Below are 56177 nucleotides of genomic sequence, written 5' to 3'. Positions count from 1 at the left end.
TTACACGATCACTTGACACATATAATTGAAACCATCCAGGCCAAATTGAAACTGCAGCTATCATGGATTGGAGTACATTTAGCCGGCAGCTTTAGAACGTCTCCTCAAAGGCTTGGCCTCGGATTAAAGTGGATTGAGCAGCAACCAAGAGATTGAGAGAGAGAGATAAACGAGTGAATGATAATCCAATGGTTGATGTTTGAAGGAGTAAGAAATACATGGGGGCAATTTCCAGGGAATCCAATTGGTGTTTCATTGACAACACAAGTGTAGCCAAGCCTCCATGGCAAACTCATGTTTGTTTAACTCCCAGCTCGTTAATGAAATTTTACAACAATGGTTAATTGCCTTCAAATCTCTGGTGGTGCTGAAATTGCAGGGCATCTTTCTGTTCTGTACACATATCTTGCCAATCCTGTCACCAATCATGCACAAAGTGCTGAAACAACGAATTTGAAGTCCTTAGACCATTTCTTGAAGAAAAACAGCCGAATCTGTTGACACATTAAAGCTCATGTCTTTTACGCGGTTGCTCTATACGCCAAGCCATGACTTGAGGCATTGGAGGAGGACTTGAAAAACACTGAACACACCGAGTTCTTTAGTTTTTTAATTAGATAGAGACATTTCAATAAATATATGTATTTTTTTTTTTAAATTAACCTTTAATTCTTAATAATAATTAAGATTCAACTTTCTATGAGAGAAAAAAAAAAATTGTCGTAAAACAATTTACAAAATCTGTACCTAATTACTTAGGTGATATTTAAAGTTTAAAAATAAATCGTATTGATCTAACTTTGCCTAGTGATGAGAAAGCCAAAGGATATAATCGAAATGGATTAAATTTTATAACATGCATGAGTGTAATTTAGAATAGAAACATTAGTTTATAACTAATTTTACTTACACATTTACTTTTTACACGGAGCGGTGATCCACCATTAGAATAAAATATAAAATAATAAAAAGACAAGAATAAAAGAAAATTATTATAAAAAGGATAAAATACCTTGGATTTAGAAAAAAGTAGTTCACGGAGATTGATGAAAAGACTAAAATACCCTTGGTTTCAGAAAAAAAAAATGCACTATTGTATTATGGGTGATCTATCAAAATATATTACAGATGAATTATTGCTAACAAAGTGTAGAAAATTATGAATTATAGTTTAAGATTTAAGATCATCTTTATTATTATTTTATTTATGAAAAAAAATGGTGTAAATAAATATTGTTGTTACAAAATTTTTTCTCAAGCCAAAGGTATTTTTAGCTTTTCATCAATTACTTAGATCTTTTTCTTAAACCAGGGGTATTTTTAGAGATGGAGTATGCCCGGCCCGCAGGGATCCGGACCGGCTAAATGGGGCTAGGAATCCCTGAAAAATTCGAGGATAGAGCCGAGGATGGTCCTTAGAAAAATCCCCGCACCCGGGGGAGGGGATAGTGCAATCCCCAGCTCGCACCAACCCGCCCCATCCCCGTGAAGCCCCACCCCGCTTTTTTGAGAATTTTATGTTTTTTTTTTTTTTTTGTTCCCTTTGCGGAGATGTATATAAAATTAGAGTTTAAATCATGATTTTAAGTAATGTATCTAAATTTATGATATTTACTTTTAAATCCTTTCTAATGTTGTATTAAATTTATAGAAAAATAATTTAAATGAGGGAGTCTAATATTAAATATATATTTAGTATTTGTAAATTTCACAAAATAATAAATATGGCCAAAAAAAATTTGATTAGATTATATAATTACCAAACCAAATATTAGAGGTTTATATTGCAATGGATGATTTGAGTATATTATGAGGTTTATGTTGTAAAGGATGTTTATTTTAGCTTTGAAGGGATGTTTCCATTTTTGCCAGGAAATTGTTGTTATTCACTATATTCATATCAATTCTCAGTGAAATTTTCTTTCAGGATTTATTTTATGATTTTGTATTGAAACATTTCAGTGGAACATTACAATACCTCAAAATGTGGAATTAAAACCTATATTTAATATATATAGAAAATATATCACTAACTTAGCAACAATTAATTAATTTATGGTGGTAGTTAGTGTTGTTTTTAAATCTTAATTTAACTTTTACAAGAAATTGTTGATTTTATATTTTCTTACCTTAAATTTAGCATTTTTAATGAATTAACTACTAAAATTAGCAGTCAAATATAGTACCTACTAACGTGCTAGTTACTCACAATTAAAATATTTAATATCATTATCGTGAGAACATGCGGAAAGTTTTGATCACACGAGGCAAAATCCCCGCACAAAAAAATCCCCGTTTGGGGATAAATCTCCCACTGGGGAAATTCCCCGCGAAGCCGTTCATCAGGTGGGCCGGGACAAGGAGGGAGTGATTCCACCCCACAGGTGGGGGACGGTCATGAGAAAAATCCCGCCCATGGGGAAGGGGAAGGGGTCACACCTTGACCCGGCCGCGCCCATCCATAGGTATTTTCATCTTTTTATGGTCAACAATTGTAACAGTTAGATTAATGGTGGAAATTGACTATAGGGGAGGGTGTTGTGTGAATATGGGATAGTTTGGACCAAATGGAATTTTAGATATTTCATGAGAGGAAAATGCTTTAATCCAAAATAAAATATGCCAAACAGCTTCCATAAATGACTTCTCCATATTTAATTTTAAAATTAATTAACTTACATAATTGACTTTCTCTAATTTTATTTAATTAATCATTAATAAAAAAAACTACAAAATAAAATAAAATATTATTATAATCATTTTAAAATATTATTTTCAAACAAACATATATGGAGACTTATGTTCTATTTTCTCAGTTTCAAAATATTATTTCAAATCAAACAATGGGTTGACTGAGTGGTGGGTTTGCTCTCTCTGTGATTCAAGTCGAATCACAGATCAAGTTGAATCACAAGAACGGTTGCTAAATGTTGGTCCGGACCGCAGGGTTGCCTGTTTCAGAAGCCTTGTTTGAGGTGCAACACTAGTTGAGATGCACGTAAACTAACTCAAACATCTCTGGTATATATATTATTTCATGACAATCTATGCCTGAATTTTTTCATTTTCTAAATCAAATTTAAATCAACCTATTTTTTTGTAAATATCCTTATTATTTTTCACAAAATACAAAAACGAATTGTTAAGAAAAGCACCTAAATAAAAATCGTATCAGTTCATATTTGTACCTTGTAAGGATGTTTGAGAGGGTCACAACACTCTTGGTATAAGAATATAAATTGTTAAAGAGGAAAATGAGTCATTTAAATGTCATAGTTATTCAATTTTTTCAATACAATGCAATGAATATGGTTAGGCTTTATTGTCAGGTTTGTTAAAGTCTGAAAGAAAAATTGGTAATAAACATAAATTATCCATTCAGCTTCATTTGTGAGAAAAAATGCTTAGCTGTTAAAGGAAGAGGGACCGGTATCTGAATCAATTGAGGGACAACCGATTCATGGTGGGTGTGTGGGACCCTCAGAATGATTGGGTGGGATCATAGCCAATGATCTGGGAAACAAGACGACGCCGTCTTACGTGGCGTTCACCGAAGTCGTTTTGACTATTGACTGATGCAAAAAGGTTGATTGTAGGAGATTTGGTGATGACCAAGTCCAGAGCGACATGAAGTTTGGCCATTCAAAGTCATTTCTGGTGCAGATGAAAAGCCTATGGTGTAGTTAACTACAAGGGCGAAGAGAAGCAATTGGCTGCTGAGCAAATCTCTTCTATGGTGCTCATCAATATGCGTCAAATTGCTAGGATTACCTTAGTCAACATGAAGAACACGATATCACTGTTCAGCTACTTTAAGGACTCTCAACGTCAGGGCACTAAGCGTGCTGGTGCAATTGATAGCCTCAATTATGCGGATCATCAATGAGCCACTGCTGCAGCCATTGTTATGGTCTTGACAAGAAGACCTCTAGGCTGGTGAAAGCAACGTGTTGATTTTGATCTGGGGGGTGGTATTTTGATGTGCATGTCTCTGCTTACCATGCCGATGTATCTTTAAAGTGAAGGCCACCGCTGGAGACCATCATCGTGTGGCCAGGATTTTGATAACAGATTAGGAATGAATCACTTTCACGATTTTAAGCGAAAGAACAAGATAATACTAGTGGTAATCCCAGAGCTCTTCAGATATTGAAAACAACAATGAAATAATTTTTAAAATTTTCAGAGAATAGTTGAAATTCAGTTTAAAAGCTATCTTCATCGTAGTTTATAGACTGCGTAACTCAAAAAACCAAGTATCAAAAGGGAATTATAATAAATGGATTGAAATCTTCTATCATCCAACCTTTTAAATAAGAATTGTCGTGTGATAGAAATCGGAAATGCTTGGTTACAATCTCAAAAATCACAAAGAGATCGGTTATCAAATTAACTGAACCAAACCCAATTATGAACTATGCAGTCGAAGAGGTTTTTTCCTCCTTGGGAAATCTTACTCGGTGAGCATGGTGTTCTACGATGCTTTAACATGTCGGTGTGGTGATGCCGAGGGGGCGATGTAACCAGGGACGGATCCAGAAATTTCTACTAGGGTGGGCCAAATAAAAATCAATTGTATATAATATTCGTATCTATTTTTCAGCAATATTGTCACAAAAAAAAAATAAAAAAAAAAAATTACATTACTGTTTGTTGCGAGGGGCTTCATATTGAGAAATCGTTGCATGCCCATCCATACAACATGTCAAATATATCTTTCAAATATAGGAATTAGGCTACATTCAAGAATTGATCTCCCATCTGATTGTGTAAATGAGTCTTCACATTTTTATAGTAGAAAATGCCCTCTCTACACTTGCAGTTGCAACTGGTAAGGTTAAAGCCAATGTGATGAGAAATATACAATGAGTAAATAAGATGTTTCTTCTTTTCAACCATTTTTAAACAAGACTGATAATATCATTTAGTTCTGAAAAATCACTATTTGAGCGCATATCATCAATGTAATTATTAAGTTGAAATTCAAGTGCACACATATCAGTAGAAGAAAATTCAAGTGGATAAAATTGAGCAAAACAAACTAATTTTCCCTTATCAAATGCTTGAAAGCATCACTTGGATTTAAGGCTTATCAAATGCTTGAAAACAATCACTTGGATTAAGGAGGCCCTGCAAATAAGTAATTTTGATTACCTTCATAATGTAACCAAGCCAACAATTGTTGAGAATTTCAAGGAAATTTCACTGGAATTATAGAATTGTGACAGGAACTAGATCATTATCTGGTTTCTTAATTTAAAAAGCAAAGAAAAACCTTCAATCTTTAGATCGCAACCGTCCGTTTCCTCTAGTTAAAAGCCCGATATTGTATAATACCAAAGGAACAACTTAGAAAGACTCTCCGAGTCTTGACATCTCTTTGACTCCACAATATAATAATAATAGGAGCCAAATACTTGCACAGACCCTCATAGTGATACTTTGTTTTCTTCATTTTCTCTGAAGTTCAAATATAATTATTTAATTGCGAGAGAATGGCTAGAAAGGAGAGGGACCAGCCATCGGAATTGATTTAGGGACAACGTACTGTGGTCGGGTTGTGGGAGAATGATAGGGTAGAGATAATCAAGGGAACAGGACGACCCCGTTTACGTCGCCTTCGCTGAAATGGAGCGTTTCTTGGAGACGCCGCAAAGACCAGGTGGCTATGAATCCCATGAACACCATTTTCGGTAAGCATTCTTTAGGTTTACTCTGTCTCTAAGGTTTCGTGTTCGGAATAGTGAAGCACGTTACTTTTTTCAATTTTAAGATATTGTTTGTGAATCTAACAACTGTGTAATATCAGTATCATTGTTAATTATATAACGAACGGAAAATTAAAGACCGTTTTGATGCTTTTGAAAATTGGAAGTAAAATAAAAACTTACGAATTCTATAAGCTTTCTCCAACTGATACAACAAGAAAATGTTCATATACTAGACTAATTTAGGAGCCAATTATCTACATGAATGAGCTTATTATCATCTTCTTCTAACTATAAGTTCCTACATGAGAGCCTTTATACCAAACAATAGGAGCCCAAAATACTCTGAGATTCATCTAATCCTGAAGTAGGAGCCTTTCCATACGTATAACATCTAGTAAAGTATACATATCTAATAGTGAATATCTAAAATGAAGGGAGCACTAACCTATTTGCAGGCACATCTAAGTCAGCCAGCCGGCTGCTTCGTGCAGGCCTTCCATTTCACATGTTTATGCTTTGCGCAGATGGTTCTTATTGTCTGTTGGCTGCTACAACTTTATTGGCTGAATCTTTGGCCTCTTTTTTGCCTATTCTTCGCTCCAGGATCCTTATGGGGAGGAATTTTATGATTTACCTAGTTTGAATTGTGTTGTGAATTTGCTGGCTTCACCAAATTCTGCTTCTTCCATTGGTTGAGAGTTAGAATAAACCAAGAACGCATCACTTGGGTGAACTTTGTTCTTTTTCTAATGAACTGCAGTTTTCTGTATTATGGTGTGTATAGCTGGATATATATGTATATTGTAGATGCAAGAGGTTGATTGGTAGAAGGTGTGGTGCCTCTGTCCAGAGAGATCAAATTCTGGCCATTCAAAGTAATTGCTGGTACAGGTGACAGGCCAATGATTGACGTTAACTATATGGGGGAAGAGAAACGGTTGTCTGCTGAGGAATATCTTCAATGGTTCTCGTAAGATGCGTCAGATCGTTGAGGATTACCATGGTTCAAACTGTTAAGAATGCAAGTCATCCACCGTTCAGCTTACTTCAATGACTCTCAGCGTCAAGCCACCAAGGATGCCGGTGCATTGTGGCCTAATGTTATGCAAATCATCAGTGAGCCCACTGCTGCAGCTATTGCATATGGTCTCGAAAAGAAGCGCCCAGTGATAATGAAAGCAACGTGTTGATTTTTTATCGGGTGGTGGTACGTTCGATGCATCTTTGCTTACCATTGCTGATGGTAGATTTAAAGTGAAGGCCACCACTGGAGACACTCATCTTGGTGGCCAGGATTTTGATAACAGATTAGTGAATCACTTTGTTCACGAATTTAAGCGAAAGAACAAGAATAATATTAGTGGTAATCCCAGAGCTCTTCAGAGATTGAAAACAGCTTGTGAGAGGGCGAAAAGGACTCTCTCAGTCAATAGTCAGACTACAATCGAGATTGATTCTTTGTATGAGGGTATTGATTTCTATTCAACAATTACTCGAGCAAAATTTGAGGAGCTCAACTTGGATCTCTTTAGGAAGTGTGTGAAGCCGGTTGAGAAATGCTTGACTGATAATGCTAACATGAGCAAGAATAGTGTCGACGATGTCATTCTTGTTGGTGGTTCTACTAGAATTCCCAAGGTGCGATAGATATTGCAAGACTTGTTCAACGGAAAGAATCTTTGCAAGAACATCAACCCGGATGAGGCTGTTGCCTATGGTGCTGCAATTCAGGCTTCCATCTTGAGTGGTCAGGGCAATGAGAAGGTGCAGAATTTGGTTCAGTTGGATGTTATCCCTCTTTCTCTTGGTGTTGAAACCGCAGGTGGTGTCATGTCTGTTTTGATACCAAGAAACACCACAATTCCCAACAGGAAGGAACGTGTGTACACGACCGTCTCAGACAATCAAACACGTATCACTATCAGCATTTACGAAGGTGAAAGATTACGAACTAGTGATAACAACTTGTTGGGCTGTTTCCAGCTCTGTGACTTACCCCCAGCTCCCATGGATGTCCCTCAGTTCATTGTTTGCTTTGATATAGATGCTAATGGAATCTTGAATGTCTCAGCTGAGGAAAAGAGAACTGGCCGGAGGAATAAGATCTCAATCACCAACGACAGGGGTAGGTTGTAAAAAAATGAAATTGAAAAGATGATTAAGGAGGCCGACAAGTACAAGGCTAAAGATGAGGCCCACAAAAAGAAGGTTGAGGCTAAGATTGCCTTGGAAAATTATGCCTACAAAATGAGGAACACTTTCCAGGATTAGAAGATCGATTCCAAGCTTTCCCTTGCTAACAAGGAGAAAATTGAGGATGCCATTGACCAGGCCATTGAATGGTTGGAAGGCAACCAGCTTTTTGAAGCACAGGAGTTTAAGGACAAGATGAAGGAACTTGAGAGCATCTACAATCACATTACTGTAAAGATTTATGAAGGTGCCAGAGCTCACATTACGGGTACGATTGAAAATTCTCTAAGCATACCATTATCAGAAGTTCACGCTAGTCACCTGGATCATAATCTCCAACTGAAAAACCACAAAAAATACATATGCAGTGGCGGCAAAATGCCAGGGTTCGGGTTAAGATGCAGTTGTGAGCAATGTAACTTCAATCTTCACAAGCACTGCATGTTCACTACCCCCACTGCGCATCATGACTTCATCGGAAACTCCATGGTAGCATGCCGAATGCTCCAAATTTTTAACCTTACTAACCAAACTACTAAATTGCATATAGGTGAGGAAGGGTCGATTCCACAAGGAATGGTTCGATTAAATCCTATATTCTAACTAATAACCACAATGAAAACAACAAAAAAATAAAATAAAATCCTAAACAGTAAACATGACAACAGAATAATGAAAGGGGTTGTAAACAATGCAATCTAAAGTGAAACGAATAAATCTCCAATGGTAGAAAATATCAGATTAATAACAACCAGTTCTCAGTTCAAGATCCACCTAAACATGCATTGGACATGAACTAACCATAACGTTATTCTATCTCGTAATTATGGAATTATTGACCCTAGGAAACAACAAGCTATGTTACCCGAATTTCCCCTTAATTGTCACTATTGAAATAAGCTCTTCAATTAGATCCTAACCTGTTGGATGATGGCTTGAAACGTTGTCGTATTAGAACTTAAATGGAACGACGTCGTTTTGATCCAAACTAAGAAAAAATCCTGAGCGTTGATGAAGAGAAGATCCAATGGCTAGAATTTAACCCTAATGTCAACCATATAAAAGCAGAGTTATTTTGGCATTTTGTACGCAATATTCATTTTGCAAATCTCTCTTTTCTTCGTTAAACACCATTTTGAGTCTGTTAGGGTTTTCAATTTGGGTTGAGTGAATCTTGTAACTTGTTGATTGAGTGACTGGGTCAGGTCATTCTGGGTGTATTGTATACGCTGTTTATAGGCATTCGAAGGCTATAATCTCTAGGGTGAGTTACGGGTTGAAGAAGGGTTATTGAGGGTTTTGTGTTGCTCTGTGTAATCTGTAATCTTGACAGTGATTTAGTGCAGCGAGCTCGTGTGTTTCCCGAGTTCAACGTGGACGTAGCTTGCTCAAATATAGAGCAAGTGAACCACGGTAAAATTCCGGTTGTTCTTGTGTGTGTGATTTGTGATTCTTGATTGTGATCTTTTGTTATTTGGTTGATTCTTGTGTGAGTGGTTATAATAGTGGTATTAGAGCCATTTCTTGGAGATTAGGGATTGTTTACAAAAAATTAGGGTTTCATGAAATTAGGGTTTTGTGAAATTAGAGTTTCGTAAAATTAGGGTATCTGAAAATTGGGGCTTTTCGAAACTGTGATTCCTTCTAGTCTCCAATAGGATCTAGGGAGTCAAATCTTGGCTAAGTTTAAAGGTATATAGGCTGAAAACCAGTAACCGCCTTAAAAACTGCCTGGCAGTAATTGACAACTTCTAGTGTAACAACGCCGCGTACCTTCTTAGGTTTTTTTTTTTTTTTTCTTTCTTACCATTATAGTATAATGAGTACTACTCGTATGGAGATCTCCCAATATGATGGGAAGATCAATTTTGGGAGTTGGAAGAAAAAGATGAAAGCATTGCTTTCTCACAACAAGGTTGCCATCGCACTGGAAGAGGACTCCGAAAAGTGGCCAGAGGAGAAGTTGAAAAAGAAAGAGGAGATCAATGAGGAGGCGTACAATCTGATAATCATGAATCTGTCCGATAGCGTCCTCAGGAAGATAGATGGAATTGAATCACCGATTGAACTCTAGGGTAAACTTACTACCTTGTATGCTTTGAAATCTGCCCCCAACCTAGCTTTTTTAAAAGGGGTTTTATTCTCTTATAAAATGGATAGTGCTAAGAGTATAGATGAAAACCTAGACGAGTTTCTGAAAATGACCTTAGTCCTAAAAGGGACAGACCAAGCTTTAGGAGAAACCAGTCTAGCCATGATTCTATTGAATTCCCTGACTGATGACTACCAAGTAGTCAAGAATGCCCTACAGTACTCGTGTACTATACCAAATCTTGACCTAATAACAGCGGGACTTAGGGCCAAAGAATTAGAATTGAAAACCCAGAAACGAAATGGCACAAATCTGTTTGTTAAGAGTAGACCAGAACCTAGTCAAACTGGTAAAGGAAATCAGAATAATCAGGGGGCTAGAAATAAGAAAAAATGGAAGGGCAGTAACAAGCATAGAGGAGAGTCTAGAAAATGCTTCTTTTGTAATAAAACTGGGCATATTAAAAAGAATTGTTTTGAGTGGATTAAAAAACAAAAACAAGGGAATACTGAGAATAGCTTAGCCACTACTAGAAACCTGGTAGAGGAACCTGAAGTACTTACTGTGTCAATGAATGATACTGGTGAAGAGTGGGTGCTGGACTCAGGCTGTTCATTTCACATGAGTCCTAAGAGAGACTGGTTCCAGGAATTTGAAAATGTTGAAAATAAAACTATTTACATGGGAAACAATAATGCATGTAGAGTAAGAGGGATAGGCACAGTGACTCTAAGGGCTAACACTGGAAAAATGGTAAAACTAACTAGGGTTAGGTACATACCAGAACTTAAAAGAAATTTGATATCCCTTGGCACCTTAGATGAATCAGGATGTTGTTATAAAGCAGAACATGGATGCTTGAACATATATAGAGATAACAACCTGATACTGAAAGGAGAGAAAAGAAATGGCCTTTATATTCTTTGTGGGAACCATTCCCAAAACTGCTTTAATTCTGTGATTATACAGAAAAGTGGCACCTTAGATTAGGCCACATGAGTCAAAGAGGCATGGACATTCTGAAGCATAAAGGGCAGTTTGGTAAGGACAAGACTACACCCTCGAATTCTATGAGAATTGCGTTTTATGGAAACAGCATAGAAATAGTTTCACCAAGGGGACACACCTAGCCACCAGTCCACTAGAATACATACACTCTGACCTTTGGGGATCTGGAAAAGTGAAATCTTATGGAGGGAATAATTACTTTATGTTCTGGTGGATGATTACAGCCGCAAGGTGTGGGTATACCTACTGAAATCCAAAGATCAGGCTCTAGCTAGGTTTAAGGACTGGAAAACCCTAGTAGAGAACCAAATGGGAAAAAGGGTGAAGGTTCTTAGAACAGACAATGGGCTGGAATTCTGTAACCAAGAATTTGACAAGTTTTGTTGTGACCAAGGGGTTTTAAGATATAGGACAGTAACCTATACCCCACAACTGAATGGAGTGGCAGAACAAATGAATAGAACCCTCCTTGATAAAGTTAGGTGCCTGTTAATAACCTCCAAACTCCCCACCTCCTTTTGGGAAGAAGCCCTTACAACAGCAGCATACCTGGTAAATAGGAGTTCATCTACTGCAATAAACCTGAAGAGCCCTGAGGAAATATGGATTGGTAGAGTCCCAGCTCTAAGCCATCTAAGAGTTTTTGGGTGTGCAGCTTATGCACACACCACAGGAGGAAAATTGGAACCAAGGTCAACCAAGTGCATATTCTTATGGTATCAAGAAGGGACCAAAGTTTATAGACTTTGGGATAAAGATTCCCCAGGGGTCAGAATCATTGTGAGTAGAGATGTGGTATTCAATGAGGGAGTCTTTCCTTGTGAGAAAACTAGAACTAGAACTGACCCCATTTCAAGTTCAAAGGATCTCTTCACCCAACCTGAAGTTACACCAATTGAGGTGGAGCTTCCTGCTCAAACTCAAACCAGCCAAGAAACTGAAGCTGTTACTGAACATGGAGGAGAAACTGGACAAACTGATCCAGAACATGAGGATGAGATAGAAACAGCAGATGACACTGATATTCAACTTGAAAACTTGCAAGACTACCAGCTTCCAAGAGACAGAACCAGAAGACAGGTAAGGGCACCCACAAGATATTCCTATGTTGATCTAATATATACTGCCCTCCTTGCAGGTACTGAAGTACAAAGAAGAGAACCAGAAACCTATGAGGAAGCCATGCAGACAAAGGAAAGGGACCAATGAAAGGCTGTTATAGAAGCTGAAATAAAGTCCTTGGAGGTGAACAGAGCTTGGAAACTTGTACCAAAGCCTAAGGACCAGAAACTTGTACAATGCAAGTGGCTGTTCAAACTAAAGGAAGGTATCACTGAAAAGGATCCCCTCAGGTATAAGGCTAGACTAGTAGCCAAGGGTTTCACCCAAAGAGAGGGAATAGACTTCAATGAAGTCTTTTGCCCAGTAGTTAAGTACAAAACCATAAGGCTCATGCTGTCTATAGTAGCCCACCAGGATCTAGAGCTTGAACAATTAGATGTTACAACTGTATTCCTACATGGAGATATTGAGGAAGAGATCTACATGAGCCAACCCTTAGGTTTCATAGATAAAAAGACCCCCAACCATGTTTGCCTACTGCTGAAATCTTTATATGGTCTAAAGCAATCCCCTAGGCAATGGTATAAGAGGTTTGACACCTTTATAGTAAGTATAGATTCACTAGGAGTAAGTATGACAATTGTTTCTACTTTGCTATTTTGGATGAAATACCTATTTATTTACTGTTGTATATAGATGACATGTTACTGATAAGCAAATCAAAGCCTCTGATCTGTGTGTTAAAGAATAAACCGAATGCTAAATTTGAAATGAAAGACCTAGAGGATGCTAGGAAGATTTTAGGCATGCAAATTGATAGAAACAGAAGTAAATACAAACTGAAAATTCACCAGTGCTCATACCTGCATAAGTTAGTAGAAAAATTTGGAATGTCAGGGACCAAAACTGTCTCAATGCCTTTAGCTAACCATTTCACATTAAGCAAGGCTCAATGCCCTAATACTGATGCTGAGTTAATTAAAATGGAGACCATACCCTATGCAAATGTAATTGGATCCTTGATGTATGTTATGATTAGTACTAGGCCTGACTTATCATTTGTGATATCATTGCTGAGTAGATTTATGTCCAATCCTGGTATGGAACATTGGACAACCCTGAAGTGGATACTCAAATATGTTAATAGCTCTTTAAATGTGGGACTGGAATACTGTAAAAGATCTACCTCACTTGATCTGGCTGGTTTTCTAGACTTTGATTTTGCAGGTGACAGAGACACTAGGAAGTCAACCACTACATATTACTTTACCTTGGGGGCAACTGCATCAGCTAGAAGTCACAATTACAGCCTATAGTTGCACTATCAACAACTGAGGCTGAATATGTGGCTGTAGCTGATGTATTTAAGGAGGCAATTTGGCCAAAAGGGATACTGGGTGAAGCCAACCATTTTTTCAGACAGTCAAAGTGCAATACACTTGAGTAAAAATCCAGTGTACCATGAGCGAACCAAACACATAGATGTTCGCTATCACTTTGTGAGAGATCTGATCACTAGGGAGGAGATAGCTCTCAATAAGGTTCCTACTGAACACAATCTAGCAGACATGGGTACGAAGATTGTTACACTTGCTAAGTTCAAGCATTGCTTGAACCTGCTGTCCATTCAGTAAGCAAGGGTAACAAAAGAACCATGAAGGACTCACTAAAGGCAAGCTGCACTAGCACAGGGGCTGTTTTTCCAACCCATCAAGGTGGAGATTGTTAGATGATGGCTTGAAACATTGTCGTATTAGAACTTAAATGGAATGACGTCGTTTTGATCCAAACTGAGAAAACAATCCTGAGCATTGATGAAGAGAAGATCCAATGACTAGAATTTAACCCTAATGTCAACCATATAAAAGCAGAGTTATTTTGGCATTTTGTACCTAGTATTCATTTTGCAAATCTCTCTCTTCTTCGTTAAACACCATTTTGAGTCTGTTAAGGTTTTCAATTTGGGTTGAGTGAATCTTGTAACTTGTTGATTGAGTGACTGGGTCAGGTCATTCTGGGTGTATTGTATACGCTGTTTATAGGGATTTGAAGGCTGTAATCTCTAGGGTGAGTTACGGGTTGAAGAAGGGTTATTCAGGGTTTTGTGTTGCTCTGTGTAATCTGTAATCTTGACAGTGATTTAGTGCAGCGAGCTCGTGTGTTTTCTGAGTTCAACGTGGACGTAGCTTGCTCAAATATAGAGCAAGTGAACCACGGTAAAATTCCTTTTGTTCTTGTGTGTGTGATTTGTGATTCTTGATTGTGATCTTTTGTTATTTGGTTGATTCTTGTGTGAGTGGTTATAACATAACCCTTGAACAACCTAGAATAAACTCTCTAAGTTTAATTCAATGACAGCCTTAAGACTTAGGAAAATAGATCAATCCAAGTAACAATCGCGCAAGATCGGATTATTAAACTTAGGCTATGTTATTCAAGACGACAGACTGAAAACTTGTCTATAATCATCTATCATCATGTGTTACTCATTGAATAGAAAGAGGATAATTACGTATTACAATTCCCAATTCTAATAGATAAAATTCCGATTAAACAATTTAGCAGGCCATTACTAAATCACTCAAACAAAATTCATAAACAATTAAAACAGAATAACATAAACAATTCCAATAAGAATGAGATTAAGAACAATGTTACTGAAGTTAAGTTACACCAATGACATGAATTCAGGTTTCAAAATCCCCTTGAACTGAAAAAGAAAGATCAGCCACACATATTGACATAGAAAGTAAAAAAACTAAGAAAAACCTCCACTGCTGCTTTTTCTCCGGTTAACCTAACACCTCATAAATAAATAACATGTTTTTTTTTTCTCAATTCTGCCCCAGGAATCACGAAAAGTACTTTCTTAGATCTTTCCTAAATGATAGACTTCCAAAACTGTCAAAATCTTATCAGATATGGGAAACAAAATTCGTATCTAGCTTGCACCAGGATTCTAACAATGTAAAAGAATTTTTCTGGGCTTAGTCACTTCATAAAAGTTGTAGTCCTGGATGTGTAGATGAATTTGGGCTTTTGAATCACCTGCTTTCGATATCTGAAGCTCTAGTTAGGCCCATTCGAAGACTCAATACTCAGCTAGGAAATCCTTTCGCGAGTAGGATTCCAGGTCCGGTTTTGCAACAACTAATGAGAGCCCAAACGAACTCAGATTTTCGCCCATAATATCTTCCTGGAAGGCTTGATTCGTCTACTTTACTTTTCCTGAAGAACACTTTTGCAATCGAGAGATCTGACTCCATGAAAAACCTGAAAAATGCAGCACTGGTCAAAAAAACAAAAAATCTGGAATTTCCTAATCTTTTCTCAATTATTTCATAAAGTCTATCCAAATACGTCAAACTTACAAAATAAACTCTAATCAACTCAAGTAGGCATAAAACATAACAAAAAACATAATATGGAATGAATAAAAAAATATATAAATTCCACTCTTATCACTCCACGTTCAAATTTTTAATTCAACTTACCGACGATGGCCATTGTAGAAATTGTTACATATATTGTGAGGCATGTGGTAAACCAATAGAAGGCTTTGTGTACCGCTGTGAAGAGAATGGTTGTAACTTGCATCCATACTGTTTCAACCTTCCAAGTAGGTTCCTCATCGAAGATGTTGAATTTATGCTTTGTGATAAGGTGTTATCAAAGTGCATTTTGTGCAACAAGAAAAAGCTTAAAGGTAGTGTTAAGGGAAATTCGGGATGGTCTTATGTGTCTACACGCGAGGAGTATAATTTTCATGTGTATTGCACATTAAAAATGTTGCAGGAGGCCTGGAAAGATGGAGATTCAAGTGATAATAATGGTTTAGTTCCAGGAAATCTAAAGCTACCTATCGAAGGTTACTTGAAACCAATGAAAGGGAATGGCAACAAATATTTTAAAATAGTGAAGATGTTCTTAGAACTCCTTGTGAGTATTCTGTTGGGCGACCTGACCATAACTCTTGCTTCTATGCTCGTCGAGCTATTTACCAACTGATTAGCTTCCTGTCAAGCCTCTCCTCAATTTAAGTTTGATCATTATTAATGAGAATGATTTATTATACAATAATGCTAAATGTATAATGAAATTTTACAAAGATTTTTATACAAAGTGATGTGACAAAAAATGAATAGAAAAGTAAATATAATTTAATATTTCATTCATTTTCTGTTACATCACTTTGTATAGAATTCTTTATAAGATTTTATAAGATTTCTTTGTACGTGTAGTATTAATCTTTTTTTTCTTCAATCTTTCATTCATTTCTTATATCATCACATTGTATACATATCTTTGTAAGAGGATTTAAATTAAAAAATCATATCCTTCATATTAATACTTATATTAATCTCATATTTAAGGTTTTCCTATATTTATAGCCCTATAGAATTTCATTTTATATTAAAAAAAAAATTTGATTCTAGATTATTAGTAAAAAGAGTTTTAATTTTTGTACTTTTCAATTCTAGAAAAAAAATCTATTTACTAGTTTCCAAAACATTAAGTAAAGGAAAACTTGGACATCAATAATCTAAAATCATATTAGCTTTACCATTATAAAGATTTTGCTTTTTCTTTTATTCATGTGCACACTAACACTTGATAAGATGTAAATCTTGAATTTTTTATATGCATTCATGATTTCACAACAAAAATAAGGGAATCTACCAACTTTAATCGAGGAAGAAAGCTTAATTTTCTTTTTTTATTATAAGGTTTCCATAAACCCTTCAAAAATTATCAACCAAGAGTAGTGTGCATAATTCTTTTCATCTTGCTGATCATGATAACATTTCTTACTTTCTCCATGTTAGTAATATGTATGGGAATATAAGTTTGACAGTACAGTTGAGGAGCTAGATTACTCCTTACCACCACTCTTAATTTTTGTGTTTTAGTTACCATTTTAAAACCCAACTCGGCCTAATCGGTTTAACCATGACCCGGGAGCTTCACCAGGCCGGGTTAAGAATTTTCCTATTCACCTAAAACCCTAGAATTTGGGATGATGATTGTAGATGCAAAAAATCTACAATTATGGAAATAGGGTCTGATCCCGTGAGGTTGAGGCCACTGACAATCTGTTGGACCTGTACAAATGAAAAAACAAGTGTGAAGCTTACGGAAAACATCGATGCGGTGTTTGCCGTAGGCACTTCGACGCCCAAGTCAGCAAGGCTGAAAGAAGAGATTTAATAAGAATTAAGGGAAATAAGGATTACCGAGAGTTTTGTCGGACACCAGGACTACGACGAAGGCATCGAGTTCTCGGGAGCAAGTAGGTAATTTTGAGTAATGGAGATTGAATATTCGAGATTGATCCCCTTATGAGAGGACAGGTCTCTGTTTATATAGTGAACCACTGAGTCTTACTTTGGGAGATAATCACTATCAGGAAAGAAATATGATTTCTTGTCTTTATTAGATTAAGTTTAGCAATTTGAGTAACATTTGGAATCTTAGTAGAAAAGGAAATAGAATGAGATTCTGATTTCCTATTTATGGACTGTTGTAGGCTAATGGGTTGAAACCCAATTTAGCTTAACTTATAAGATAGCCCAACTCATAGAGTGAGCAGTTCACAAGGTGACTTTAAGCATAGGTCCAATCGGAATTAGGTTAAGGCCTTGGGTCATGATATATTTATTTTGTTATTGGGCCTCATCAAGCCTAAGACGATTTTTTGCCCACACAGTTAGCCCCCCACTCTCTAAGTTAAAGGGTATTTAGCATAAAGAGTAGATTTAATTGAATAAGCGCAAGGACGACTTTGCTGGAGACTTGGAAGGGTTGCTTACTGAGTCAATTAAGTCTCTTCCTCGGGATGACTCGCGATGGAGGGTTCGACGAGCAAGGGTAAGGAGGTCAAGCTAACCGTAGGGCATTCGACTCAGGAAGATGACGCAGAGCATGCTGCTCTTTGAATGTAGTTTTTTCTAAATTTGTACTTTGGGTGTTGAACACCTATGACTATGTATTCGGATCAGCCCCTATGTGGACCTTAATAAAATCTGACATTTTGTTGGGTTTTTTAGTCTTGTTGAGCTTCTAAGTTCTTGTTTACAATCACCTGGGTGCGTCAGTACGACTAACCGACTACGTATTGATGTAGTTAATACTTGGTTTAACTAGTAACTGATTGATTCAATTGCTCTGGCTGAATCACTTTGCATTGTCCAACTGACAAAATTTCTAAGTGTTGAGGAGATTTCGAGTAGGTGGGACCTGTATCACATGTGAACCGAGTCGGTGTGACCAACTTTGTGTTTGAAACATTTAAGGGTTGTGTGTCGTAGTCGGTATGGCCTGTTTTTTAGTTGAAAACATAAGAGGGTTATATGACCTAGTCGGTGTGACCGACTCTATAGTTGAAAACGTTTAAGGGCTATGTGGCCTAGTCGGCATGATCGACTTTGTAGTTAAACGTATCACATGAACCGAGTCGACTTGACCGACTTGGTAGTTGAAAACATGTGCGAGCAATGTGGCCCAGTTGGCATGACCAACTTTGTAGTTGAACATATCACATGAACCGAGTCGGCTTGATCGACTTGGTAGTTGAAAACAAGTGTGGGCAATGTGGCCCAATCAGCGTGATCGAATTTATAGTTGAACGTATCACATGAACCGAGTCAGCTTGACCAGCTTGGTAGTTGAAAACATGTGAGGGCAATGTGACATAGTCGGCGTGACAGACTTTGTAGTTAAACGTATCACATGAACCGAGTTAGCTTGACCGACTTGGTAGTTTATTGATCAAGAAAGATTAACTAAATCAGTTCAGGGGCTTTGGTTTACGGGAAGATATTGGAATAAGTATAAGAAGCAGGGTTGTTTCTGCAAAGATTAGAAGTTGAGTAGGGTTGTTTTTGTAAAGAAACAAAAGTTGTAACAGACTATATAAAGTCGTCTGTAACTGATCTGCTTTATCAATTTTTTAATAACAGAACACTTGAAACAGATTTTTCTTTTCTTTTCTCTCTTAATTCGTTCACTGCTTCAGTTCTCTTTTCAATTCAGCTATTAATCTTTCATGGTATCAGAACTGTAGACAAGTGTCAATGGCTTCGAATCCTGAGTTCTTCAATGTTCTGTCAAAATCTGAAGTTGAATCAGCTGAAAATGCAAACGCAGATAACTCAGCTGCTCACTCCACGCTTCCAACCATATCAGTAAAACTTGTGAAGAAGAATTATAGTCACTGGCGATCACAAGTTTTTCCAGCCTTAGCATCTCATGGTCTTGAAAGCTTTATCACCGGTGAGAGCATCTGCCCTTCTATGTTTCTTTTTGAAAAACTTGTTACAACTGATGAATTAGTGAAGAAACAAAACCCTAAGTATTTTAATTGGAAAAGAACAGATCAATTTTTAGTTAGTTGGCTGTTTTCTTCAATTTCTGAATCTATGTTCAGACATGTAGCCAAATGTGTTAGTGCATTTGAAATATGGAACACGCTAGAATTGCATTTTCAATCAATTTCGAAAGCTAGAACACTTCACTTAAGGAATATGCTACAGACCACAAAGAATGACTCTTTAAGTATTAATAAGTATGTCCTGAAAATGAAGGAATTAGGGGATGAGTTAGTAGCAAGTGGTGTTAATATTGGAGAAGAAGAGTTGCTTTTGTATATACTGGATGGTCTAGGACCAGAGTATGATGCGGTTGTGGTGAATTTAACATATCACAGTAATAATGCAACCATTCAACAAGCTCAATTCATGCTTCACAAACATGAAATTAGACTGGAGAGACAACACTCAGCTCTGTCAAACTTTCATGAGCATTTAAATTCTGCTCTGTTTGCCTCCAAGCAAGAAAACACCACCAAGTGCTCTAGTCCTCTGACTAATTCATTTGGTTAAAGAATGGTTGTACCATTTCATCCTCAGGCTGTTGGTCATGAGTATTCACACAGCCCCAATGTTAACATTCCAACCTCTGGTCTAACCCCTGGTTCAGCATATCCTACAGCAAGTAATTTTGACTTTGGACAGAACAGTTATCAAGGAACAAATTATGGAAGAACTGGTTACTCACCCAACACATATCATTCTGCTGGACACTTTCAGTTTCAAAACAACATGATGAGAGGCAAGGGCAGAGGCCGAAGTTACTTTAAGCCAAGATTAGTATGCCAAGTATGTGGCAAAACAGGCCATTCTGCCATCCAGTGTTACCACCGATTTGATCAGGAGTATCAAGGCTTTGCTGCCAATTCTTACAGCTCCCAGATACAGCCTACTCTGTACAATTCAACGGGTCCCTCTCCAACTGTTGTTACTGAGCATTCTACTGAACCTGCACAAGCCTTAATTGCAGCAAACTACACACAATATTCAAACTACACACAACCCCCAAACTACACACAACACTATCAATACCTTCCATAATAATCTTGCAGATTTTCATGATTACTCAACTCCTCCTATGTCTAAATCAAATGCACCAACTCCTGCTCATTTCTCTTCAATACCACATCAACAATACTATCCTGGCACTTCAACCAATACTGGTCATTCTGTCAGTTTTACACCAAAAACAGTCACCAATGAAGTATCTCAATCTTCAGCAACCTCTTATCAAGCAGTTGCCTCTCCAGAAATTCTGCAAGACCAGTCCTGGTATATGGACTCTAGAGCCTCAAATTACATGACTGCAGATGGTTCCAACTTGGCATTCAAAACTGCTCACTCAAGAGGCTCAAAAGTACAAGTTGGGAATGGGGAATCCATCCCTATCACTCATTCAGGTATGATGTTAGTACCCTCTTATGATACAACTAGACTGATTCATCTTAAGAAAATACTATGTGTTCCCAATATTGCCAAGAACTTACTAAGTATTTCTCAAATCACTAAAGATAACAATGTCATTGTGGAGTTTCATTCTGACCATTGTTTGGTAAAGGATAAATGTAGTAGAGCTGTGCTTCTTCAAGGTGCAGTCAAGGATGGATTGTATCAGCTTGAGTTGTCACAGTTTGTTAGACCACTGGTTTCAACAGTCCTTCAAAAAAAAGCCTCGTTCCATATCTCCCTACTGCTTGTCAGTTCTCGAATCCTCTCATGCTCCTATCACGCTATGTTAATAAATGTTCCACTGATGATGTTAATCTGTTACTGCAAATTCAGATTTGTGTATGTTATGGCATGCAAGTGTTAGGACATCCCAATGTTAGAACCTTCATGTCATTTTGGACAAACTGAATGTAAAGCACTCTTTAAGCAGAAATAAAAGTTCTTTTGTGAGGCATGTCAGTTTAGTAAGTTACAACAATGCCAATTTCCTATTTCTCACTCTAGAGCCAAGGATCCTTTAGAGTTAGTTTATTTTGATCTTTGGGGACCAGCTCCCAATTAACTCTAGGGAGGATTCAAGTATTATATCTATTTGTTGATGATTTTAGCCATTTTACTTGGATTTATCCTCTGAAACTCAAATCGGAAGCTTATGGAGCATTTGTACAATTTCATTGCTTTGTGGAAAAAACAGTTAGGTTATAAACTAAAGAGCCTACAAACTAATTGGGGAGGTGATATAGATCATTCAGTGGTTATTTACAGCAGAATGGTATTTTATTTAGGCATCCATGTCCACATTTACACCAACAAAATGGGAGAGTGGAGAGGAAACACAAAACTATTACAGAATTTGGGTTATCCCTTCTAGCTCATGTTGTATGCCACTAAAGTACTGGTGGGAAGCCTTTAGCACAGCCACATACCTGATAAACGATTACCCACCTCAGTACTTGAATCTGCCTCACCATATTCGTTTTTGTTTAAGCAGCAGCCCAACTGCACTGAATTGAAGGTTTTTGGCTGTAGTTGTTATCCTTACTTAAGACCATATCACAGACACAAACTCTCTTATCACACTGAGAAGTGTGCTTTTCTGGATACAGCCTTGCCCATAAGGATATTGTGTTTGGCCTCCACTGGCAGATTGTATATTGCAAGCAAGTCAAGTTTAAGAGACAGATTTCCTTCAAGGTGATTTTGGTTCCCTCACAATACATAGGTGTACCTCTCCAGTTGATCTTAGCTTGAACACCTCTAATAGCTCTGGATTCTACCTCAATGTGTTCCTGAACCAGAATCTTTCAACCTGTACCACATCCAATCCTGCTCCAATATCACCATTACAACCTAATTCAGATCTGTTCAACCTGTACCACATCCAATCTGCTCCAACATCGCCATTACAATCTAACTCAGACCTATTCAACCTGCTGCTACATCCATCTTTCTCCCATATCATTAGTTCAACCTAGTCTGATACATCAGTTATAAATGCGAGATTCCTCCTTCCTTGAATCAACTTAACACATATGGCATCAACTTAGAAGTAGTTCTTCCATTGCCCTCATCTCTCTAAACACACATCCCATGATAACCATCAAAGTCAGCCACTTATCCTGGTTCCACTACCTATCAAGCTGAGTTACTCATATTTCTATTCTTCCAGAACCTAAAAGTTACTGAAGCATTATTAAGTCCTGAATGGAAACAAGCCATGGACTCTGAATATCAAGCTTTATGAGCAATAACACATGGGAATTGTTCCTTATGAAGAGGAATAATATGTAGGATGCAAATGGGTGTTTAGAACAAATTAAACTCCGATGGGACACTCAAAAGTATAAGGCCGTTGGGCCTAAAGGCTTTCAACAAACACCCGGTCTAGATTATTTCGACACATTTCTCTGGTTGTTAAAGCAGCCACAATCAGAGTCTGTTTATCCTATGCAGTGCACCAAAATTGGGAAATCCAGTAGTTGGATGTTAATAATGCGTTCCTGAATGGGGAATAACTGAAACTGTCTTTATGCTTCCTCCGAAGGAATTCTGGTCCTGCAGCAGCCAAGGTCATCCTGAGCAGTTTGCAAACTTCGTAAGCCTTGTATGGTCTAAAACAAGCTCCTAGAGCTTGGTTTGATAAACTCAATTTGCCTTGCAGTTGGGTTTTGAAAATTCTTTTCAGATGTGAGTTTGTTTTTTACAAAAAGGATTTCAAATTAATGTATTTGTTGTGTATGTAGATGATCCTTGTAACAGGGATGATTCTGAGCTCATATCAAGCTTAGTTGCTGACTTGAATAGCAAATTTGCCCTAAAAACTCTTGGTACAGTGCAGTACTTCCTGGGGTTGTGAGTAAACAGATGATTTCTGGTTTACTGCTGTCCTAGACCAATATGCACATGATCTTCTCCTTAAGGCAGGAATGGCAGATTCGAAGCCTTGTTCCACTCCCATGGCTACTGGTCTTCGACTTGGCAAGAAGGATAGTAGGTGTTTGAACACCTACACTATATAGAAGTGTCATTGTGGACTTCAATATCTGACACTATCTCGGCCAGACTTAGCTTTGCTGTCAATAAGCTCAGTCATTTTTGCAGCAGCCCACTGAAGCTCATTGGACAGCATGTAAACGAATCCTCAGATATGTCAAGGGAACATTGCAGCATGGTATTCTTTTTACCAAGAAACAGCCCTTTACTTAGAAGCATTTTCAGATGCTGATTGGGGCTGAGATGAAATTGATAGGAGATCCACCAATGGGTACAATGTATTTCTTAGAGGTAACTTGGTCCAATGGTCATCTAGAAAACAGAAGGTAGTGTCCTTATCTTCTACAGAAGCTGAATACCGATCTCTTAGTCAAACAGCCACTGAACTGTTTGGATTCAGAACTTATTCAAGGACTTGGCATTCATATAAACAACACTCCCATCATATGGTGTGATAACATGAGTGCTGGGGCATTATCCTCAAATCCGGTGTTTCATGCCCGAACAGCACACACAAATTGATGTACATTTGTTAGGGAATTAGTTACAAAAAGGTTGTTAAATGTGCAGTATGTTTCATCTGAATATCAGATAGCCGATATCCTAACTAAAGCCCTCCTTGTTCACGGTTTGCTATGCTAAGGGAAAGCTAACTGCACATTTAAGCTTGCAACCATATTCACATCTCTGCAACAGGAAATCTATTTTGTGAGTCAGTGAAAATGTTGCAGATTGGTTGTTTTTTGTGATGCTGTGATTTTGCAATGGAATGATGCAGTGGAATGTTGCAGCTTGGTTGTTGTTTGTGTGTCAGTGGAATGTTGCAGTTTGGTTGTTGTTTGTGATGCTTGTGGATTTTGCAATGGACTGTTGCAGTGGAATGTTGCAGCTTGGTTGTTGTTTGTTTGCAGTGTCATGTTGCAGTTTGGTTGTTGTTTGTGATGCTGTGGGATTTTGCATGGAATGTTGCAGTTTGGTTGTTGTTTGTGAAGCATAATATTTTGCAGGAAGGGATATGGTTTGAGTCTTTGCAACATAAATTTGTTTTGTGATGCATTGAAATGCGGTGGAATGAAAGCTGTTTTGTGATGTAGTGGAATGAAATCTACTACTTTGTGATACAGTGGAATGAAATCTATTTTGTGATACAAGGAAATGTAGTGGATTTTGCAAAAAAAAAAAAAAAAAAAAAAAAAAAAAAATGTATTGTTGTTTGTGATGAATGATATTGATTAAGAAAGAGTAATAAGTCAGTTTAGGGGCTTTGCTTATGGGAAGATATTGATCAAGAAATTAACAAATCAGTTCAGGGGCTTTGGTTTACGGGAAGATATTGGAATAAGTATAGAAGCAGGGTTTTTTCTGCAAAGATATAAGTTGAGTAGGGTTGTTTTTGTAAAGAAACAAAAGTTGTAACAGACTATATAAAGTCGTCTGTAACTGATCTGCTTTATCAATTTTTTATAACAGAACACTTGAAACATTTTCTTTTCTTCTCTCTAATTCTTTCACTGCTTCAGTTCTCTTTTCAATCAGCTATTAATCTTTCATGGTTGAAAACATGTAGGGCAATGTGACCCAGTCGGCATAACCAACTTTGTAATTACACGTATCACATGAACTAGTCGGCGTGACCAACGTATCACATGAATTGAGTCGACGTGACCAACTCGGTAGTTAAAACATGTGAGGGCAATGTGGCCCAATCGGTGTGACCAACTTTGTGATTGAAAGTAACCGGGGTTGTGCAGCCCAGTTGGTGTACCGTCTTTTTAGTTGAACAATAATGTTTCCTGATAATTCTTCTCATGGAGTTAGGAGGAGCATTAAGCCAAATGGAGAAGTAAAATACATGGATGCATGTTTTCAAGTAATAAGCTAAATAGAGAAAAGTAAACTAAACTGAGTGCAAGTTAAGAGGTGAAATAATATGCATGGCACAGCTGCGTGCATGTGTAATAAACCAAATGGAGAAAGAAAAAACAAATAGGTGAATGCTTCTACTATGTGATTGGCAAAGCTAAGCAAAATGAAGTTTTAAGTAAAATGTTCCAAAAAAATGTGCACATGCCAAATGTGCCAAAGTGGTTTGATTTTGGCAAGCCGTGTAGAACGATTTGTCGTGGCAAAATCAAGGGCGACTGCTGTGAACTTAGCTTTTGTAGGGGAGATCCGAGCCGAATGACCATTCTGCATTTAATTAATGCATATGCAAATGATGGTCCCTTTTTTCATTTATAACTATTTCTCTTTCTTTTTCCCATTTTACACTACGAAAAACCTCTTTCCCTTTTTGTTCTCCACTGAAAATCTTCAACTGCTATTCCTTTCAGGCAAAATCTTCTAATCTTTTTATTTCTTTCCTTTTGCTCTCTATTTTCTCCGTTTAAGGACTCTAAGCTGGTTTGAGGAGATTTCTTAAGGCCACCTTTAATATCTGCCCTCGGCTTTAGAGAAGTGTTTTGAATTTTTATCTTGTAAGAAGAAAGTTTAGAGAAGATGGAGTTTTTGTAATTTGATTGAACTTTGGTGAGGTTTGCTGATTTTCAATGGGGTTTAGAGGATTTTCAGAGATGAGGGTTCTGTTTTGGGCTCAGGTGTTGGTGTAGGTGTTAGTGCCAAAGGTTTTGGAGGAGCTGGCGAGTTTACTAGTTTGGGTGTCGGTGTCGTGTTGGTGTTGGCGGCTTTGATGGTTGTGCTTGAGCTGTGGCTTTGACAGTGTTGGTGTAGGTCTTTGGCGACTTTGATGGTTGTTGCACTAGAGTCGGTGGTTTTGATGGTGTTGATGCCAGAGTTGGAGTTGGTGACAGTATCGAAGGTTGGCATCGAAGACGGTGTGCACAGGTTGGAGTTGGATACAGAGTTCCGAAGGCTGAGACGTTGGGGTGAACTTCTGGAAAAAGACGAAGTTCTGTAGTGGAGTAGTTTTACAAACGCTTGGCGGCATTGTTTTTTGAAAGAGGCTGAATGTGTTTCAGTCTATTGAGTTTTTCATATTTTTGGAGGAGAAGGCGAAGAAGAATCTGAGTGAAAGAGTCTTGGTGGGTTTTCTTATGATTTCTTCCTTTCTTCTAGTGGATTTTGGTGGGTTTTCTTGATTTCTTCCTTTCTTCTAGTGGATTTTGGTGGTTTTTCGTGGGTTCTCGATCTTGAAGGAGTAAGGAGGTGAGTTCTGTGCTTTTGAGATTTGGGTGGTGGTTTGGGGTGTGAAGAAAAAAGTTGAATATTCCTATTAAAAAGGTAGTTGGAATGTGCCCACTTTGCAGAGCCAAATAACACTGTACTTGTCCTTTATTGCTAAAAGAAAAAAGGAGAGTCGTATGACCTTATTATGAACATGGGAGATTGGTTTTGATACTTTAAGTATATTACTACTCACCGAATAAATATAATATAAAACAAATTAAGATATGTCGAATAGATATAATATAACATGTGAATAGATGAAACAAACGAATAAAAGTAAAGAAAAAAATTTCTTACCGTGATGGAACTTTATGATTAATGATGTCAGTTAGAGGGAGTTTCGTGCCTCCTCTCATGTTGCAAGTCGTTGTTGGCCGATAATTGTCAGAGCCCCACGATGGGTGCCAAACTATAGATGCAAAAAATCTATTATTACAGAAATAGGATAGATCCCGTGAGGTTGAGGCCACTGACAATCCGTTAGACCTGCACACATGAAAGGACAAGCGTGAAGCTTACGGAAAACACTTGCGTGGTGTTTGCCGCGTGGTGTTTGTAGTAAGCACTCAGACGCTCAAGTCAACAAGGCTGAAAGAGATTATTTAATAAGAAAAGAAGGATTATCAAGAGTCTTGTCGAAGGCTAGGACCATGGCGAAAGTGTAGAATTCTCAAGAGCAAGAACTTAGGAGCAAGTAGGTAATTTTGAGTAATGGAGATTGAATATTCCATATTGATCCCCTTATGAGAGGGCAAGTCTCTATTTATATAGTAAACCCAAGGGATTGGAATCTTAGTAGAACACTGAGTCATACTTTGAGAGATAATCACTATCAGGAAAGGAATAGGATTTCTTGTCTTTCACAAATTAAGTTTACTAATTTGAGTAAGATTTGGAATCTTAATAGAAGAGGAAATAGAATGGGATTTTAATTTCCTATTTATGGACTGTTGTAGGCTAATGGGCCGAAACCCAATTTAGCTTAACTTATAGGATAGCCCAACTCATAAAGTGAGCAGTTCACAAGGTGACTTTAAGCGTAAGTCCAATCGAAATTGGGTTAAAGCCTTGGGCTGTGACATGTTTATTTTGTTATTGGGCCTCGTCAGGCCCAAAACGATTTTTTGCCCACACAATGATCGGCGAACAATTGGAGGCTGGGATGTTGAGGCTTTTGAAAAGAAAGTGTCGATGAGTGCAATGGTAGCGATGGAGTTAATTTTCAGTGAGTGACTTGATCGGAAATCGAAAAAAAAAAAAAAGGCTCGACTTTTGCCAATGATTGGTGAGGCTAACGAGGGTGGGGTGAGGTGAAGTGGGTCCGGTCGGGAGGAAGAGAGGAGTATTTTTGGGGTGATGGGGAGGGTTGTCGACACCGACATCGATGAGATCTGACTTGGAATGTCAATGCTAGCGTCATTGAGATTTGGCCAAAATCGAACCGATTTCAACCAGATCTTGGGTAGACTTTCTAGGGAATGGGCTCAAGGGATTATTAGAATTGCATTTTGGGTGTCGTCATTGGCCATTTTGTATTTAGGGTGTGTTTGCTAAATTTCAAACCTATAGAGACTTAACATAATTTTCAAGGGTGTAATTGTGAATTTTGTCACCCGGTTTGACCGACCGATCATACCAGTTAAAGCGATCAACTTGAGACCCGCCTCGAGTTGGTTATTAAAACATTGGTTTTAGTACATCATCGGCTTTTTATAATTGATGAAGTCGGCAACTCTCTAAAAAAAAAAAAAAAAAAAAAAAAAAAGCTCAAGTCAATTTCCATGCATTTGAGAGCAGGTTGAGACTGCACTTGATTAGTGTATGGTTTGTTCTTTGCATTGGTTTTCCCTTTGAAATTAGCAAGATAGCCATGTAACTTGTAACAAATTTCTCGTTTATGCCCTTGCAGATGACAATACTCACATTCTATATACAGTTTTTTACCATTTTATTTGGAATTTGGATTCTGATTTATTTGAGTATTTTGAGCATAGAGAGCTATAGTTACTTCTGTATTGATATTGGCCCTTGGTAATACTTTCTGACTTTCATCTTGATTTACCACATAATAAGCTTGTTTCACAAAAGGTAAAGGTGTCATCAAAAGAATATGAATTCTCACCATAGAATAAGAATCATTTAATCCCATTAAGAATTGCAATAGCTTATGTTGATTAACATGATCAAGATAAGCCCTAGCAGATGCACTATCTAGTGGTGGTAGACTAACCAAAGAACTCAATTCATCCCAGAGTGACTTAAGTTTATTGTAATAAATTGCCAATGACATTGTACCTTGAGTGAGATTAACTATCTCTATGTGAATTCCATAAACCCTCGTTTCATTCACCTTATGATATTGTTCTTGTAGATCTTGCCAGATCTGATGAGCACTAGTTGAGTAGACGATTCCATTAAGAATCTCCTTTGACACTGTGTTGAAAATCTAGGCCAGAACCAGGGAGTTACATCTTTCCCACTAAGCACTAAGAGTTGAATCTAACGAAGGCTTCTCACATGTCGCATCAACGAACCCTTGTTTCTTCTTTGCTCGAAGTGAAACAATCATTGCTCAATTCCATATGCCATAATTTTCTATACCAGTTAATTGCTTTGTTACTAGCACAAATCCAGGTGTATCAAACGAATGAATGTAGAGAGGTGAATTAGAGTCTACAAGATTCATTGTTGATTCTCTGCTTGAATTCTCCATTACTGTGAGACAGCTTGTAAATCGTAGATTTTGAGCTAGAAGCAAGAAATCTTGATTCTTATGATTCGATAACTAAGCTTCAAGCTTCATCTGATTTTGAAATGAAAACTAAAAGCCTAAAGCTCTGATACCATAATAGAAAACATAATATAGCGAATCGAAGAAGAAAATCATTCTTGTGTGCATTATGATATTCCCATTATAGAGAAAGAGAGTCTAGAGTGTTCTTATCTAAGTACAAAAATACAACACCCGTTTAACTCTGACTACTAACTCAGATAAGCAGTTAGTTAATTATAGTTAACATAAACTAACTGTTACAATTGGACTTAAACTAACTGACAACAAACTTAACTAATTACAAACTGTAATTACTGCAGCAACCATAAACTGAGCTAAGCTAACATAACTCCAATACATGAGGAGCACATACAAAGTCCTTTTACACAAAGTATTGATCATAATTAATGAGATTGATCACTCTTTTATTCATTTCTATTTACCAGTTTTCAAGACATTAAGTAAAGGAAAACTTACATCAATAATCTAAAATCATATCAGCTTTACCTTAATAAAGATTTTGCTTTTTCTTTTATTCATGCGGGGACTAACACTTGATAGATATAAATCTTGAAATTTTACATGCATTCACGATTTCGAAACAAAAATAAGGGAATGTACCAACTTTAATCGCGGAAGAAAAATTAATTTTCTTTTTTTATCATAAAGTTTCCACAAACCATTCAAAAATTATAAACCAAGAGTAGTGTGCATGATTCTTTTCACCTTGTTCATGATAACATTTCTTCCTTTCTCCATGTTAGTAATATGTACTGAATACAAGTTTGACAACTACTAAAAAAAAAAAATCTCAAGTAATTTTCCATGCATTTGAGAGCATTTATAATTTTGATCGCCTGAGATTGTGCTGCATTACTTAATTTGTTGGACAATCGGCATTTACTTGAATAATATGAGGTGTATACATTAAGTCATTAACCCCACTTGTAAGCTTGGTTTCTATTGAATGAAATTGGAGCAAACGACATGTTCCCACCCAAGGTTCACCGAAATCCAAGGTTCATACCCTTGGTTTCATTTATTCCAGATACTCACCCTTAATTTAATACCGTTTCTTTTATTTTAAAAGTTTAAGGGTAAAAGCGTCAAAACCCCATTTCTCTCAAGTCTCAACTCACCGCCGTTGATTGCCCTTCCCATTTCCTCCTTTGTCTCTCCTATATTCTGAGAACTCCATTTTACACTTTTTTTTATCCATTCTTCCTCTTCTTCTTCTTCTCCTCTTTTCCTTTTCTTTTTCTTCTTCTCTTCTCTCTTCCAGATTCTTCCTCTTTTTCTTCTTCTCCTTTTTTAATTTCCTTCTCTTCTCTCCACCAGATTCTTCCTCTTCTTCTTCTTCTTCTTCTCCTCTTTTTCTTCTCTCTTTCTTCTTCTCTTCTCTCCGCCAACTACTTCCCCTCTACCACTGCTGGGGAAAATTAATTGGTGCATTGACTCGGGAAAATCATCGAGCAGCTGGTGTGCGTTTGATAGGAGTAATTGTGTAGGTGGTTGGGGAAGTGGAGAAAGCCCGAAAAAATACATCTCAATCAATCAAGACCACAACAATTCACACAAGACAAAACCAAACTAACGAGTCAATTTTGATTTTGGCCGTCAAAAATGGCCAAAATCTGGCGAGTAAGAAAAGCACAAACCCTGGTGATGGCCGGCAAAAGGGTGAGCAATTAGGGGTTAGAAGGTTGAGGGTTTTGATGAGGGGTTGTTTGTGAGTGTAGTGGTGGTGTCGATTTTGGTTTTGGTAGCCGGAAAGCTCCAGAATTTGGCGAGAGAGGTTGTGCGAACCCTGGTGGCGTCAGCATAAAATCGGGTGGAATCAGGTTGGGAAAGTGGAGGTTTTGGAGGTGTAAGGGTGGTGGTGCTTGTGGTGATGATGGGGAAGGCCAACAGAGCTAGGATCGAGCCAAGTGGGACCGAAATCGAGTGGTGGTGAGGGATTGCAATGGCGGTAGATGGGTGGAATGGCGGTGGGTGGTGGTGACTTTGGGGTTTCAAGAGGGAGAGAGAAGCGTGGTTGTGGCTATGGCAGTGGCTGTTGGAGGGAGTGAGAAGCGACAGAAGAGAAGAAGGGGGAGATGAAGAAGAAGATGGGAGGGTATTTTGGTAATTACTCTCTTCAGAATCCAACAGTGACTAACAATGTTAGTTTAAGGGTGGGAATCTAGAATAAATGAAACTATGGGTATTACTCTATGATTACATCAAACCTCGGGTGGGAACATGTTGTTTACTCAATGAAATTGCGGCTACTTGCTTGACTTCATTGATCTTTGAGCTTGCGGTGGAAGAGTTTTGTTGTCGTAAATTAAACCTAGAAATTAAGCTTCTTCCTCTCGAAGCTACCCTCTTCAATAAAGCAAAGAAAAAAGGTCCTATTCAAAGGAATGCATCAAGCTGTACTATATGATCAGACGAGACAGTTCGAATTCGACAATTAATTAAAGCTTTCGCACTCTTACATTTAATTCAACCATTTCTATATATCACTCTTATTTATATTTTTGGAGAATTGCTATGATATGACCTCTTCAATAATTCATGTAAATATTTTCAAGTGATGAATTTGACCAAACAATGAAATATTAATGGATGGGTGAAACAGAGTGTTATATTATTTTCAGTGACCTTTTTCTTCCCACAATACCATATCCTATTATATTTTGGAGATAAATTTAACAAAGATTTAAAATCTGAAGTTTGTCCAATTTAATTAGTGAATATATTTGGCTACACATAATTAATTTTTTTACGAATTAATTAGCTAAGGTGGGCTGTTTCCTAAATATTAATTAATTTTGGAACAATAGTATTCTGGTTTTTATTTAACAATTAAAAAATATTGTGTGATAGTTCATATTAATAAAACAAAACACTATAAAATCTAAGCTTTTTCAGTACCAAACGAGAAAAAAGAAAGGGGGATAGGATTAAAAAGTGATGAACAATGTTTTAAAAGTAAATAAAGCTAGAAATAAGGAGGGGCCTGAGGAGAATGATTTTACAGGTGGAAAGAAATAAAGTTAGTTGTAGTGGGATTCTTCTCCGTAAAAGAAGAATACCTTCAGAAATAAGTTGCAAGTCGTATCAATTTCCTCGACACAGTCGCTTTGGAGTAAACGACAAATTCCCACCCAAGGTTTGATGAAATTCTAAGCTGGTACCCCAAGTTCTATTTATTCTAGATTCCCACCCTTAAAATAACATTGTTAATAATTTTTAGGTAGTGAGGGTGCAATTACCATAATGCCCTTAACCCTAAATTAATAAATCATGCTTTAACCCCTAAATTACTAAAATTATAAAATTAACCATGTTATTTTGAAATTACTTCAATTACACCCCCAGTGACTACGCACCATCTCGGTTTTATCGGATCTGGGTTGTTTTCGATGGCCGCAAACCCCCTAGTCACCTCCATCACCTTCCCCATCGTCCGTCGTCCAAAACCCCTCTAGTTCCAGACTCATTGGGCCCTCCCATCACCGGCGCCGTCAAGCTTAGGTTTTCGTCGTTCTTCGCTAGATTCCAGTCGATTCTAGCGATGAAAATCTAATTGGACATCACCACTACAACCAACATCTCCAAATCTACAAAACTCCTATTTCCCTAGCAACCGTTTAGTGGCCATTCGCTGATGGAGACCAACAAAAACCAATCACATGTGGCAGCTGTCGTGGCTGGCGATCGGTGAGTGATGAGGGGTTGTGAAGGGTAAGGTTTTGTAGATGGCGGTGACAAGGGTGATTTTGGGTGGAAGAATCATCGGAAAAGGGCAAAAAATGTCGACGATGATGTTGGCTAACGTGCACCGGAGTTTTGTTAGGGGTGGCAATCTGCTAATGTACACCTCCTCTGTAAAATGACTAATTTACCCCTGAGCCATTATATCTAATCATTTTCCGTTACTTTAAGGGTGGGAATCTGAAATAAATGGAACTTGGGATACCAACCTGGGATTTCGTCAAACCTTGGGTGGGAATATGTCATTTACTTGTCGCTTTAAATATAACGATGACTGAAGTGCACGCGATTCGTTTAGTACATAATCAAGAAGTAATATCCTAGTTTCTATATATACTGAGCCCGTTACTTAAACAGAATTACACAGTTTTTCAGAAATACAATTTTCTTTGATGTTTTATTTTCTTCTTAATTTTCTTCTGATTAAAGAGTAAATTCTTAGAAATAATGGCTGCAAAGGAAGAGGGACCAGCGATCGGAATTGATCTAGGGACTACATACTCTTGCGTGGCAGTATGGAAGAATGACAGAGTTGAGATCATAACCAATGAGCAAGGCAACAGGACGACGCCGTCTTATGTGGCGTTTACCGATAAGGAACGTTTTATCGGTGAGCCTGCAAAGAACCAGGTTGACATGAATCCCTGTAACACCATTTACGGTAAGTATTTTTATACTTTCTGTGGTTTGATTTCATTAAATAGGTTTATTTTTGGCAAGGAAATGTACTTGAAATTGACCTTCACTTAGTTATAATGTTTATGTTAATCATTGTAGATGCAAAAAGGTTGATTGGAAGAAGATACAAAGATAAGTCAATCCAGAGAGATATGCAGTTATGGCCTTTCAAGGTCGTTGCTACCGATGATGGAAAGCCAGTGATTCTGATTAATGACAAAGGTGAAGAGAAGCAGTTGGCTCCTGAGTTTGTCTCTTCTATGGTACTTTCCAAGATGCGGCAGATTGCCGAAGATTATCATGGTACAATGGTGAAGAATGCAGTTATCACTGTTCCTGCTTATTTCAATGACTCCCAACGTCAAGCCACCAAGGTTGCTGGTGAAATAGCTGGACTAAATGTTATGAAAATCATCAATGAACCCACTGCTGCAGCCATTGCTTATGGTCTCGACAAGAAGGACTCCAGTTATGGGGAAAGAAATATATTGATTGTTGATCTTGGTGGTGGTACTTTTGATGTGTCTTTGCTTACCATTGATAATGATATCTTTAAAGTGAAGGCAACCGCTGGAGACACCCATCTTGGTGGTGGAGATTTTGATAACAACGTGGTAAATCACTTTGTAAAGGAGTTTAAGCGAAAGTACAAACAAGATATCAGTGGAAATCCTCGAGCTCTTCAAAGATTGAGAACTGCTTGTGAGAGGGCGAAGAGGACTCTTTCATTCACGACTGAGACTACTATTCAGATTGATTGTTTCTTTAATGGTATTGACTTCTATTCAAATATTAGTCGCGCCAAATTTGAGGAGCTCAATATGGATCTCTTCAGGAAGTGCCTGGAGCCGGTTGAGAAATGTTTGAATGATGCTGAGATGAATAAAATGAGTGTCCATGATGTAGTCCTTGTTGGTGGTTCTACAAGGATTCCGAAAGTGCAATATTATTTTCAACAAACATATATATGAGACTTATATTCTATTGTCTCATTTTCAAATATTATTTCATAACCCAACAATGGGTTGGTGGAGTAGTAAAGAACTGGGCTAAGGGGTTTGCTCTTCTATGGTCTCAAGTTCGAATCACAGAACAGTTGTTAATCTGTTAGTCATATAGACCACAGGGTTTGCTTGTTTCGAAAGTTGTTCAGGGTTAGGAGACTAGTCGAGATGAACGTAAGCTGACTCAGACACCTCTGGTAACAATATATATATATTATTTCATGACAAAATATGCCTGAATTTTCATTTTCTAAATCACATAATTTAAATCAACCATTTTTTTTTAAATATATTATTATTTCACAAAATACAAAACAAATTCGTTAAAGAAAACACCTAAATAAAAATCGTTATCAGTCATATTGTACGTTGTAAGTTGCTGAGAGGGTCACAACATTCTTGGTATAAAGAATATAAATTGTTAAAAGAGGAAAATGAGTTCATTTAAATGTCATTAGTTATTACATTCTTCAATACAAGGCAAGAATATGGTTAGACTTATTGTCAGGTTTGTCTAAAGTCGGAAAGAAAAATTGGTAATAAACATAAATTCATCCATGAGCTTCCATATTTGTGAGAAAAAATGCTTAGCTGTATAAAGGAAGAGGGACCGGTGATCTGATACAATTGAGGGAAACCTATTCATGGTGGGTGTCTGGGACCCGCAGAATGATTGGGTGGAGTCATAGCCAATGATCAGGGAAACAAGACGACAGCCGTCTTATGTGGCGTTCACCGAAGTCATTTCTGACATGACTGATGCAAAAGGTTGATTGGTAGGAGATTAGTGTGACCAAGTCCAGAGCGACATGAAGTTGGCCATTCAAAGTCATTTCTGGTGCAGATGAAAAGCCTATGGTTGTAGTTAACTACAAGGGCGAAGAGAAGCAATTGGTGCTGAGGAAATCTCTTCTATGGTGCTCACCAATATGCGTCAAATTGCTGAGGATTACCTTAGTTCAACATTGAAGAACACAGTTTACACTGTTCAGCTTACTTTAAGGAATCTCAACGTCAGGCCACCAAGCATGCTGGTGCAATTGATAGCCTCAATGTTATGCGGCATCAATGAGCCCACTGCTGCAGCCATGCTTATGGTCTTGACACAGAAGACCTCTAGTGCTGGTGAAAGCAACGTGTTGATTTTGACTGGGTGGTGGTACTTTTGATGTGCATGTCTCTGCTTACCATGCCGATGTATCTTTAAAGTGAAGGCCACCGCTGGAGACACTCATCTTGGTGGCCAGGATTTGTGTAACAGATTAGTGAATGAATCACTTTCACGATTTTAAGCGAAAGAACAAGATAATATTAGTGGTAATCCCAGAGCTCTTCAGAGATTGAAAACAACAATGAAATAATTTTTAAAATTTTCAGAGAATAGTTGAAAAATCAGTTAAAAGCTATCTTCATCTCTGTAGTCTATAGACTGCCGTAAATCAAACTAAACTCAAGTATCAAAAAGGGAATTATAATAAATGGATTGAAATCCTTCTATCTTCTAACCTTTTTAAATAGAATTGTCGTGATAGAAATCGGAAAATGCTTGGTCTAACTCTCAAAAATCACAAAGAGATCGATTATCAAATTAACTGAACCAAACCCAATTAATGACTATGCAGTCGAAGAGGTTTTTTCCTCCTTGGGAAATCTACTCGGTGCATGGTGTTCTACGATGGTTTAACATGTCGGTGGGTGATGCCGGGGGCGATGTAACCAAGCCAACAATTGTTGAGATTCAAGGAAATTTCACTGGAATTATAGAATTGTGACAGGAACTAGATCATTATCTGGTTTCTTAATTTAAAAAGCACAGAAAAACCTTCTCAATCTATTAGATCGCAACCGTCCGTTCCCCTCTAGTTAACGCCCGAATTCGTATAATACCAAAGGAACAACATAGAAAGACTCTCCCGAGTCCTGACATCTCTTTGACTCCACATATATAATAATAATAGGAGCCAATACTTGCACAGACCTTCATAGTGATTACTTGTTTTCTTATTTTCTCTGAAGTTCAAATTATTAATTAATAATTGCGAGAGAATGGCTGGAAAGGAGAGGGACCAGCCATCGGAATTGATTTAGGTACAACGTACTCGTGCGTCGGTTGTGGGAGAATGGTAGGGTGGAGATAACAGCCAATGTCAAGGAACAGGACGACCCCGTTCTACGTCGCCTTCGCTGAAAAGGAGCGTTTTTTGGAGACGCCGCAAAGAAACCAGGTGGCTATGAATCCCATGAACACCATTTTCGGTAAGCATTCTTTAGCTTTACTCTCTCTCAGGTTTCGCGTTCGGAATAGTGAGCACGTTAATCTTTTTTCAATTTTAAGATATTTGTTTTGAATCTACAACTGTGTAATACAGTATCATTGTAATTATATAAAGTGAACGGAAAAATAAAAACAGTTTTGATGCTTTTGAAAAATTGGGAGTAAAATAAAAACTTACGATCTATAAGCTTTCTCCAACTGATACAACAAGAAACTGTTCATACACTAGACTAATTTAGGAGCCAATTATCTACATGAATGAGCTTATTATCACTTCTTTCTAACTGGAAGTGTCCTACATGAGAGCTCTTCTATACCAAACAATAGGAGCCAAATATACTCTGAGATTCACTAATCCTGAAGTAGGAGCCTTTCCATACGTATAACATCTAGTAAAGTATACATATCTAATAGTGAAATACTAAATGAAGGAGCACTAACCTATTTACAGGCCATATAAGTCAGCCACCGGCTGGTTCGTGCAGGCCTTCCAATTTCCAGCTGTTTATGCTTTGCGCAAATGGTTCTATTGTCTGTTGGTGCTACAACTTTATTGGCTGAATCTTTGCCTCTTTGTTGCCTTTCTTCGCTCCAGGATCCTTGGGGAGAATTTTATGATTTACCTAGTTGAATTGTGTTGTGAATTTGCTGGCTTCACCAACTTCTGCTTCTTCCATTGGTTGATGAGTCTAGAATAAACCAAGAACTGCATCACTGGATGAACTTTGTTCTTTTTCTAATGATTGTCAGTCTTTCTGTGTTATGGGTGTGTATTAACTGGATATATTGTATATTGAGATGCCAAGAGGTTGACTGGTAGAGGTTTAGTGATGCCTCTGTCCAGAGAGATATCAAATTCTGGCCATTCAAAGTAATTGCTGGTACAGGTGACAGGCCAATTATTGCAGTTAACATATGGGTGAAGAGGAACGGTTGTCGCTGAGGAAATATCTTCAATGGTTCTCACTAAGATGCGTCAGATCGTGAGGATTACCATGGTTCAACTGTAAGAATGCAGTCATGACCGTTCCAGCTTACTTCAATGACTCTCAGCGTCAGGCCACCAAGGATGCCGGTGCCATTGCTGGCCTTATATATGCAAATCATCAGTGAGCGACTGCTGCAGCTATTGCATATGGTCTCGAAAGAAGGGCGCAAGTGATAATGAAAGCAACGTGTTTGATTTTGATCTGGGTGGTGGTACGTTCGATGTGTCTGCACCATTGCTGATGAATATTTAAAGTGAAGGCCACCACTGGAGACAATCATCTGGTGGCCAGGATTTTGATAACAGTTAGTGATCACTTTGTTCACGAATTTAAGCGAAAGAACAGAATAATATTAGTGGTAATCCCGGAGCTCTTCAGAGATTGAAAACGTTGTGAGAGGGCGAAAAGGACTCTCTCAGTCAATAGTCAGACTACATCGAGATTGATTCTTTGTATGAGGGTATTGATTTCTATTCAACGATTACTCGAGCAAAATTGAGGAGCTCACTTGGATCTCTTTAGGAAGTGTGTGAGCGGTTGAGAAATGCTTGACTGATGCTAACATGAGCAAGAATAGTGTCGACGATGTCGTTCTTGTTGGTGGTTCTACTAGAATTCCCAAGGTGCGGCAGATATTGCAAGACTTGTTCAACGGAAAGATTGCAAGAACATCAACTGGATGAGGCTGTTGCCTATGGTGCTGCAATTCAGGCTTCCATTTGAGTGGTCAGGCAATGAGAAGGTGCAGAATTTGGTTCTGTTGGATGTTATCCCTCTTTCTCTTGGTGTTGAAACCGCAGGTGGTGTCATGTCTGTTTGATACCAAGAAACACCACAATTCCCAACAGGAAGGAACGTGGGTACACGACGTCTCAGACAATCAAACACGTATCCTATCAGCATTTACGAAGGTGAAAGATTCGAAACTAGTGATAAAACTTGTTGGGCTGTTTCCAGCTCTGTGACTTACCCCCAGCTCCCATGGATGTCCCTCAGTTCATTGTTTGCTTTGATAGATGCTAATGGAATCTTGAATGTCTCAGCTGAGGAAAAGAGAACTGGCCGGAGGAATAAGATCTCAATCACCAACGACAGGGGTAGGTTGTAAAAAAATGAAATTGAAAAGTGATTAAGGAGGCCGACAAGTACAAGGCTAAAGATGAGGCCCACAAAAGAAGGGTGAGGCTAAGATGCCTGGATAATTATGCCTACAAAATGAGGAACACTTTCCAGGATTAGAAGATCGATTCCAAGCTTTCCCTTGCTAACAAGGAGAAAATTGGGATGCCATTGACCAGGCCATTGAATGGTTGGAAGGCAACCAGCTTTCTGAAGCACAGGAGTTCAAGGACAAGATGAAGGAACTTGAGAGCATCTACAATCACATTACTGTAAAGATTTATGAAGGTGCCAGAGCTCACATTACGGGTACGATTGAAAATTCTCAAGCATACCATTATCAGAAGTTCACACTAGTCACTGGACTAATCTCCAGCTGAAAACCACAAAAATACACATGCAGTGACTGCAAAATGCCAGGGTTCGGGTTAAGATACAGTTGTGAGCAATGTACCTTCAATCTTCACAAGCACTGCATGTTCACTACCCCGCTGCGCATCATGACTTCATTGGAAAACTCCATGGTAGCATGCCGAATTCTCCAATTTTTAACCTTATTGACCTAACTACTAATGCATATAGGGTGAGGAAGGGTCGATCCACAAGGAATGGTCCGATAAATAATCTATTCTAACCAATAACCACAATGAAAACAACAGAAAAATAAAATAAAATCATAAACAGTAAACATGACAACAGAATAATGAAAGGGGTTGCAAACAATGCAATCTAAAGTGAAACGAAATAATCTCCAATGGTAGAAATATCAGATTAAAAACACCAGTTCTCGGTTCAGATCCACCTAAACAGCATTGGACATGAACTAATCGTAATGTTATTCTTTCTTATAATTATGGGATATGACCCTAGGAAACAACAAGCTTGTTACCCGAATTTCCCCTTAATTGTCACCACTGAAATAAGCTCTTCAATTAGATCCTAACCCTTGACAAACCTGAATAAGCTCTCTAAGTTTAATTCAAGACAGCATTAAGAATTAGGAAAATAGATCAATCCAAGAACAATCACACAAGATCGGATTATTAAACTTAGGCTAGTTATTCAAGATGACAGACTAAAAACTTGTCTATAATCATTATCATCATGTGTTACTCATGAATAGAAAGAGGACAATTACGTATCACAATTCCTAATTCTAACAGATAAAATTCCGATTAAACAATTTAGGAGCCATTACTAAATCACACAAACAAAATTCATAAACAATTAAAACAGAATAACATAAACAATTCCAATAAGAATGAGATTAAGAACATGTTCTGAAGTTAAGTTACACCAATGACATAAATTCAAGTTTCAAAATCCCCTTGAACTGGAGAAGAAAGATCAGCCGCACATATTGACATAAAAGTAAAGAAACTAAGAAAAACTGCTATTTCTCGGTTAACAACACCTCATAAATAAATAACATTTTTTTTTTCTCAATTCTGCCCCAGGAATCACGAAAAGTACTTTCCTAGATATTTCCTAAACGTTAGACTTCCAAAACTGTCAAAATCTTATCAAAATGGAAAAAGAATTCATATCCAGCTTGCACCAGGATTCTCACAATGTAAAAGACTTTTATCGGTTGGTCACTTCATAAAGTTGTAGTCCTGGATGTGAAGATGAATTTGGGATTTTAAATCATCTGCTTTCGATATCTGAAGCTCTAGTTAGGCCCATTCGAAGACTCAATACTCAGCCAGGAAATCCTTCCATGAGTAGGATTCCAGGTCCGGTTTTGCAACAAACTAAGAGGGCCCAAACAAACTCGATTCTCGTCATAATACCTTCTTGGAAGGCTTGATTCGTCTATTTTACTTTTCCTGAAGAACACTTTACAATCGAGAGATCGACCATGAAAAACCTGAAAAATGCAGCCTGGTCAGAAAAACAAAAAATCTGGAATTTCCTAATCTTTCTCCATTATTTCATAAAGTCTATCCAAATATGTCAAACTTACAAAATAAACTCTAATCAACTCAACTAGGCATAAAAACATAACAAAATACATAATATGGAAGGAATAAAAAAATATATAAATTCCACTCTTATCACTCCACGTTCAAATTTTAACCACTTACAGCAGATAGCCATTGTAGAAATTGTTACATATATTGTGAGGCATGTGGTAAACCAATAGAAGGCTTTGTGTACCACTGTGAAGAGAATGGTTGTAACTTGCACTCATATTGTTCAACCTTCCAAGCAAGTTCCTCATCGAAGATGTTGAATTTATGCTTTGTGATAAGGGGTTATCAAAGTGCATTTTGTGCAACAAGAAAAAGCTTAAAGGTAGTGTTAAGGGAAATTCGGGATGGTCTTTGTGTCACACGCGAGGAGTATAATTTTCATGGGTATTGCACATAAAAATGTTGCAGGAGGCCTGGAAGATGGAGATTCAAGTGATAATAATGGTTGGTTCGGGAAACTAAAGCTACCTATCGAAGGTTACTTGAAACCAATGAAAGGAATGGCAACAAATATTTTAAATAGTGAAGATGTTCTAGAACTCCTTGTGAGTATTCTGTTGGGCGACCCGACATAACTCTTGCTTCTATCCTCGTCGAGCTATTTACAACTGATTAGCTTCCTGTCAAGCCTCCTCAATTTAAGTTTGATCATTATTAACGGAATGATTTATTATACAATAATGCTAAATGTATAATGAAATTTTACAAAGATTTTTATACAAAATGATGTGACAAAAATGAATAGAAAAGTAAATATAATTTAATATTTCATTCATTTCTGTTACATCACTTTGTATAGAATTCTTTATAAGATTTTTTTGTACGTGTAGTATTACTCTTTCTTTCTTCAATCTTTCATTCATTTCTATTATCATCACATTGTATACATATCTTTGTAAGAGGATTTAAATTAAAAAAATCATATCCTTAATATTAATACTTATATAATCTCATATTTAGGTTTTTATTTATAGGCCTATAGAATTTCATTTTATATATAAAAAAAAAAAAAATTGATTCTAGATTATTAGTAAAAAGAGTTTTAATTTTTTACTTTCAATTCTAGAAAAAAATCTATTTACTAGTTTCCAAAACATAAGTAAAGAAAAATTGGACATCAATAATCTAAAAATATCAGCCTTACCATTATAAAGATTTTGCTTTTTCTTTTATCATGTGCACACTAACACTTGATAAGATGTAATCTGAATTTTTTATATGCATTCATGATTTCACAACAAAAATAAGGGAATCTACCAACTTTAATCGAGGAAGAAAGTTTAATTTTCTTTTTTTATTATAAAGTTTCATAAACCCTTCAAAAATATCAACCAAGAGTAGTTTGCTAATTCTTTTCATCTTGCTGATCATGATAACATTTCTTACTTTCTCCTGTTAGTAATACGTATGGGAATATAAGTTTGAAAGTACAGTTGAGAAGCTAGATTACTCCTTACCACCACTCTTAATTTTGTGTTTTAGTTAGCGTTTTAAAACCCAGCTCGGCCCGATCGATTAACCATGACCCGGGAGCTTCACCAAGTCGGGTTAAGAATTTCCCTATTCACCTAAAACCCTAGAATTTGGGATGATGATTGTAGATGTAAAAATCTAAATTATGGAAATAGGATTAATCCGTGAGGTTGAGGCCACTGACAATCTGTTGGACCTGTACAAATGAAAACACAAGTGTGAAGCTACGAAAAACATCAATGTGGTGTTTACCGTAGGTACTTCGACGCCAAGTCAGCAAGGCTGAAGAAGAGATTTAATAAGAATTAAGGGAAATAAGGATTACCGGGGCTTTATCGGACACCAGGACTACGACGAAGGCATCAAGTTCTCAAGAGCAAGTAGGTAATTTTGAGTAATGGAGATTGAATATTCGAGTTGATCCCCTTATGAGAGAACATGTCTTTGTTTATATAGTGAACCATGAGTCCTACTTTGGGAGATAATCACTATTAGGAAAGAAATATGATTTCTGTTATTAGATTAAGTTTAGCAATTGAGTAAGATTTGGAATCTTAGTAGAAGAGGAAATAGATGGGATTCTGATTTCCTATTCATAGATGTTGTAGGCTAATGGGTTGAAACCCAATTAGCTAACTTATAGGATAGTCCAACTCATAGGTGAGCAGTTCACAAGGTAACTTTAAGCATAGGTCCAATCGGAATTAGGTTAGGCCTTGGGCCGTGATATATTTACTTTGTTATTGGGCCTCATCAAGCCTAAGACGATTTTTTGCCCACACAGTTAGCCCCCTACTTCTAAGTTAAAAGGTATTTAGCATAAAGAGTAGATTTAATTGAATAAGCGCAAGGATGACTTTGCTGGAGAATGGGAAGGGTTGCTTACTGAGTCAATTGAGTTTTTCCTCGGATGACTCGCGGGGGAGGGTTCGACGGCAAGGGTAAGGAGGTCGAGCTAATCGTAGGGCATTCGACTCAGGAAGATGACACAAGCATGCTGCTCTTGAATGTAGTTTTTTTTTTAATTTTTACTTTGGGTTTTGAACACTTTGACTATGTATTCGGATCAGCCCCTATGTGGACCTTAATAAATCTGATATTTTGTTGGGTTTTTTAGTCTTGTTGAGCTTTAAGTTCTTTTTTACAGTCACCTGGGTGCATCAGTGCGACTCCGACTGCGTATTGATGCAGTTAATACTTGTCAATAGTAACTGATTGATTCAATCGCTCTGGCTGAATCACTTTGCGTTGTCCAACTGACAAAATTTCTAAGTGAGGGGATTTCTAGTAGGTGGGACCTGTATACATGTGAACCAAGTCGGTGTGACCAACTCTTGTTTGAAACATTTAAGGGCTGTGTCGTAGTCATATGGTCTGCTTTTAGTTGAAAACATAAGAGGGGATATGACCTAGTCGGTGTGACCGACTTTGTAGTTGAAAACGTTTGAGGGCTATGTGGCCTAGTCGGCATGAGACTGGTAGTTAAATGTACCACATGAACCGAGTCGGCTTGACCAGCTTGGTAGTTGAAAACATGTGAGGGCAATGTGACGTAGTCGGCCTGACCGACTTTGTAGTTGAACGTAACATGAACCGAGTCAGCTTAACGACTTGGTAGTTGAAAACATGTGACGGCAATGTGACAGTCGGCGACAACCAACTTTGTAATGAACGTTATCACAGAACTGAGTCGGCATGACCAACGGTAGTTGAAAACATGTGAGGGCAATGTGGCCCAGTCGGCGTAACAACTTTGTGATTGAAAGTAACCGGGGTTGTGAGCCCAGTTGGTGTAACCGTCTTATTATGAACAATAATGTTTCCTGAATAATTCTTCTCATGGAGTTAGGAGGAGCATTAAGCCAATGGAGAAGTAAAATCATGGGATGCATGTTTTCAAGTAAGCTAATGAGAAAAAGTAAACTAAACTGAGTGCAAGTTAAGAGGTGAGATAATATGCATGGCAGATGGCGGCATGTGTAATAAACCAATGGTAATAAGCCAAATGAGAAAGAAAAAAACAAATGAGGGTGAATGCTTTCTTAGTGATTGGCACGCTGAGCAAAATGAAGTTTTAAGTAAAATGTACCAGAAAAAAATGGTGCACATGCCAAATGTGCCAAGTGGTTTGATTTTGGCAAGCCGTGTAGAACGATTTGGTCGTAGCAAAATCAAGGGCGACTGCTGTGAACTTAGCTTTTGTAGGGGAGATCCGAGCCGAATGACCATTGTGCATTTTAATTATGCATTGCAAATGATGGTCCCTTTTTTCATTATAACTATTTTCTCTTTCTTTTTCCCATTTTACACTCTACGAAAACCTCTTTCCCTTTTTGTTCTCCACTGAAAATCTTCAACTGTTATTCTTTCAGGCAAAATCTTCTATTTTTTTTTATTTCTTTCCTTTTGTCTCTATTTTCTCCGTTTAAGGACTCTAAGCGGTTTTGAGGAGATTTCTTAAGGCCACCTTTAATATCTGCCCTGCTTTAAGAGAAGTGTTTTGAAATTTTTTATTCTTGTGAAGAAGAAAAGTTTAGAGAAGAGTGGAGTTTTTGTAATTTGATTGAACTTGGTGAGGTTTGCTAATTTCAATGGGTTTAGAGGATTTCAGAGATGAGGATTTTGTTTTGAGGCTCAGGTGTTGGTGTAGGTGTTAGTGCCAAAGGTTTTGGTGGAGCTGGCGAGTTTACTAGTTTAGGTGGTCGGTGTCTGTTGGTGTTGCGGCTTTGATGGTGTGGCTTGGAGCTGGTGGCTTTGACAGTGTTGGTGTAGGTCTTTGGCGACTTTGATTGTTGTTGCACTAGAGTCGGTGGTTTGATGGTGTTGATGCCAGAGTTGGAGTTGGTGACAGTATCGAAGGTTGGCATCGAAGACGGTGTGCCAAAGGTTGGAGTTGGAACAGAGTGCCGAAGGGGAGTTGGGTGAACTTCTGGAAAAAGACGAAGTTCTGTAGTGGATAGTTTTACAAACGCTTGGCGGCATTGTTTTTTGAAAGAGGCTGAATGTGTTTCGTCTATTGAGTTTTTCATATTTTGGAGGAGAAGGCGAAGAAGAATCTGAGTGAAAGAGTCTTGGTGGGTTTTCTTATGATTTTTCCTTTCTTCTAGTGGATTTGGTGGGTTTTTCGTGGGTTCTCGATCTGAAGAGTAAGGAGGTGAGTTCTGTGCTTTTGAGATTTGGGTGGGTTTGGGGTGTGAAGAAAAAAGTTGATATTCCTATTAAAAAGGTGGTTGGAATGTGCCCACTTTGCAGAGCCAAATAACACTGTACTTTGTCCTTTATTGCTAAAAGAAAAAGGAGAGTCGTATGACCTTATATGACATGGGAGATTTGTTTTGATACTTTAAGTATTATCTACTCACCGAATAAATATAATATAAAACAAATTAAGATATGTCGAATAGATATAATAACATGTGAATAGATGAACAAACGAAAAAGTAAAGAAAAAATTTCTTATCGTGGATGGAACTTATGATTATGATGTCAGTTAAGGGAGTTTTGCTCCTCTCATGTTGCAAGTCGTTGTTGGCCGATATTGTCAGGGCCCACGATGGCGCCAAATTAGATGCAAAAAATCTACATTACGAAATGGTAGATCCGTGGGTTGAGCCACTGACAATCCGTTAGACCTACACATGAAGGACAAGCGTGAAGCTTGGAAAACACTGCGTGGTGTTTGCACGTAAGCACTCGACGCTCAAGTCAACAAGGCTGAAAGAGATTATTTAATAAGAAAAAGGATTACTAGAGTCTTGTCGAAGGCTAGGACCATGGCGAAAGTGTAGAATTCTCAGAGCAAGAACTTAGGAGCAAGTAGGTAATTTTGAGTAATGGAGATGAATATTCCATATTGATCCCCTTAGAGAGGGCAGTCTCTATTTATATAGTAAACAAGGATTGGAATCTTGTAGAACACTGAGTCCTACTTTGGAGATAATCACTATCAGGAAAGGAATAGGATTTCTTTCTTTCACAATTAAGTTACTAATTTGAGTAAGATTTGGAATCTTAATAGAAGAGGAAATAGAATGGATTTAATTTCCTATTTATGGACTTTGTAGGCTAATGGGCCGAAACCCAATTTAGCTTAACTTATAGGATAGCCAACTCATAAAGTGAGCATTCACAAGGTGACTTTAAGCTAAGTCCAATCGAAATTGGGTTAAAGCTTGGGCTGTGACATGTTTATTTGTTATTGGGCCTCGTCAGGCCCAAAACGATTTTTTGCCAACAATGATCGGGAACAATTGGAGGCTGGGTGTTGAGGCTTTTGAAAAGAAAGTGTGATGAGCAATGGTGCGATGGAGTTAATTTCAATGAGTGACTTGATCGAAATCGAAAAAAAAAAAAAAAAAAAAAGGCGGCCGCACTTTTGCCATGATTGGTGAGGCTAACGGGGTGGGGTGAGATGGAGTGGGTTGGTCGGAGGAAGAGAGGAGTATTTTTGGTGGGTGGGGAGGGTTGTCGACACCGACATCGATGAGATCTGACTTGGAATGTCAATGCTAGCGTCATTGAGATTTGGCCAAAATCGAACCGATTTCAACCAGATCTTGGGTAGACTTTCTAGGGAATGGGCTCAAGGGATTATTGGAATTGCATTTTGGGTGTCGTCATTGGCCGTTTTGTATTTAGGGTGTGTTTGCTAAATTTCAAACCTATAGAGACTTAACAAATTTTCAAGGGTGTAACTGTGATTTTGTCATCAGGTTTGACGGACCGATCATACAGTTAAAGGGTCAACCTGAGACCGCCTCGAGTTGGTTATTAAACATTGTTGTAGTACATCATCGGTTTTTTATTTGATGAAGTCGGCAACTCTCTAAAAAAAAAAAAAAAAAAACTCAAGTCAATTTCCATGCATTTGAGAGCAGGTTGAGACTGCACTTGATTAGTGTATGGTTTGTTCTTTGCATTGGTTTTCCTTTGAAATTAGCAAGATAGCCATGTAACTTGTAACAAATTTCTCGTTTATGCCCTTGCAGATGACAATACTCACATTCTATATACAGTTTTTTACCATTTTATTGGAATTGGATTCTGATTTTTGAGTATTTTGAGCATAGAGAGCATAGTTACTTCTGTATTGATATTGGCCCTTGGTAATACTTTCTGACTTTCATCTTGATTTACCACATAATAAGCTTGTTTCACAAAAGGTAAAGGTGTCATCAAAGAAATGAATTCTCACCATAGAATAAGAATCATTTAATCCCATTAAGAATTGCAATAGCTTATGTTGATTAACATGATCAAGATAAGCCCTAGCAGATGCACTATCTAGTGGTGGTAGACAACACAGAACTCAATTCATCCCGAGGGACTTAAGTTTATTGTAATAATTGCCAATGACATTGTACTTGAGTGAGATTAATCTCTCTTGTGAATCCATAAACCCTCGTTTCATTCACCTTATGATATTGTTCTTGTAGATCTTGCAGATCTGATGAGCACTAGTTGGTAGACGTTCCATTAAGAATCTCCTTGACACTGTGTTGAAAATCAGGCCAGAACCAGGGAGTTACATCTTTCCCACTAAGCACTAGAGTTGAATCTAACGAAGGCTTCCACATGTCGCATCAACGAACCCTGTTTTTTCTTTGCTCAAGTGAAACAATCATTGCTCAATTCCATATGCCATAATTTTCTATACCGTTAATTGCTTTGTTACTAGCACAAATCCAGGTGTATCAAACGAATGAATGTAGAGAGTGAATTAGAGTCTACAAGATTCATTGTTGATTCTCGCTTGAATTCTCCATTACTGTGAGAACTTGTAAATCGTGATTTTGAGCTAGAAGCAAGAAATCTTGATCTTATGATTCGATAACTAAGCTTCAAGCTTCATCTGATTTTGAAATGAAAACTAAAAGCCTAAAGCTCTGATACCATAATAGAAAACAAATATAGAGAATCGAAAAGAAAATACTTCTTGTGTGCATTATGATATGAAATGATAGAGTACAAGTGTCACCGATTGTGCACGATAAGTGACAAAATATAACATGATATATACTATATAACTCAAGATTTCAGCATCGTGCAATCGTGAATCGGTATGTACATTCTTTGATATTCCCATTATAGAGAAGAGTTAGTGTTATATCAAGTACAAAAACAATAACAGTTTAACTTTGACTAAGCAGTTAGTAATATAGTTAACATAACTGTACAATTGGACTTAAACTAACTGACAACAAACTAACTAATACAAACTGTAATTACTGCAGCACCATAAACTGAGCAGCTAACATAACTCCAATACATGAGGAGCACATACAAAGTCTTTTACACAAAGTATTGATCATAATTATGAGATTGAATCATCTTTATTCATTTCTATTTACCAGTTTTCAAGACATAAGTAAAGGAAAACTTACATCAATAATCTAAAATCATATCAGCTACCTTAATAAAGATTTTGCTTTTCTATTCATGCGGGACTAACACTTGTAGATATAAATCTTGAAATTTTACATGCATTCACGATTTCGAAACAAAAATAAGGGAATTACCAACTTTAATCGCGGAAGAAAAATTAATTTTTTTTTTATCAAAAGGTTCAACAACCATTCAAAAATTATAAACCAAGAGTAGTGTGACTGATTCTTTTCACCTTGTTTAACAATTCTTCCTTTCTCCATGTTAGTAATATGTACTGAATACAAGTTTGACAACTACTAAAAAAAAAAATCTCAAGTAATTTTCCATGCATTTGAGAGCATTTATAATTTTGATCGCCTGGATTGTGCTGCATTACTTAATTTGTTGGACAATCGGCATTTACTTGAATAATATGAGGTGTAACATTAAGTCATTAACCCACTTGTAAGCTTGGTTTATGAAGAAATTGGAGCAAACGCATGTTCCACCCAAGGTTCACGAAAACCAAGGTTCATACCCTTGGTTTCATTTATTCCAGATACTCACCCTTAATTAACCTTTTTTTATTTTAAAAGTTTAAGGGTAAAAGCGTCAAAACCCCATTTCTCTCAAGTCTCAACTCAACGCCGGGATTGCCTTCCATTTCCTCCTTTGTCTCTCCTATATTTTTAGAACTCCATTTTACACTTTTTTTTATCCATTTTCCCCTTCTTCTTCTTCTCCTCTTTTCCTTTCTTTTCTTCTTCTTTCTCTCTTCCAGATTCTTCCTCTTTTCTTCTTCCCTTTTTCTTTATTCTTCTTCTCCTACCGATTCTTCCTCTTTCTTCTTCTTCTTCTCCCTCTTTTTCTTCTTCTTCTTTCTCCGAACTACTTCCCCTCTACCACTGCGGGGAAAATTAATTGGTGCATTGACTCGGGAAAATCATCGAGCAGCTGGTGTGCGGATAGGAGTAGATTGTGTAGGTGGTTGGGAAGTGGAGAGAGAAAGCCGAAAAAATACATCTCAACAATCAAGAACCAACAATTCACACAAGACAAAACCAAACTAACGAGTCAATTTATTTTGGCCGCAAAAATGGCCAATCTGGCAGTAAGAAAAGCACCAACCCTGGTGATGGCGGCAAAAGGGTGAGCAATTAAGGGTTAGAAGGTTGAGGGTTTTGATGGGGGTTGTTGTGAGTTAGTGGTGGTGTCGATTTTGGTTTGTCACGGAAAGCTCAGAAATTGGCGAGGAGGTTGTGCGAACCCTGGTGCGGCAGTAAAATCGGTGGAATCAGGTTGGGAAAGTGGAGGTTTTGGAGGTGTAAGGGTGGTGGTGGTTGTGGTGATGATGGGGAAGGCCAACAGAGCAGGATCGAGCCAAGTGGGACCGAAATCGAGTGGTGGTGAGGGATTGCAATGGCGGTAGATGGGTGGAATGGGGTGGGGGGTGGTGACTTTGGGGTTTCAAGAGGGAGAGAGAAGCGTGGTGTGGGCTATCGGAGTGGCTGTGGAGGGGTGAGGAGTGAGAAGGCGACAGAAGAGAAGAAGGGGAGATGAAGAAGAAGAGGAGGGTATTTTGGTAATATCTCTCTCAGAATCCAACAGTGACTAACATATTAGTTTAAGGTGGGAATCTAGAATAAATGAAAAGTAAGTAACTCTATGATTACATCAAACCTCGGGTGGGAACATGTGTTTACCAATGAAATTGCGGCTACTTGCTTGACTCATTGATCTTTGAGCTTGCGTGGAAGAGTTTTGGTGTCGTAAATTAAACCTAGAATAAATAGCTCTTCCTCCGAAGCTACCTCTTCAATAAAGCAAAAAAAAGGTCCTATTCAAAGGATGCTCAAGCTGTACTATATGATCAGACGAGACAGTTCGAATTCGCATTATAAAGCTTTCGCACTCTTACATTTAATTCAACCATTTATATATCAATCTTATTTAATTTTTGGAGAATTCTATGATATGACCTCTTCAATAATTCATGTAAATTTTTCAAGTGAGAATTTGACCAAACAATGAAATATTAATGGAGGGTGAAACAGAGTGTTATATTATTTTCAGTGACCTTTTTCTTCCACAATACCATATCCTATTATATTTTGGAGATAAAATTAACAAAGATTTAAAATCTGAAGTTTGTCCAATTAATTAGTGAATAATTTTGGCTACAATAATTAATTTTTTACGAAATAATAGCTAAGGTGGGCTGTTTCCTAATATTAATTAATTTTGGAAATAGTATTCTGGTTTTATTTACAATTTACTATGCATACTCCAAATTTTTACAATCAACCTACAACATGATGTGGTCTGACGTGGCAGTGTCAATTTATCTGCCACATCAGACAACTAAAACAAAAAAAAAAAAATTTTCTGAAATTTTTCGCGCTGGGTTACAGAATGAACTTTTTGCCTCCAAAAACTTTGCCTCCATAATCTCAATTAATAACTTAAAATCTTTTCTCCAAATCCAATTTAAAACCTAAATCTTCTCTCTCAAATCCCCATCTTAATAACTAAATTTCTCCCAAATATAATCATAATCAAAACCCAAATCACCCATCCGAATCTGAGCATTTGAACTGCGGCTGTGACATCCATGGTTGCCGTCGCATTTGTCTCTGCGCTGACCAGTGAGAGTTCCTTTTGAGTGGTAAGAGCTTACTCACTCAATGGTCTCTTACTACTTGCTGCTAGTGGAGAAGTGGAACACAACACTTGCTTGTGCTTTTGAGTTGAGAACATGTATAAGTGTGTATAAAGTTTAAGATAAACCATATTATAGTAAAAAGGAGCTTTCTAAATCCAATAAATTGAGGAAATTTTGTGTAAATGTAAAACGGTGAAAGGAACCCCACAATTGGGGAAGAAAAGGTGAAAAAAAAAAAAGATTGAGAGTTTTATACAAGGTGTCGTGGAGCTTGGAAAGTTAATATTCATAATTTATTCTGTTTTACTGCTGCAAATGGCTGTTCATCAAAATGCACATAATTCGTGAATCAAACTTTGAACAATACATTGTTGAAATCTTTTTATATAGTTGTGGCCATTTCAAGTGCGGCGTTGATGGGTATAAGAATGAAGAGGAGAAATGAGTAGATACTTATTTCCTAAATCTAAAGTAGTTAATCGAATATACACCTTGAATTGAAAGACTTAGAGTTGTATATGGGTTTTACATTTGGTATTCCATAAGGAAAGGACCAGATAATATACATATGTTGACTTCAGTCAATTTACAACTTAATTATGTCAACAGTTTATTTTAACAAAATTCTGCATTTAGTTTACATAGTATCAGAGCTCATTTGATCGACTTCAATGGTGATTTTAGGTGCTTTTTGCTGTTGAAAGCATGATCTCGATTGTAATGGAAGTGGTCTAAATGGGACTTCAATTCTGTTATTATATTCCCCTTGCTTGTCTTTTGTTATATGTCGGAAGCATGTATAACGAATCATTCTTAGTTAGGTACGTATATGAAGTTCTTGAATTCAGAAAAATGATTAGTTGTTAAACCTTTTTTGTTTCAGGGTTCTGGTTGGAAAAGGTTGGCAATTTTTAAGGACTTTTCCAAACAAATTCGAGTAGCGCCCTTCGGATAGACATTTCGAGATCAATGATGTAAAGGCACATTGTCTTTTTGCTCTTATTTCATAAAGATGTTTCTTCTTGTTTTTCACCTTCTTGTTAAAATTAGTTTCTTGTTATTATCTAGGAGAGATGTTCCTTGGTATCTTAGAAAACATTTAGTTCTTACAATTGGGAGGTTAGTTGTTACTACTTGATTTGATGTGCTAGCTTATATGGTGTTACATATAGTGCTACATGTGGATAAATGGGAATCATAGAGAGTACCGTGTATTGAAACATGAGTGCAAATAGAACTTTATGCCTAAATGTAATAGATATCTTCCTGTTAACTGTAATATAATTGTTTTTTCTTAATTATTAATGCACAAGTTTAGTTTAGTTCATTGCATTCAAAATGAATTTAAGTTGTTAAAGGGTTTTGCAGAGGAGAGAAAACAAGGCTGATAACATGCAGAGCAGACAATGGAGGAGAGAAAATGAACGTTAAAGGCTTCAGTTTCTAATACTGAAAGGGTAAGCACTGTATTGAAACGAGTTATTATTATGTATCAATGGTACCCCGCTTTATGATAAATGATAAATTTTTGTACGCACAAGTTAATGTAGTTTAAACAAAAATGGATGGTTTTGTTTCTATCATGTTTTGTTATCTTATAATATTCTAATTCTGGGTATTAAAAATAAGTGAATCAGGATAATCAATTTGAAGAAGTTGAAGATGGAGGAGTGCAGAGGAGGAATGGGAGCCGAAGCCTGGGATGGTTTTGATTCACTTGATAATCTTTCCAATAATACCGAAGCTATGGGAATAGAATGGCGTTTGAAGTATTATAGATCCTCAAGGAAAAGATGATGGAGAGGTGACAAACGCACACTAGCTGTGTCTTGTACTGGGAAGTCGAGTGAGCAAACCCGAAATGCCTTTAAATTGTACCCAGTAACAAAGACAGATTGTAAGGCTGGGTGGGTTAGCCGTACGTGGTAACGGAAAATGGCAAATATGTTCAGTGGGGTGAATCATAACCATGATCTCAGTTAGCCAACGAAAACTAGATTCAGAGCAATCGTGGTATACAACATATTGAAAAGGAGGCTTGAAGTAAATGATAGGGCCGGGATAGGCCGAAGAAAAATTTCAATCCATGTTAGTTGAAGCAGGCGGTCCTGAGATTTGACTTCTTACAAAAGATTGTAGGAACTATATTGAAAAAGTTAGGAGGATGCGAATGGTGCCGGGGATGCTTATGCAACCAAAAATATTTGAAGATGCAAAAGATAATGCAAATTTCTTTTACATGATGGATTTAGATGATGAGGGTCGATTACAGAATGTTATATGGGTAGATGCAGAAGTAGGGCTGCATTTAAGGAACAATAATTTTGGTCTTGTATAATATTTTGTACATGCAAGGCATCAATAAAATATGCAAGATTTACTATAAGAAAAAAAACACTTTATTAATACAATGACTGGTATTAGCCATTTCTTGTACAATATTTTAAATACATGACCCACAAACATAATATTGGAAAAGAATATCTAAACCTTGAAGCATTGAAAACCTAAATTAGAAGCAATAAATTACATCAGTGAGTTGCAAAAATATGGTTCTCTTAAACAAGTTGAGTCCAATGAGTGACTTCTTGATTCTGAACAATCAATTTTTGTGATTTTCTGATGGTTGCGGGTGGTTGCAAGGGGCTGGGGGGTTAGGTTGGTGAAATCAGGTTGGGCAAGGCCAAAAAGGTGGTTGGGACGCGGGGCGGGCAGGGTGGCTTGGGTACAGTGGGGGCAGCTGTGGTGGCGGGTGATGGCTGGAAAGTGACTGCAGTGGACAGAAAAAAAGGGGTAGGTGTGGTGGGCAATGGCTGCAGGTTGTTCCAAGGGTGCTGGCGGTGTTAGGTTGGTGAAATGGGTTGGGCAAGGCCAGGAAAGGTGGTTGGGGTGCGGGAAGGGCAAGGTGGCTTGGGTACAGTAGGAGGCAGTGTGGTGGCGGGTGATGGCTGGGAAGGACTGCAGTAAAAGGGGGGCAGTGTGTGGTGGTGGGTGATGGCTGGGAAGTGACTGCAGTGGACAGAGAAGGGGGCATGAGTGTGGTGGGCATGGCTGCACGGTGGTTGCAAGGGTGCTGGCGAGATGTTAGGTTGGTGAATGTAGGTTGGGCAAGGCCAAGAAAGGTGGTTTGGGGCGCTGGGAGCTGCTTGGGCGCAGCGCAGGCGCTTGCTTATTCTTGGTTTGGGTTTTGGCAAATGGTTGAGCAGGTGGTGAGCATATATTAGGTGGATAAGGTGACTGATTGGCTGGATGCATGGGAAGGCCGGGAAAACATTACAACCAATCAAACAACACAAACACTCAATATAACAATCTTCCATCACAAAACTCCAAAACAAATACGCCAATCAAGTTGCCATTCCACACTCCATTCCTCCCGTAAGCCAAACCACTTACTGGACCATTTTTTCATTTTTCATATTTCAACTGACTCCATATCCTCCCTTAAGTTGAGCCACTATCTTTGACCATTGATTCACCAGACACTCAATTTTGAAGTTAAAAATGTATCAGCAATTTGTAATCTGCAAAGTATCTGCAAGCTAAGCACTCATCAATCTACTACCCAAAATGTTATTAGGAAATCTGTCAAGCCACGAATAAGAAATAAACCTCTATTACATTATACGTACCTGCAACAGCAAATCAATTGACCATGCTCAGATTTTAACTGGCTGGATTTTAATCTTGTAATATAAAGAATGACCTCCATTTCAGTCTTCGGTATTAGAAAATGTATAGAATTAAGCCATGTGAAGCCATGCAAATTAAGTCAACTTTTTGCATTAATCAAATAAATTCAATATATTTTCAATATTAAAATAAACAGAGACACACCAGGAAGAATGCCAAACATGAATCAATACTAAGCAAATAAATAGTCATTTTAAACGAAGTGGGTGTACGTTGTTGCATAGTGCTCCACAAGGATATGTTCAGCACCCAATGCTGCATCACGCACAGATTCATTCATCGGCAAGACCTGTATGAAAATAAATAGCATTACAAAACACCATATATATTGCAACATTATACCATAAATCCATTGCTTGGATCAATTTCAGTTAGCTGTGTTCACCGCAAATTCTGCCAAATCCAATATGACCATGTATTTATTATCCATTAAGCAGTGAACCCCAAACAACCTCATCAGATTCAATCTTCATTTCACTGACAACTTCCAAGGCTCTTCAAAATTTCCTGCTTGACAAGAAGATCTATAAGCATCCATAATGGTCAATCCGAGGCTCAATCCCAAATCCTAGTCATCAATTCAAAATAAGACGACCTTCTAACAATCTCCATGTGTACAAGCATTCAACAATCCAATAAATGAAACAATCACAAACCCAAAAAAAAAGTTCAAACTGGAATAAGCCTTGTCACATGGAGGATTGGTGTGATTGTTTAGATAAGCCTCCTGGTGTTGTGATTGTAAAGGATCCAACAAAAGCCATAAACTTCAGAGTCTTAGGACCAAACCCAGAATAAGTCTTGTCATCCTGATCTAAAAATGACACAGTTGCCTCCTTCTCTTTG

General features: G+C 37.6%; 1 pseudogene; it reads left to right on the top strand.

The window, feature by feature from the left end:
• Positions 1-3308: 3308 nt before the first annotated feature.
• Positions 3309-39541, top strand: LOC116117701 (annotated as a pseudogene).
• The last annotated feature ends 16636 nt before the right edge of the window (positions 39542-56177 follow it).

The sequence above is a fragment of the Pistacia vera genome, unplaced genomic scaffold, assembly GCF_008641045.1.
Source record: "Pistacia vera cultivar Batoury unplaced genomic scaffold, PisVer_v2 Contig820, whole genome shotgun sequence".
Taxonomy (NCBI): domain Eukaryota; kingdom Viridiplantae; phylum Streptophyta; class Magnoliopsida; order Sapindales; family Anacardiaceae; genus Pistacia; species Pistacia vera.
This window is presented reverse-complemented; position numbering and strand designations above follow the sequence as displayed.